Source organism: Nuphar pumila, chromosome 7 (genome assembly GCF_984573655.1).
Source record: "Nuphar pumila chromosome 7, dmNupPumi1.hap1.1, whole genome shotgun sequence".
NCBI classification, from domain to species: Eukaryota; Viridiplantae; Streptophyta; class Magnoliopsida; order Nymphaeales; family Nymphaeaceae; genus Nuphar; species Nuphar pumila.
This window is the reverse complement of record NC_143255.1, coordinates 129,694,913-129,767,001: the sequence shown is the minus strand read 5'-3', so window position 1 is coordinate 129,767,001 and position 72,089 is coordinate 129,694,913. Positions and strand designations below refer to the sequence as shown.

The 72,089-nt window shown below is 37.9% G+C and overlaps 1 protein-coding gene across 2 annotated transcripts; it reads right to left on the bottom strand.

Moving 5' to 3' along the window:
- Window positions 1–27,382: 27,382 nt before the first annotated feature.
- Window positions 27,383–66,780, bottom strand: LOC149833512 (protein MEI2-like 4). Of its 2 annotated transcripts, XM_090015173.1 has the most exons (15): window positions 66,193–66,780; window positions 65,349–65,566; window positions 65,136–65,181; window positions 55,934–56,272; window positions 55,254–55,696; window positions 54,997–55,155; window positions 49,609–49,725; window positions 49,366–49,517; window positions 31,278–31,375; window positions 30,765–31,193; window positions 29,051–29,699; window positions 28,882–28,966; window positions 28,713–28,781; window positions 28,450–28,629; window positions 27,383–28,041 (listed from the first exon to the last, which is right to left on the bottom strand). In XM_090015173.1, the coding sequence occupies exons 2-15, from the start codon at window positions 65,490–65,492 to the stop codon at window positions 27,883–27,885; spliced, it is 3,069 nt and encodes a 1,022-aa protein (XP_089871299.1). In that variant the 5' UTR covers window positions 65,493–65,566; window positions 66,193–66,780; the 3' UTR covers window positions 27,383–27,882. The 2 variants fall into 2 exon arrangements, with proteins under 2 accessions (XP_089871299.1, XP_089871300.1); XM_090015174.1 differs by lacking the exons at window positions 27,383–28,041; window positions 28,713–28,781 and having other exon boundaries at window positions 28,580–28,686.
- Between the last annotated feature and the right edge of the window lie 5,309 nt (window positions 66,781–72,089).

The following is a 72,089-nucleotide window of genomic DNA, read 5'->3' as shown; positions in this document are numbered from 1 at the left end:
ATGAAATTTGTGAAAACCATGATGCAAGATTTCAAGTGAAAAACTCTCAAACCATGATTGAGAAACCTGTTTTAGCTCATATAGAGCCTTATTCAATCTACACACATAGTTGGTTGGATCTTTCTCATTGTAGCCTTTCGGCTACTCCATATACACTTCCCTGAGGTCTCCGTGTAAGAATGCATTTTTAACAGCTAGTTGACTTAAGTGTCAACTATGATCCACTGCTAGAGAAAGAACAACTCTGGCAATTCCTATCTTCACTAATAGACCGAATGTTTCATCATAGTCCATCCCATGTTCTTGAGTAAAACCCATTGCAACCAGCCATGCCTTGTATCTCTCTATGCTGCTATCTGGTTTATATTTTATTTTAAAGACTCATTTTGACTTTACATTCATATAAAACTTGCATTTTTTCATTCATAGCCTCAATCCATTTGTTGGATTTTGAGGCCTGATTATATGATCGAGGTTCTTCATGGTGAGATATTGCAGCTAAAAATATTTGATGGTTCATGCCAAAATTTTCATAACTTACCCATCTATCAATGAGGTGCCGCACTCTTTCATATCTTATGATTATTTGTCCTTGTTCATTGGTATCATTTTCAGATTCACCATTTTCTTGTTCTGAACTACTCTCAAATATATTTTCAAATTCAATACTTTTTATTCGATGGTTGTACGTAATTCCTTTGAACCTTCCTTCTATGCCATCAGAATGATCAACTTGTTGTCCCTTAACATTTGGCTGGTCTTACCCCACATGTGCACCTTCTAATCTGTCATTGTTTGCATCATTTGTTGTTGCTGCCTCGGTAGAGAATATACCATCATCTAACCAAGGTTGATATAGTTGTTTTGACTGCAGTTGAACACTTTTTACATTGTTGTCTTTTGAAACAAAAAAAGATTTATTAAAAACCATTTCTTTTTCCATTTAGTTAGTTTTTTTTTTGTTTTTTGGATATATGAATGCATTTATTTTCAATATCATAGCATCTATATCTCTTATAGTCATCATATCCAGCAAATTTGCAGACATGAACCCTTTTGTCAAACTTGGAGCCATATGCCTTTAGATAATTAAAACCAGGGTGAAAATAACATGTGCAGCCATATGCCTTTAGATAATTAATTATGTTCATCTGTAGTGAGGCATCAATGTAAACATAACACGTGCAACCATATGCCTTTAGATAATTATAATTAGGGTATTGGCCAAACAATTCATAATGTGGAGATTTATATTGCAACAGTTTCATAGGCAACATATTTGTGGTATGCACGATTATATGGAAGGCCTCTGTCAAAAGGAATAAAGCATCATGGCTAGTGCATTTTTAATAATATTCATGTGTTTTCTCTCAACAAGTTCATTTTTGTTGAGGTGTCTGGAGACAAGATACCCTTCTATTAACTTCATTCTTCTTAAGATATCAAATAAAGTCACTTGAAAAGTACCCACCCTCACCATCACACTGGAAATTAAGAATGAGTAAAGAAAACTGAGTGTGAACCATAGCATGAAAGTTCTTAAAAATTGTGAAAACTTCATGCTTATGTTTCATGAAAAATATGCATGTTTATCGAGAATGATTATCAATGAAAGTGACATAATATCGACTCCTAGAAGAAGAAACAGTTGGAGTCGGTCCCCATGCATCAGAGTGTATAATTTCAAACAATTTAGAAGTTCTTTCATTATTTAAAATTAATGGGAGTATACGACTCTTAGACACTTGACAAGTAGGATAAATTTTATTTAACTCATGACTCAAACTAGACGCTGAAATCAAATCATTGGAAACAAGCCTCTCAATTAAGGCCTTATTACAATGGGCTAAACGACTATGCTAGACACTTGACTTATTGGACTCTAATTCATTGATCAAACATGACTTTTCAGCATCTTGAACTGGAACATGAGTCAACGGATTCTCTTTGAAGAGATACATATTCTCCGTCTTTCTCCTTCAGTGAATGTCGTCTTCATGTGAAGATCCATCACATAAATATAAGAAGTAAAAATGACACAAGAATTGGTATCATCAACAAGTTTAGAAACAAAAACAAGGTTCTTCTTTATATTGGAAATAAGAAAAACATTCAATAGGCAAATATTTGAATTGGACATGAGAATAAAAGCATTTCCAGTATGTATGATGAGGTGATGAGTGCCATCTCCGATAATAACTCTATCTCTATCAATGTAAAGCGACAAGTTTTTAAGATTACCATTATCCCCAGTAATATGATTTGTTGCCTCAGAATCAACGTACCAAACTCCTTGATTATTTTGCTTTAAATTCGACCCTTCTAAGGGGACTAATAGAAGTGGTTTATCCACTGGTTCCGTTCCTGATCCCCCAATCTTATTTGGTGCACTTTTACACTGTGAGTTCTCCTCTCCAACATACTTGGGATCATCTTTATGCCAACAGTTTGCTTTAACATGTCAAGTTTCTTGCAAATATACTATGTGGATATTTTCTTGCCCCGATAAAAAATAGGAGGTGTATTAGAAAGTGTGAGCAGCCCACGTCCACCTTGATTACCTCCTCGCCCTATGCCTCATCCTCTCATGCCTCATCTTCCTTTCTCAAACTGTGTGCTTGAAATAAGTACTTGATGATTGTTTATTGCCCCTGTAGGATTTTCAACAGATCCTCCTCCTAAATTCATTTTAAATTACAACTTAGAATGTAAAGCTTCAAAAGTAGGCAGCTCATCAAAATAAGATAAGGTAGTATAGATAACGTTATATTCATGTCCTAATCCATTAAGAACCTATTGTACCTTATCTTTATCTAAAATGATGTGACCAATCACAACAAGCTCATCAGTTATTTCCTTCATCTTATTAAGGTACTCCATGATAGACATGGATCCCTTTTTAAGATTCAAGAACTCACTTTTGAGAAACATAACTCTGGCCTCAGAAACCTATGAAAATGTTTGCATAAGTTGACTCCATAATTCTATAGTTGTGCAATCATCCATGCTTACCAAAACTTTCTATGACAATATAGAGGTGATATACGCCACCAACGCCTGGTAGCGTTTTATCCAGGAAATATATTCTAGGTTCCGAACCTGTGAGGATTTAATAACAACTCATTTTTCATCATTTTCTTCCCTTAGCATGAAATTTGGTGAAGTCTGAATCAATCCATCCAAATGACCAAAAAGATCTTGGCTTTTCCAAGTAAGAAAATTTAAGGTATTTATTTTTTTGGAAACTAACTGATTGAGGAAGCTTGTTGAAAGAACTGAAGAGGAAGTAGAAGAATCCATGGTAGGTAAAAGGAGGATAAAAGGGATCAAAAGAGGAAAAACTGTAATAACAAAGTTTGTCTGTGTTTTTTTTTAGAAACCGACTCAATCACAAAAAATAAATATCTGATCAGCATTAGAAAAACATATATTAATTCCTAAGCAGGAATAATATATATTTTCCTTTTTTTAGAAAAGAATAAGTATGGGTTCACGAGTTCCAGATTTGAAGAGAAAATAGGTTCAGATCGGGAAACCTGAATCTAGATTCACTTTTGAAGGAAAAAAAAAATTCAGATCTGGATTCAAATTTATATCTAAAATAAAACATGACAAATTCTCAGATTGGGAGATTAGGGTTTGAAAATTGATCTCTGACTGCGAGATTAGGGTTTGAAATTAGATGTGGACTCATATTTAGATTTGAAACAAAATAGAATAGAAAGTTTTGGAATTAACGTGAAAGACAGACTCACGTCCTTATGAAAAGGGATTTGATTTGAATCTTGGTCCAAATTAAGATAAGGAAAATACTTGAAAAAAAGATAACCCAAAATCAAAATTGTGGTCTAGGTATTGAAACTAACATGAAAGACTGATTCACGCCCTTAAGAAAAGGGATCCGAACTGAATCTTGGTCTAGATTCAAATCAGAAAAAGACTGAGAAAAAGAGAGCCCAAAACCAAAATTGTGGTTTAGGGTTTCATATTTGAAAAGGAAGGGAAACACCAAGATCTTTCAAAACTCACTGTGATGGAGCTCTGATACCATATAAGATCTACCTCAGAAACACAGTTTGGAGGGAATAAGAGAGAGAGAAAGAAGAAAAGGTTGCAGCAACTGATTCTCCACACCTTTCTTCATGGGTCTTGGGTTTTTTTATATTAACTATTAGATTATATTCCAATAATGCTCCTAGTTATAATACATAGAAAAGATACATAATAGGGCTAACAAAAGAAACATTAAAATACAGTTACAAGCAGAAACATGATAGTCAAAACACGTCAATCAATCTGGATTTGGATCCAGATCAAGATCCAGTCCCATAAGCTATTGTCTCAATAATATCTCGATAAGACATTTTTTGACATTGTCATGTTGTACTTACACTCGTACTCAGGTGACATAGGTTGTAAGTTATGAATCTTTTTTGTAGAAGTGCAAGTCTTATCAGCTATAATTCAACAAGTAATTGAGCTCAAATCTAAGAATGAGGACAAGGGCAACCTGCAATGGGTTGATGACACAAATAAGAAATAGATGTATATAGAACATGCAAGAGCAGATCGACCACATAGCAAGAAGTTATTGGTTCAAAGTCAGCCCATAAAAGCAAACATAAATCAAATGGTAGCATAGGCCTATGAAACATGGCAAGAAACCATTTGTGAGGATAAGAGCATCTATATATTCCTTTATTGATAGTTGTAACTTTTGGTTGGAAAGTTGGACAATTAGATGTGAAGCATTCCCACATGAAGATCTGCACAAAGAAGAATATATGAAGCAACTTCTATTTATGATAAACACGATCTTTATATGAATGCTAGATGCCTTTACAATTGAATTTATAACCTTAAATGAGCCTACGAGCATGGTTTAACAGTAATTCACATGTATCTGATCATGGGTTTGTTCAAATGAAGCTGATCACTCACCTTTTATACATCATGGAGATTCTTATATAATTTACTTTATACATGTCGACAAGCAAAGTGAATGAGGAATTTCAAATCAAGGAGTTGGGTTCATTGCACTATTTTCGGCATATTGGGTGGATTATTAATAATGGTGCCTTAAAGCAAATGAGCATATGAACTTTGAGATTTAGACGCTTGTTGCATGAATAATCACTTGATCGATAAGAGAAATCTTGTATCACATGCATGGTTATGTAAGTATTGGCAAAGAAAAGCCACTAACAGGGGTACTTAGGCAATTGATGGGTACTTATAAGAGGGGTTTTGTATATCCAACCTTTGCCACTCATTCTGTAAGTGCAACAAGGATTGTTGCTTATTCATATACAAAGTGGGCTGGAAATCAAACTACTTGAAGATTCAACAACTGGGAAACATCTGATTTCTTAGAGGAACAAAAAACAATGTATAATTGCAAAGTCAAACACTAGGGAAAACTATGGAGTAATGTTCGTTGTTACGCTAAAAAATTTATGTTTGCATTATCTACTTAACATACATAGGCAATCAATACTCTTTGAATCCTATATTGTGACTGTAAAGGATAGGGTGACGTGTCATAAGAGTGATATGTCATAATGTATTTCAATCATAATAGGAGTCTTAATTGTAATAGGAATTTAGCTGAGGGTATATTGGTCATATGGTTGTATAAGATTTAGTCCAACTCAAAGTCTTGTGAAACAATCCTGATGTAACACAACTTTTATACTTCTTTTATACATAGATACACACCTAGGGACAACTCCTTAAGCAAGAATACAGAGGGACGTCCCGTAGTGATTTCTCATCTCTCTCTCTCTCTCCTCTTTCCCTTGTGACGTGAGGACTGCAACTCTAAAAAATAGCATGGTATCAGAACAGGGAGAGAACAAGTCCCCATTAATCAAAAACTGTTGAATGGTTTGATCCTTATTTCTTCTTTCTTCTTTCTTCTTTCTTCCTTTATCAATCTTAATCTTCTTCTCTTGCCTTTCTTCCTTTATCAATCTTGATCTTCCTCTCTTGTTTCTTTCTTTCTTTATTCAAATTCTTATTTCAGAATCACACCCTATAAAAATAATCTAAATTTGAATATTTCTAGATCTGAATCAAGTTTTAATAATATCGTTCTTAAAAGAAAAGGTGTCTAAAAAAAAACAAATAAAAGGAAAGAAAGGTCCAACACATTCTTTCAATAGTTTATTTTCTTGCTTCTTGAACCTGCTTTTTTCTTTCTTGTTCTTAAAAGATTTTTTCTCGCTTCTTGAAATGTTTTTGAAAGATTTCTTTTTTGTTTCTTGAAAGCTTACACATATCCTTACTAAAAAAAAAAAGGATTTGAATATTGTCTGCAACACTCTATTGGTTTGCAATTCTCATTTCTGACCAGCAAAAAAAAAATATGTAGGTATTGTTTCTCTCCTTGTGTCCTTTGTTATGGTTACCTTAAGTTCCAATTCTCAAATTAATTCTTCCTTCTCGAGTCAACTTGTCTATGACAAGTTAGACTCTTTTAACTTTGTTACTTAGAAAAAACAAATGATTCTCTTTATCAGCAACCATGCAATGGCAAGCAAATGAAAAAACTTTTAGCCAAATATGGATTTCTCTATATGGTCTAAAAATAACCAAGAAGCCACAATCTATATTACAGATACTTTATCTCGGGAAGTCTTGCTTCATATTCCCTCAGGCGTTAGTGCTCACAATCTTTGGCAAATTTTGCATCGTTGGTTTGAGTAGATCTCTACACCTAAAATTTATCTTCTGAAAGGAGAATTCAGAAAGATATCCAAAGGAGATTCTATTGTGACAGATTATTTAAGCAATCTTGTAAAAATAATCTGCGGATTGAAGCTATGAATGAAGAGATCAATGCCTTGCATGAATGTGGTGCTTAAGAGGTCATAGACAGACCCATAAACAAAAATATTGTTGGATGTAAATAGATCTATAAAAATAAGTATAAGGTGGATGAAAGTATTGAGAAGTATAAGGCAAGACTAGTTGCTAAAGGATATACTCACGAACATGGCCTTGACTTTAATGAAACTTTCAAAATAGGAACAATTTGTGTTATTGTTTCTCTTAGTTGGCAGTTGTATCAACTTTATGTGAAAAATATGTTCCTTCATATAAGGCTATATGATGAAGTGTATATGGAACATCCTCCAGGTTATCCTGAAGGTGATGTTGCAAAGACTGTCTTGAAATTGAAAAAGGCTATTTATGGGTTGAAGCAGACATCCAAGGCATGTACTGAGACATTCAGTACAATAGTTTGATCTATTGGCTTCACACGTAGTGAATGTGATTACTTTTTTATTTACCCAGATTGATAATTCTGATATGACAATGATTCTTATTTATGTTGACGACATTATTATAATAGAAAGTAGTCAGTCATGTATCCAGGATCTCAATACCTTTCTTCATCATAAGTTTCACATAAAGGACTCTGGGATTCTCAAGTATTTTATTGGTGTGCAAGTAGACAAAACACCTACTTCTTTGGCTCTTTCACATAGTGAGTATGCATAGGATCTCTTACAACGCAATGGTATGGCAGAATGTAAACCTGCTAAAACACCAATGGCATTAAATGCAAAACTTCATGAAAGTATTGAAAGTGATTGTTTGTTGAACTCTTCATAGAAATCCAGAAGTATAGTAGCACTTCAATACCTAACCTTTACAAAACAAGATCTGGCTTATGTTGTTAATCAAGTATCACAGTTTATGCAAGTCACATGCACACTATAAAAAGGATACTTAGATATATCAAAGGCACGATCATTGATGGTCTTATTTACTCCAAACTGAGGAATCATACATATTTAATGAACCTTATTGTAGTTGCTTATTCAGAGATTTAGATTGGGTAGGTGATTCATCCATGAGAAGGTCAGTTATAGGTTATGGGACATTTTTGGGAAGGCATTTAGTTGCATGATCAAGCAAGAGAAAGAGAATTGTGGCTAAATCAAGCACAGAGGCTGAATATAGGGTAATGGCAGTTGTCACGATTGACATTTTATGAATTCATCATATATTGTCAGCTCTACAACAACGGATAGATAAATCTAGTGGCGTAGCTAGGATTCATGTGAGGGGGGGGGGGGGCAAACAGGGGTGTAGCAAAAAAAAAATGGTGTGATAGTCGGGGGTTCGGGGGCAGTGGCCCAGAATTTTTTTTTGAGATAAAATAAAAAATGGCTACAATTATTAATAAAAAATTATTTCATATGAACAAATCAAACTATTTGCTGCAGTCAGGGCTGGGCTAGGACTGGGCTAAAAAAATGGATAAAAATCTATTTCATATGGAATCAAGGCTAGGACTGGGCTTTAAAAAAAAAAAACTAACTGTCTATCTAAGTGCAATGACAGTTGCAACTAATCCTATCCAACGTGGAAAATGAAGCATGTTGAGCTGAATCAACATTTTGTTCGCAAGCGAGTAGAAAATGAAGAAGTATACCAAATTTTATTTATGGAGAACATCAAGTGGTTGATATCTTCACCAAACCGTTACTGTTTTTTAGTCATTGGATGCTTAAGAACAAACTGTCCATGATTATAAACCTTGCACAATTTGAGGGGGCGTGTAAAGGATAGGGTGACGTGTCATAAAGGTGACATGCCATAATACGTGTTTCAGTCATAATAGGAGTCCTAATTGTAATAAGAATCTAGTTGAGGATATTTCGGTCATATGATTGTATAAGATTTAGTCCAACTCAAAGTCTTGTGAAACAATCATGATGTAACACTTTTGTACTTCTTTTATATGTAAATAGACACCTAGGGGTGTCACCTTCAGCTAGAATATAAAGAGGCGCCCCCTAGTGATTTCTCATTTTTATCTCTCTTCTTTACTTGTGAAGCGAGGGCTGCAACTCTGTCAAAATCTACCAGTGACAACAAAAAGTGCAATTGCTATTTCCATCAATTCAGTTCAGCACAACAAAACAAACATATATAATTGGAGAAGCAGTTTGTGCACATAAGATTGAAGATCAAGAGCCTCAAACACAATTCATCTTTGACGCACATCAAGTGGCTGATTTTACTCATTAAGGTCTTGTCCACATATCAGAATTGAAGTTTGCAGAACAAGATGTCCATGGTTCTCATGAATCTCCCATCCACGACTTGCATCAAGTTGTTAGTCAATGATATGGTGCAACATCTGTATTTCACAGTATTATGTGTTTTGTAGTCCATGGCAATTCTGAAATTTTACCTAGGGAATCAGAAACACCTAATTTATATAATTTTAATGGCTCTAACCATCTACTTGATTTGTGCTACATCTCAGTCACTGACTTGATTAATAGTAATTATCACCATGTCCTTCATGCTCATAAAGAAAAGGGGAAAAATAACTGTGATCTATGCCATCGTCGACAAAAATCATTATTAACACCCATGTCCTTCATGCTCATAAAGAAAAGGAGAAAATAACTGTGATCTGTGTCGACACACGTCGACACTGGGACACGTCACTTTACCCTCTGTACATACAAGTTTGTATTCAATTTATAATTTATAATTATATTTTCAGTATATAATATATATTTTAGATATAGCATATATATTTAGATTGTATTCAGTTTAGATTGTATTCAGTTTATTTTGATTTTATTTTCAGTATATAATATATACTTTGGTCATGTGTCATTTCCTTCTTGTCACTAGTTGTGCTAACTTCATTTTTTGTCTTGGATAACTGTTTAAGCGACTTTCGCTTAATGAGTTTTCCTTTCTTAAGCAAAAAATTTCCTCCCACATTCTTATTGTTCTTTTGGGCTTTCCCATTGCGTAGGCTGCTTATAGAAAAACAAGCACCTTCTTAGGATACCCAACTTATGTCAAAGTTATCCCATACACCGAAAATCACAATAGTTATATATGTTAATAAGGAAATACTAGGAGAACAAATGGTGTTCTCAAGGAAAACATTGAAAACAAGGATGCATTATGGATGAATGACACAAGTCAGTGACCAATGTTGCCTTCATGTAAAATACACAACCTCCAATGTTAAGGAATAGTCACAAACATCATTCTCTAGTATTCTTATCAAGGGGAATCTTAAGACATTTTTTTTGAAAAAAAAATAATTAAGAAAATATGATTTTTTGGCAAAGGAAAATTTCAGGATATTTTTTAAAAAATTTACATAATTAAGAAAACCAAAAAGTCCTAAATGTTACAAAAGAGTCGGAATTGAGTGACTCATGGATCTATTTGGTTTATGTTAAGATCCATCCCTTAGTTGGAGGTTTTCATTTTGGTGAGGGACATGTGCCTTTGCTTATTCATGGGCTTCATCATAGCGGACAGCACCAAAAAACAGCGTCAGGTTGAGCTATGTAGAGCAAGGTAAAGAGCACATACTCCCACCTACTAGAAATCATAGTTGTAGGTTGCATCTTCTCAATCAGACCTTATATAATCATGTTTTGGATCATGTTTTTTGGAAATCAAAATAGATCTTTTAAAGTCATAAAATTTTGGTACATTGTGAGTCGTTGATTTTTGAAGATCTTAAAAAACCTACATGTAGGACATAATCACATTATTCAAAACTTATTTTTCACTAAATAATGATTGTAGAACATATCTATAGGGTCTGATCAATGAAAAAGCACTCAGATTTTGAAAATTTGATGCTTCGATTAGGTGTGTGTGTATATATATATATATATATATATATATATATATATATATATATATATATATATATATATATGTGTGTGTGTGTGTGTGTTTTGTGTGAAAAACATGGGCACACATGTAAAGAACAAAAATAAAACAAAAGAAAAAATGGAAGAAAGGAAGGGAAAAAAGAAGAAAAGGAAAAAAAAGAAGAGGGTAGAGGGGTGAGATGAGGAACAAGAAGAAAAAAAAAGAAAAAAATTTCAAAAGAGAAAAAAAGAAAGGGAAAAGGAAAAATAGAAAAGGGAAAAAGGAAGAAAAAGACAGAAGAAGAAGAGGAAGAGGAGCAAAAGAGGAGGGGGAAAAGGAGGAGAAAGAAGAAAAAGGAGAGGTTAAAAAAAAAAAGGTAAAAAGGAAAGAAGAAGCAAAAAAAAGAAAGAAAGACAAGAAGAAAAAGATAAAAGAAAAAAAAAAGAGTTTAGGGCAGGAGGAAGAAGAAGAAAAAGAACAAAAAGATAATAGCAACTATGTCCCTACGGCCTAGGTGGCACCTACACACCGCTTTTGACAACTAAGTGTCTTACTTCAAATAAATGTTATTATCTCACCTTGATTTTTCTATTTCAAAACCTTGATCATGAGCGAATATAATAAGCCTAGTGGAGCAGGTCCTAAGAAAGGGATTGAAAAGTCAAAACCCTCTAATAAGGGCGTACTAGAGAGATAAAAAGAATAGTTTGGGGCAAGAAAGGAGGTAAAACGGAATATATGATTTGCAAATATGGATCTATTTGGGTCTATAGAGAGAAGAAAAATAATATTCCTTTCTTGTACATGGTAAAACCACAAATCAACATTGTCAACCTCGATTCACTACTTGTGCCACTAGAAATAGTTAAAACCTAGTTACTTTGACACGAAACGACCACCAATGTGAAGAGTTGAACATAGTAAACCATAAAAATTTAGATAGGGATATAGATATATATATATACATTTACATAGGGAAAATATTGGCTACCTAGTTGAAATTCGTAGAGGCTCATTTTGACCAAATCTTGACCATCTAGTTGTGTTCAACATGGTCAAAATAGTAAAAATCAACCCTCAGATCATTTTTTTTACATGAAAATAAGATCTTTTGAGCATTGAAACTTCATGTGTAGACCATTGATTTTTCAAACCACCCAAAAAAAACCTATAAACACATCAGAAAAGCATGATTCAAGGCCAGTTTCTACTAAAGCAAATATGTAGATCACATCTAGAGGGTTAGATCTGCACAAAAAATAAAAAATAAAATAAAATTAATGGAGCTTTTTACTTGTCAATTTGGAGCCCAAGTGTAACCAGCATCTTCCCATATACGTGTGTTGTAAGAAAGTGGATGCGTAAAACTGGTTGTAAAAATAAAAAACATAAACAAGCGCATCATTTTCATTCTCATAACTTTTTCATTGATCTTCATAGATTGAAGGGCAAATACTTGAGTTCTTTTACCTCTACAACTTTTTTGACAAGATATATCATAACCTAAGGTTTTAGAAGAAAGAAATAAGTTTTGACGTTTTGTCTAGAAACCAAACGCTAAGTCATCTGGGTATGGGTACGTGGGGTATGACACATCAATTTTTAAAAAATGAGGGTACCGGAACACAGATATATATATATACATATATATATATATATATATATATATATATATAGAGAGAGAGAGAGAGAGGGGAAATAGTTTGGATCTGGATCATATGTGGATCCATATTAAGGTTTATATTAAATTTTTTAAAAAAGTCTGTAAATGTAATTTTTGAAAAAAAAGGGGGGGGTGAAAATTTTAATATAAAAGGGGAAGGCGTATTTCGTGTCCCGATTGCATAGACCAAATGAGAGCTTTATAAACTAAAACTTACGTTTTCAAAAATTTGATTTTTGAAAACCTAGGATTTTAAAAGACAGAGAAAGCAAGAAACTTGTGTTTGATTTTCTTGTGAGTGTCTAGTGAAGGTATAATATTCTGGTGCTTGTGGTGTTGAAACTTTGGGAAAACATAGCCAATGGATATTACAAAAAGATTTAAGATATCAACACCTAACTTTAAAATTCCCATAATTCATACATAATCTCTTTCACTCTACACATTGTCTATATAGTATAGTATGTCCAATATTTGATATTCTATAATCTATATCTACAATGTGTTCAACACTAGAGTCACCTCGTCCACATCGACACTTGACCCCTGGTGCCCACTGAATCCCTAACACTTGATTGATTGTGTCCATGGTGTGACACATTTTGTTCGAAGTGCGACAAACATGGATGTTTTTTTCAAAAAAAAAAAAAGTTTAAAATGTGATATTTTACCCAACTGATGAAAACAAATTTATTGAAATAAAAGTTCAGGATAAAACTTTTGCTGGTACGGATGCTCTGCAGACCGAGCCTAGGCCCAGCAAGATTTAGCCCGTTATGGCAATCTATTTGATCAGTGATGAGTCCACCCATGACAGAGAAAACACACGACTCACAGTCAGCGGAAGCAAGAGAAAACCCAAGACTGAAAGCTCAAATGAATAAATCACTCCGAATCAACCAAGCAGTTATGCTTAGAACACTTAACAGCAATTTTGAAAATTTTGCCCAAAAAAGTTAGGTTTTGCCATTGACCCTAGCGTGCCACGCGCATGTCTCATCGCGTCCTTCACCGCATGTGCATGCACTACACCGTGCGCACACCCGTTGTCCCGGGATGATCCTTCGGAAGAGGGCATGTGCAGTGCGGAGCTCTACTAAGTGGAAAACACATTGAGAGTAGGAGCGTGCGGTATGCATTGGCTTGATCGGTGATGCGCGGTGATAGCGCCACATGCGATAAGCAATTATATTGGTGCTAGTGCATCATTGTGTGGTGACACAGGCGTGAAGCATTGTTTGGTTAAACAGTGTCAGCGGATCAGAGGATGTTGCCTTTAGAGATTTGGTTAAGAACCTCTCGGCTTGTAAGAGTTTCTCACGCGTAGCGGTTGGATGCACGGGAGTGCGTGTGGGTTAGGGCTAATTCCGCCAAGAATCACTTTAGGTGGTTTCAACCGAGTATGGTGACTCAGAGCTAGGCGAGTAAATACCTAGGCGCCGGCGAATGAGTCTAGGTGGTGCTATTTGCTATGGTGTTCAATCATCAACTGGTCTTCGGATTGAAGGTCGTTGTTGGCTTGGTTGATTGGAATTAAGGAAAGGTGGCTCGCAATAATACTTGAGGGTTTGGCATGCATTGGTAAAGTCTTTGGGGATGTGCCATGCTCTTCATGACCCGCGTTGGATATTGGTTAAGTTGATAGTATTGTATAGGTACATTTTAACCGATGATAGTGTACACTTGCCCGTGTGAGCGGCGAGATACATTTGGTTATTTGGGTTGAAGGTGCTAGCCGGTATAGGACAGTTATGCACATAAGTGGCTAGCGGATGCGCGATAATCATGTCAGAAGGATCTCTTAAAAGAAAAGAAAGTTTGCTAAGTTGAAGTTCCACTGTGTAAGATTATGTGTGAAAAATATGTGTTGTGAGGCTAACTAGGCCGCAAGGCCTACTGCTGCACGGGCGTTCTTTGGCTTAAAAGGCGTGAAAGTTGGCCTTGAAATTTTAGCCCGTGACAACTGATATCAGAGCAGAATTGACAGCAATGACACGTTGGATGATGAGTTGTTTTGAGCAGGAGCATACGAGTGCCTAAGTGGTGGATGTGTTGGAGAGCCTTTGGTCGGGTTTCTCTTCACGTTGACAAGGCATGTTCGAAGCACCGAAGTTGAAGTGTGATGCTTCATGGTGGAGTTAGCATGAAGGCTGGAAGTGGATTTGGCTATGTAGAATGCCATCTATGTAGTCAGCTCATGATAGTAATGTGCAGTTCCTTTGTGGGCATAAAAGATGATTGTTTTCCTTTATACCTTAAAAGTTTTGCGAGGCACAGTGACATACGAAAGGTGTGTTTAAAGAGAATGTATCTTTTGGGTCATGGTGACACTAAAGAGGGCAGTGTTCGCTTGTTACGAGCTCACCAACAACCAAGAAAATACCCTAAGAATCATGGCTTATGCACGATAGAAGGTCGCTATGGAATGCGGTGGACCGTTGTTGAAGTTGTTAGAGACATGCTAGGGTATGAAACTTAGAGTGTTCAAAAGTTGTGACAATTGCGGGATGAAGCCAAAAGTATAGGCACACCTTTGGGTTCGAGGGTGCCTTGGGTGTTGAGGGCAATGGGAGGAGAAGCTCGATTGTTGCTCGTGGTTGAGGACAGCACGAGGAGGATTGCCTCGGTTGTTGCTCTGTGCTGGAGGCAGCACGAGGAGAAGCTCGGTTGTCGCTCGTGATTGAAAGCAGCGCGAAAAGGATTGCCTCAGTTGTCACTCTAAGTTGAGGGCAACGTGAAGAGTGCCTCAGTTGTCGCTCGTGTGTGCCAGCATACTCTCCACGGATCACGATCGAGAGGATGGGTGGTGTGCAGTCAAGTATGTCTGAAGTGACGGAGCCTGAAGTGATCGAGCCAGCGAATGGACAATGAGGGCTTACAGGGGAGTCAAGTGAGGAGAACCTCTAGAATGGGCTTCATCTTGTTTTGGCAGTCTGTGCATGGGACGCATGGTCGAGTGATAAAGTTGGGACGAAGGGAGTGCCCGAGTGGGTAAAATGGTAGTGTGCAAAGAGGGCACACGTGCGAAGCAAGCTGAGACGACAAGAAGTCGTGTGGGCATGGGAGACCCACTTGAGAATTGAGACTACTTTGGGGTCATGTGATTGCGAGAAAAGAAAAAGAACCGAATGGGATGAAGGAGCCCAACATCCAGATGGGTTGTGTTGCCGAAGGAAACTCCTTGATAGTTAACAAAGAGATCATCGAGGACGACGATGACTTGAGTGGGGGAGGGTGTTGTACACGAAGTCTCGGAGAGCCCTACAACATGCCATTGGTATGGGACTTGGTGTAGTGCTTGGTGCGGAAGAGGAATGTGCATGATCGTCGAGGAGGAGGATGGCTTGAGTGGGGGAGGGTGTTGCACACGAAGTCTCAAAAAGCCTTGCAACGTGCCATTGGTATGGGACTTGGTGCGATGCCTGGTGCGGAAGAGGTGTGTGCATGCCACAGAGGGTGTCCTATGCCTGGGTTCAGCACTAGGATTGTGCAAGGGGCATGGCATGTGCACAGGCATGGTGCAGCGCAGGTGCGGCAGCAGATGCATGGATGTGTGTGATCTGTGACCGAATTACCCTTGTTTGGGTGAGAAGGCACCCTAGCCATGTGCATAAAGATGACAAGTTGGTCGTACAGGCAGAGATGACATGCTTGGGTATGAGATTGCACTAGGGTCTCACGAGCAGAGAATGCTCGATGGTGATAAAACAGAAGACCATTGTCTAAGTGATCGGAGGCACGTTAAGGAATGAGACTTGACGTGTTAAAGGTTACAGTGATAGTGAATGAAAACCAAAACAAGTTGAGTAGGATAAAGAAAAATAGTAAACCAAAGATACACATAAAAAAAAACTAGCATATTAGTGAAGATAGTGTTCTTACCTATACTGATATTGTCAAGGACGACAATGGTTTGGGTAGGAGAGAATGTCCCGAGCTGATCCTTCAGAAGGGGGCATATGCAGTGTGAAGCTTTACTAAGTGGAAAATGCATCAAGGGTAGGAGCACGCAATATGCGTTGGCTTGATCGGTGACGCACGATGATAGCGCCACACGTGATAAGCAATGATATCGACGGGTAAGAGCGCACGATAAGCATCATTGTGTGGCAGCACAGACGTGGAACGTTGTTTGGTTAAGTAGTACTAGCAGATCAGAGGATGTTTCCTTTGGAGATTTGGTTAAGGACCTATCAATTTGTAAGAGTTTCTCACGCGTAATGGTTGGATGCACGAAGGTGTATGTAAGTTATGGCTAATTCCCTCAGGAATCACCTTAGGTGCTTCCAACCTAGTTTGGTAACTCGGGGCTACGTGAGTGAATGCTTAGGTGCCGGTGAATGAGTCTGGGTGTTGCTCTTCGCTATGGTGTTCAATCAACTGGTCTTCATATTGGGGGTCAAAAGACCTCGTTCCTTTGGTGGCGAGGTTTTGCGGTGATGTGCGCATGGAGTCGCGATACACTTCATGGCACGCAAGGCTAAGGCATCTGTGCATTGTTGGCTTGGGTGACTGAAATTAAGAAAAGGTGGCTCACAATGACACTTGAGGGCTTGGCATGCATTGGTAAAGGCTTTGGGGATGCTCCATGCTCCTCATGACCCGCGCTGAATATTGGTTAAGTTGGTAGTGTCGTATAGATATGTTTTGGCCGATGATAGCATACACTTGCCTGTGTAAGCAGCGAGATACATTTGATCATTTTGGTTGAAGGTACTAGCCGGTATGGGATGGTTATGCACGTAAGTGGTTATCGGATGCGCGACAACCATGTCAGAAGGATCTCTTAAAAGAAAGGAAAATTCACTAAGTTGAAGTTTCGCTGTGTAAGAAGATTATGTGTAGAAAATATGTGTTGTGATGCTGACTAGTCTGCAAGGCCTAGTGTCGCACAGTCATTCCTTGGCTTAAAAGGCATAAAAGTTGGCCTTGAAATGTTAGCCCATGACACTCGTTCCCCTTCGCTTCACCCTCACGTGCACACACACGTTCTCTCTTATTTTAGCACCGCGCACACGCGCATGTATCTGTGCCCTTATTGTGCTCACTTGCACACATTTGTATGCCACCTAGACAAGTATAGTGCTAATACCACCTGTGTTACTTGTGTACTCTTGCGCTCCTGCTATATGCGCCATTGTGCACCACTTCAACGCTAGTGATACGGCCGGATGTTCCAGACTTTCCAAAACTTTGTCTGAGGCTGAATTAGCTAACAACGCAGGTGCTGTGCTGGGGTGCACCAGGTCAAGCCTGAACTGGCACAAGTCTTGGATGGGTTGAGCTTCTAATCGATGCCCTTTGGGCACAAAAGGGAAAACCCTGCCTCACTGGGGAAAACCTCCCCCGAGAGCAATGATTGCACAGAGGGGGTTTTGATGGGGCAGCACACTTGGATAAGCCCGGCACGGGTGTGACCAAAGCGCTCAGACTCCGCGTAGTGTGGGGGTGCGCAGCAAGGAAGTCTTGTGTGGGCCAGAGGTGCATGTGCGCTAAGGTGCGTGGTGCACAGGGCTGCGCGGGGCGTTGAGGGAAGCATGCATGAGAGTGGGAATGAGTTGGCACGACCATGCGTGCGGGAGGTATTTGTCAGGTCGCTGAGGCCTACAACATGATGCAACACAGAATGATCGTGCACATGGAGTGCACGGTAGCAGGGACGACCGTGCATGAAGCGTGCAATGTTGAGGCGCATGGGGCGCATGGTGTGCGGTGTGCGGCAGTGCAGTGGGGCACATACACGGAGTGCGCGTAATGCAGAGTTGCCCATGCATTGAGGTGTGCAGCGAAGACTCTACGGTGCGCAAGGCAGGGAGGCCTGCGAGTGGTGAAGAGCAGGATGAGTCGCAGGGTTTGTTGGCAGAATGGAGCAAGCTGGGGCCTGCGGTGATGAAGGTGTCTGAGGAAGGCTGAGAGAACCACGCCCAAGCCATGACCCTTACAACAAGCTAGCTATGAGGGACTGCCGACCAAGTAATGAGGCCAGAGAAGAAGAAGAGACTAGTAGGTCCGGCAGGGGGGAGCAGAGCAGAGGGGAGCAAGAAGAGAGAGAGAGTAGAAGGCGAGAAGAGAGATGTCATAGGGAGAAGAAAAGATCTATTTTCATTCATAATCATAAACAAGCTATAAGTAAAGGCTTTATAGGCCTACAGTAAGAACAAAAAGGAAAAGGTGTGTTGGGCGCATCATGCAACAAGAACCCTAACGGTTCTCTATGGATGCCTGTAGGGGGGATTTGTATACTAGCGCACAGATCATGCGCCAGTTGGTTGCAACCAACCCTCTGCGACGTGTCTGCCGCAGGGTGTACTACAGACGGGTGTGGCCTCCTGCCACACCTGGAAACTTCTAGAAGCTACAAAAAGGGGGTGTGGCCTCCTGCCATGCCGGGATAGAGTGCAGACAGCGTGCTTGTGGCGTGCGGCATCAAGTGGGTGTGTATCACTAGTGCTTGTTCATTGCGTGCATTAGAATGCCTCTAAACTGCGTAGTGATAATACCACACACTGCATGCTCATGCACACTTGTGCATACGCCTAAGTGTCTTTTTACTTGTGCTCGTGCATCGCTTCTTGTGTGCGACAGGTAATCATCCAACACACCTAGTTGTGTGTTTCTCATGTTTGCTCAAGTAATGCGCTCATGTTGCGCCATTAGGCTGAAAGATTTTCCATGTATACACACACATCTCTGCAAGTGCATTTTGGGCCAAATCAAGCCTTGTAATCGGGCTTGCACGTCCATCTATTCAGCCTGTAATCCTAGCTCTTGAGCTAGACAAAACCCCTCTTCAACCATTATAATCTTCCCTACTTGTGTAATTCGTGTGAATGATCTCGTGAGCGCAATCTGGCTCCTACGTACCCTCATGCATGCCTATGCACGAAAAGCGCTTAACGACCTTGGTCTTAGACTCAAATATCTATTCGATGCCAAAAATTTAAATGAATTCGGGTCGACAATGGCTTCACCATCTGCATCTTCGGATCACCTTAGGCAGGGCGTACCAATTGGTATCAAAGTCGGAGATGGCTCATCAACCATCATTAATGAGGAATCAATAAAAAATAATCGCATCCTTCCAATTGGAAAGATTGGCTGAGAGTAGTCAAGAGGTCAATGACCCCTTTGGGCACCTCAAGGAGTTGGTCACTCAACTTTCCACATCCATGACAATCAGGAGATGGAGTCCCTTAGACATAGGCAAGGACCAACCATGCAATACTCATGTTTATTTTGGGAGTCACCTAGACCTTGGAAAGAACTAGTTGCAAGATCCTCGTGATATGAATATGAGGATCAGTATTATGGCAGATCTCAATGGGATCAAGAGTAGGAAAGGGATAGCACCCATCGGCGCAAGATACATGTTAAGATGTCGTATTTCAACATAATAGATCCCCGATAATGGATTTACAAAGCCAACCATTACTTCATGTGTCATGACACTTCCTGGGAAGCTCGAGTAAACGAGGTCATCACCAAGATGGATGGCAATGCGCTCCGTTGGTTTCACCAGTTTGAAGCAATATACGGGCGCCCTTCGTGGGATCAACTCCAAGAGGGGATTCTAGAAAGGTTCGATAATTCTCCCATGACCAACCATGATGTGGTCCTCAAACAACTTTGACAAAATGAGAGTTTAGAGGAATATCAAGCAAAATACGAGGAAGTTTGCACCATGGTCCCACACACCAACCAACACACCTTGTTTGGGTCCTATGTTGGAGGACTCAAAGAGGAATTAAGGCTTGAAGTATTAGCCCCAGGTGTTCTTTCACCTAGCGAGGCATATTACATAATGAAAGTATATGAAGAAAAGCGAAAACTTAAGTGGGCAAGCCAAAAGATGATCCATCCACGAGAAATTCAGAGAGCTCAAAGATTTATGCCTAAAACAACTCCTCAACCTAAGGTTGAGACCATCTCCTAAAAGAAAATGGAGGAAAGGAGAAGGCACAATGAATGTTTCAGATGTGGTGGCAAATGGAGCCCAGAGCATAAATGCTAAATCCTTTGGGTTCTCCAAATCAACGATGATGAAGTGCAGGAAAAAATTGCACCACAAGAAGAGAGTCCAACCATCGAAGAGGAGGTTGAGGACATAGAGTATCACTCTGTGTTCAGACTCCCGGGTCCCCACTCTATGTGATTGAATGAACAACTAAATGGGCGCAAAGTCCTTGTGCTCGTCGATATAGAAGTGACTCACAACTTCATACAAGATGCAGTAGCCGAACGGACTAGATGCGAGATTAAGGAACATCTGATGTTTGAAGTAATGATTGAAGACATTGGATACCTTCAATGATTCATGTTTGAAAAGATGCCTCGATAGCCCTCCAAAAATCAAACTTCAAAGAGGACTTATATTTTCTTACTATCAAAAGAGTAGGTGTTGTCCTAGGTATGAGTTGGATACGGAGCCTAAAAAAGGTGTCATGGGACTTTGACAGCATGGAAATGACAACTGTGGAAATACACCCAACATTGATCCCAATATTAGATGAGCTTGAGGAAGTATTTCAAGGACCCAAGGGGCTATCGCCCCCATGGTCCCAGGATCATCACCTACCTCTAGCTCTTAATGTCAATCCAATAAATGTACATCCATACAAATACGCAATATCTTAGAAAGGAGTAATGGAGAGTATGGTTGAAAAAATTACTAGACAGTGACATTATTCGACCAAACTCAATCCTTTTTTCATTTGTAGTCCTTCTAGTAAAAAAAAGTATAATATGTAGATTTGAACACCATCACCGTCAAAGAGAAGCACCCAATTCCTATCATAGAGGAATTGCTGAACAAATTGCATGGGGCAAGATTATTCTCTAAGCTAGACCTAAAATCTAGATATCACCGGATTCGAATGACCAAGGAGGATGTGTTTAAAACTACCTTTAAGACACATGTTGGCCACTACGAATTTCTAGTCATAACATTCGGCCTGACCAGCGCCCCCACCACCTTTCAAAGGGTCGTGGACGATGTATTTAGGCCCATGCTCAAGAAGTCTGTGTTGGTGTTCTTCTATGACATCATAATCTACAACAAAAGCTTGAAAGAACACCTTGATCATGTCCAAAAAGTACTAGCCACTTTAAGGAGTGAAACCATGTTTGCTGAGAAGTCTAAATGCTCTTTTGAAACCAGCCACGTAATGTATTTAGAACATATTATATCCCAAAGTGGCGTTGAAGCAGATTCGAAAAAGATCTGCCACATAATAGAATGGCCACAACCCAAGTCGCTAAAAGCATTATGAGGTTTCTTCGGGTTGATCGACTATTGTCGGTGATTCATACAGTGCTACGATGTCATTGAAACCCCTATCATAATGCTCCTATGGAAGGATTCCTTTGTATGGACTGCCAAGGCATTGGAAGCCTTCGACAGGCTTAAGGCAACCATGACAGGTGCACCTATCTTAACATTACCTGATTTCTCACAAGCTTAACTATCAAGACAGATGCAAGCAACTATGACATTGGAGCCATGTTAATGCAAAATGAACACCCCATCACCCTCATAAGTAAAATAATTCCCTCTCTAGTACATGCTTTAAGCACATACGATCAGGAAATGCTAGCAATTGTGCTAGCCATTGAGAAATGGCACCCCTCTTCTTGGTCTAGACTGATCACCACTCTTTGAAATACATGTTGGGACATCGAGTGATAACCACCAGCCAGTAAAGGTGGGTCTTAAAAGCTTTTGTCTTATGACTTTGATCTAGAGTACAAAAAAGGGACCTGCAACAGAGTAGCTGATGCACTCTCTCAAATAGGGGAAGAAGTCAGAGATAAACATCCTGAGTACACCTTTGAGGACAAAGGATAGAGAAAGCGTGGTGAATTGATGTATTCGCTCTTGAAAGATAGACCTTGTGGATGCCATATGTATGGGAAAACACGTGACTCACCGCCCTGAAACCCATGAAAGCGGGAGAAAACCCAATACAAGAGGCTCTAATGGACAAATCACGCCAAATCAATGAAGCAATTATGCTTAGAACACTTACACGAGGCGCCCCAACAATTTTGAAAATTTTGGCCAAAAAAATTTGATGGGCCTAACATGCTATGTGGGCCCCACAAACCATGTGGGCTCCACAAAGGTCCACATTTGTGGGCTCCACTTAGCCCACCATCCTTAGCACATGGATTTCTAAAGTTTTGTTTTTAATCATGGATTGTTTCCTTGAATTTACCACCATCTAAAAGGCGAATGGTTTAATCATTGCTTTAGTAAACCATATCACCTTATAAAGGAGGAATCATACTACCCCCTTGAGCATTATAAATAGCCCAAGGGGGGGAACAAATTTGCGTTACTCAAGGAGAGAGGAAAGAAAAGAGAGAGAAAGAAAGAGAGGATTTTGTCCAAGGGTGTGCTCTTGTGTTATCAAGTGTCCCTAAAAATCCTTATGTGTCTCTTTTATCCCAAAGTGGGCAATAAGAGTTTCCAAGAGTGGATTTCAATGTTCCTACGGTGTGACACAGGTGATTCCTTGGTGAAACACGAGTGATTCTTCATTTGGCATCTCCGATCTTAATTCGCACGCAATTTCTTGTTTGATCATGATAAGCATTCAAACATGTCATGTATTGGTTGTGCACACACATTTTCTTGCATCAACCACCTCCTTCGTCTTTGTGAGGCATTTTCCATGGGTATTTTGCAACACTGGAGGCCTTCTAAGACACCCTACTATGTTGCAGCCCCCTCTTCTCCATGTGCACCGTGTGTGCATCTCTAAGTACTCACGCCCTTAGTTGGGGCACTCAAAGGGTCCTACGCACCGGAGGTTGTCTTGGCCACCCCTCTATGTGAAAGTTCCTCTCACTGTAGGCATGTATTGTGCCTACTTTCCCACATAAGGGCTAAGGCCCAGCGTATCCCTTGAAAGGGTACACCACAAGGCGGTGAACCTCCCTTAGAGGAGGGAGCCACACACACGCATGCACACTCCCCTGCCACAGCCACACTACTGTGTCGCCACCTGTGTGATAGTATTCATTGCATGTGCAGTGAACCTGCTAAGGCTAAGAAGTGCATGTGCATTGCCGCATGCATGCCTTATGGTGGGACCTTAGATTTAGGATCCATTTTCTAAAGCAAAAGACCTTGATTGAGGTCTCTCGATTCTTTTAGCGTGGAAGATTGGTCTTTTAGAGCTATGTCTCTTAGCTCTTTTTTCTTTCGTGACATCGTGTAAGGCGCCACTTGTAGTGTGTGCTTGTGTTTTGTCTTTCAATATAACACTACTCTATTACAAGGATGAGGGAAGCTTTCATCTAGCCATAGGCTAGGTTACAAGTTCTCAAAACAACAAAGACTTGAGCTTCGCTCATACACTGATTATAAGGGAGGTTGCTGCCTTATAGGCTACACTTTAGCCTAAACACAGTAGTCTGCCTCACAATAGGCAGCTCATAAAAGACTGTCGGGTTGAGGGAGGTTCACAGTCAGAATAGACTGTGTTATGCCTACAAGTGGGCTTGTTGTGGGTTACAGCAAACTGCAGTCAAGTCCTGGTGTCGTTGCGCACACTAGATGAGGTGCGGCAAAAGTGTGCGTCATAGGAGGTGACGTGGTTGATGTCGCGGGTTGCAGGATCGGCGCATTGTCTGGGGCGCCTCTCAGAGAGCATGCATGGTTAAGCATGCGTGTGCGGCTGTTGAAGTGTGGTGTTATGCTTCTAAGGGCTCGCATGCAGGTGCGTGAGCGCTACGTTATGTTGCACTGGTGCCTTGCGCACTAGCAGTATGCGCAAGGTCCAAGTCGACGATCCTAGGCATGTGTTAGCCCTGGTTGTGCACTGCTTTGTTGAAAGTGTGTGCTTGGCAGATCATCCTCACTGTGAGGCAGCCTGATCCAAGAAGCCTCCCTTCACCTTGACAGAGTCAAGAAGACCTCTGCAGTGAGCAGAGTTGATTCTCCCGTGCGGCGGCCATCAATGATCGTCCACAATTAAGAGTCAGCACATGCAAATGATATTGCATCAGTGATTGCGCTGAACATGAAGATCATTGAAAGAGCAAGGAACGTCAAGTACTCACCTTTAAGAGAAGGTTCTTACTGCAATCTTGACGTCTTCACTGCAATGAATAACTCCAAAGGAATCCGCAAATCGCCGGACGTGCGATGAACCCGATCTAGGCATGAAGCGCTTGATCAAGTCCTAATCCAACTCAATTAGCTTAAAACTAACTGAAATTGGCCCAAGGATAAATGCTTAGCATAAATACCGAATATCCCTAATTAAGGGATCTGAATGCCCAGAGGCACCAAAGAGATTTCTCTCTTCCCAAAAGACCGCAGTCACCAATTTCTATTCAAATGATTCAAAAGATATAATTCAATGAGAATGAAGCCTATTTATAGGTTGTGCAAAACCATAAACCAGTTTGCATAAACCACCAGTTGTTTCTCAACTGTCACAAGTGGTTCCAACCGTCCAAGGCTCCCATTCATTGAATCGGTCTGCGGAAGTGGGCCCCCAAGCTCCCATTCATTGAATCGGGCATGTTGAAGTGGCGCCCAAGGCTCCCATGCATTGAACCTGGTCATTCTCATGCAGTGCACTAGGTTGTGCATCTGACTGGCCATTAGACCCTGTTGTCTACTAGCTGATGTGGCATCATACGCTGGCAGCATGCTCTATACAAGCAAAAAAACCCATGCTGGCAAGTGCGGCCTTCAGCTGTGTCGTTGTGCTATGTGTGATTGCACTGACCGATACAACCACATATCCCATAACCAAATGGATTTACTATGGGTCGCATCAAGGCCTAGCCCATGTCCATGAAGGGATGTAAACAGATCAGACCCTAATACGATCTTGTCAAAAGTAAAGTAAGATAAACGATTGAATTTGGACTCAAATGCATGGAGCTTATACTGAATCTAAATCCAAATCTAGTTGTAGTGTATTATATAATGCACTGATATCTTGTCAGATTGTAGGCTCTGTTTGGGAGCGAGAGTTGGGAGTAATAAAAGAATGGAAATGAAGGTGGTGATGGATTGGCACCTTGGCGGAAATGAGAGGAGTTGACAACATCATTCAGCTCTGTTTGGGAGCCAGTGTTGAAGAGGAGATGAGAGGAGAGATGGTAGTGGAGAAGGAAATGCAAGATGAGGGCGGAGTTGTCAACTACATCCCTCTGAGGATGTAATTGAAAATGGCCCATTTACGCTCTCAATCTTCCCAAGCACTTGTTGGGGTAGGTGGTATTAGTTACACCTTCATTAAATATCATCTTCCCTGCCATCTAAAGAATACAACCCGTAGAGCATCTCAACTCCCTTCTGATCACTTCTTGTGTACCATTAAGCATAAGGTTGCTACACCTTTTTATTTATATTGTTAATAAGGCCACAATGACTAAAATACCCTCCAACAAAGTGAAAAAAAAAAACTTACTAACCACAAAAAGAAGAGTGATTGATATCACTTAACCCAACTGATAGGTATAGGACTAGCAATTGCAATGAGTATGGATATGCAACCGGTAGTTATTCATCCCTAAGCAGCGTCAGCCTAATTTCATACAAAATGCTCATCTGCCATTGTTGTAAGAAGTTTGCAAACGGATGAGATCCTATTTGATGTGATGTGGCGATGGGTAATTTGAATTCGTGTGGCAGCTACCAATTGATGGTATGGTGGAAGATGAACTAGAACACATGTTCGTGGTCATGCCCCCTGCTAACCGTAGTAAAAACCAGCACACACGGGGGGGGGGGGGGAGCTATCAGTGCATGTCCCCTTGTGGTGGGACGTTGCAGGTTCAAAACCCAGTGTGGTATGCTGAATGATAACTGGTGGGGGTCTGCCTAACCCCAGCTTGCCTTTCAAAAAAAAAACAGCACACAAACACACACATGCACACATTGTCACCCACTTGAGGAGCGCACCATGACCCTCACCATTACCAGTCAGGCTCACTTCTTGAAGAACAGCCAATACCATGTCTCCTCCTTTGCTTTTCATATCACAAACTTGTTATTACTTCTGTTAAACCTTCTACCAACACTTGGTGTGTAGACCTTACTAAATTGGAACACTTTATCAGCCAAATAACATGAGTTTTGAGTATCAATTTAGCTGGTGGCTTGCTACCTTATGATGTGCTAGACAAGGATCGGCAGCTCACGTCTCTCAAATGTGCAGAGGATCAAGCGCCATATACTCTTACGTGGTCAGAGCGAGTCACTCCCATTTTGGCCCTAATTCAGGCCCAACACTCGGACCCAGTGAACCATAAGCTGTCCAATAAAGAATTCCTCTGGTTGCATTGGCTCAAAGCTCCAAGAATGGGGTTAACTTTTACAATCGCATACATGATGAAAATTATTACGTAAAATCTTTTAAAGCATCGAAATAATGAGAGGGAGTGAACGCACAGAGCATTGAGCACCATCTTCCTAATCAAACAGACCGTGTTAATTCAAACGCTCAATCAGCTATACGGACAGTGAAGAAGACATGAAAGTCGTCGTATGCATCAACGCAGCCCAAGACAAGATTCATTGACTTCGCTCTCTTGATATCGCCTTGGTTGCATTTAAATGTGATTTGGAATATCATGCAAAATGAGAATGAATCTCATTTGCACAGCTAACCAAACATGTGATTTGAAATCTCATGCAAATGAGAGTGAATCTCATTTGCACAGATAATCTCATGCAAATAAGAAACTGAATGTGATTTGAAATCACATTTGAAGTGACTCATGATTCCAAATCACATAGTGAAATATGTGATTTGAAATCATGACTTCAAATCGCATTTGATTTTATCTCACCACATTGATTCTCTCACCTCGTTCCAAATCACATGAGATGCAACCAAACATACCCTTAACTTCACATAAACAAACTTATGGATCTCGCACCCACATGGGAGCATGCGCAGCAGTCAAAAAAATTATCACCAAAAGAATACATTTATCGGTCAGACACACAAGCAATTACTCAGGCGATTAGAATGGAGGAATCAAATGCACGATACCATAAGGAAAGAGTATTAAGTGATTCAAAGGGGAGAATTTTTGTGAAGGCCCCAAACATTTCATCACATTTCCAAATGTCATACAAATACAACAGCCATCTCATTCGCTCAGTTAGAATGGCTCTCTCTCTCTCTCAAAAAAAAAGGACCAAATGGCTCCACGCTCACAATGACAACTAACAGGGGTAGGGAAGCCTCCAGCCACACCAAAAATAGCCTTCTCGCTCGAACTCCTGTACATTTATCGCGCCCACTCAAAAAACACAGGCTCCAACTGACCTCGTACACTTACACTGTTACAGACTCAATTACAAAAGTTAAAATCGAAAGAAAGAGAAAACTCGAGAGGGATAAATAAATAACCATTGAGACGCCGCTAGTTTCCAAAACTTCTGGTTCTGCACCACTAACCACAATAACCCTATCAGCTCCCAATACGTAAGTGATGAACACCTTTTTTTTTGTATGAGAAGTGAGGAGAAAGTGAACCAGTTTAGACTAAGCTGGTTTCATTTTAAAGTTAGTTGCTGCAATTGCTCATTCTCCATCCTTGGATGAACCAGCATAAGAGTTGGTTGCATTGAACGCTTCCTCTCTAGGTGGAGAGGTTGATGAGCTTTCTTGGTTCTCTTCACTCCCACTGGTACGAGATTTGCCAGGCCTGGTCCGAACATTGGAACCCATTGGAAACGGTTCCTGAAGAGATGGATAGCTATAAACTTCGATTGCAAAGTGAAAAGTACAAAATAGAACAGAAAAAGAAGAAATTAATGAGAAAATGAATGATGACCTAGCATAGGAACTCTCAGACAGGAGGAAATAAGATCATGGATGCAAAGGGTCAAATAATTTTTCTCCTAGCTATGGCACCTAAAAGAACTAACAAAATGAAATAGCATAAAAATGCCAAAGTAGTTTATGACTACACACTCCATTTCAGAAAATGAAAAAAGAAAAACATGCATCATTGTTCCTCATTCTCCATTCTACTGGATGGACTACCCACTCGAGTTATTAAATATGGCCTGATTCAAATCTTTTGGTTCCTCTGGGGGAAGCAGCAAGAGGAATACAATTTACGAGCACAAAACAACAAGTGAATACCTGATCACCTGCGTTTGGACCATCAGTGTGGAAAAGAATAGGCCTACACCGCTTATCCTCATTCATCAAGCTTGAATTCTGGAAATGAGCAATAAGAGCCAGTTTTCCCTGAATCCGAGCATATGCAAGAGAAGCTACCTTCTCACTATTAAATTTCTCCCACTTTTTGCCATTAAGTGCCTGTAGAGGAGAGCTGTCTCAACAGAGAGCAAAAAGGAAAACGAACCTCAAGCCAACCTGTAGACACGGTAGAGGAATTATACCTCATAAAACGGAACAATGTGTAAAGCATCGATCATATTGATGAATGCATAACCAACATTGCATTTGTTCTGCACAAAAGCAGACAAGAAGCCAAGCATAAGAAAGAACAACTTTGTCAAGGGCCTATAAATCAAGAGCATGTTAGGCTAAACTAAAGCATAAAATCACCTTAAAATCAATGGGCAAATAGATGAAGTCATAAGTTCCTCGATGGTGTTCATCAATTGCAGCCAACAGCATTTTAGAAGTGTACCTACAACAACCGCACAATCACTATCAAAGGAAACAGAAATGGCACTCACAAAAACACAGACCTACAATAAATTAGCCCACATACTTGTTAGGGATGTTCTTGATCATAAGGGTTGTTCTTGTGTCTTCACCACGTAATATGCGGTCAATATCCAGTTCATACAGTTTCTTGTTGTCAATTTGATTACTTGAGTCACTCCTCCGTCCCCTCAACCGTTCATTAGGGCTTTCAAATGGAGGTGGCACAGAGATCATGGGGTTTTCATTAGGAAACATTTGGCATCTATGATGTGAAGACGCTAATCCCACATTACCAGCAGAAATTGAAGGGTCTAAACCATTTCTCCCAAAATGGGAGAACATGTTTGCGGCAGCAACTTCCAATGGATGCAGCCCATTACTTCCAGAGTACCGCATACTTCCAACAGAACCAGGGATAAAAGCTGCAGGTTCAACGGAGTTCCCAGCAAAGGCATGTCGTCTGTCCCAAAGGGCAGTTGGAGCAGAGCCCACATGATGGTGATGTGAAGGTAACACTGGGTTGACTAAATGGGGTTGGGCCCTTGGAAAGCCATGCAGTTGTGGTTGGTGATGACCTGGCACACCATTAGCAAATGATGGGGACTTCGCCCACATCAAGTGGTTCGGAATATGTGGTTGATAAGAGTTGGGATTGCTCCACATAAAAGTGTGTCCATGCATAGGGCAACTACCATTCCCTGAAACACCATAAACTAAGAAAACATCCAATTAGACAAGAACTAAATGCTCTCACAACCCAAAAGATTTTGCAGAAAAAGAAATTGAGACAACTGCTTCACAGCTCAACTCCTTGGTTATTAAGTTGAAGTTCAACTAAATGACAGGTAAAATGACCCCATTGAAATGGAGATAAAACTTGAGACTAATCTCAACACAAATTGCTTAGTCGAATTACAACCAAACTAACAAGAACTAAAATGCACACAAAACAAAACAAAAAAGTCAATAAACATTGATTTCAATCATATGGAAATATAAAACTATGTCTATGTCACACAATCAACATCATAGTCAGCTACGCCAGTCTTGCTCGATAAGTCAAGTTCATGAGATAATTTTATATTATAGATCACAGGAAATCTTAGCATTTCCAACAGAAGAAAAGACTATAATACACCAAAAACAAATCACAATAATCTAGAAAGGTTGAAATTTTTTCAAAATGTGGAAATAATAAGGAATAAGAAAAAGAATCATAGTTATAATAAATACACACACACACACACACACACACACACACATATATATATATATACATGTATGGATGTGATCTGCAAGGCTTGTTTAGTAGAAAATGAGTTTTGAATCACGTGACTGTGACATGTAAGCAGGTTTTCTAAGGGCTTTAAAAATCAACGGCCCACAATGCACTAAAATTTTACGACTCGAAAAGTCACATTTTTAGATCAAAATAACACGATCCAAGTTTTGATCCTTAGCAAAAAAACCATGCTGAACACATCCATATTGTCAGATTGAGTCGATAAAGCCTGAACCTGTGATTTCCAGCTCAATAGTTTTGTGCCTTCAATAGCACCAAACATTATCACTATGTGTGTGTGTGTATACAAACTGTGATATCATCATGAAGTATTCATGACGCCTGCATTCTAGAATAGACAAGCTAGATGATTTGTGATTGATGATTCCTTTATCATGGGAAGGAACCAGAAGAAACCTATATATTTTAATTTTTAAAGAATGTATCGAATAGATGAATGATGGTGGACAAAATATATCTTACTCCTTTAACTTACCACTTTCAAATGAATGACTTTGAAATCCATTAGGTCCAACCCTAGGAATGTGTCTGCCATGAATGCCTTCAGTATGTCTTGGAATAATATTCGTAGTCATGGCTGACATGGTGCCAGGCGAGTTGTGTGCGAGAGAGTTGCTCATGATATCGTCAGGAAGTGAATGAGGATGAAATGCTGGCATGACCTGGAAACCAAAGTGCATCTGTCCCAGGGAGTGATTAGGCTCCCCTAAGCTAGACTGGCTGCCATTATTACCAATACTTGCAACTCTGACTGGCGGAGATAACCCTGGGGCCATCATTGAAGAAAACCCTTGGAATGCCGAGCCAGCGAACTGATTATCAGTTGGACAGGTGGCTGAGTTATGACCCTGGATAGCTCCATTATCAGAACAGCTTATTGGGATTGCCCTGTTTGAGTGTGGTCCTGAGAGAGAGAGAGAGAGGGGTTCATAAATGCATTCACCAGAACTATCTCAGAGGAGAAAAACATTCAAAGTTAACATTTTACCATAGCAACTTAGAGGAGAGTTATTTGAAGGGCTTCCCTGTGGTCTAAGCAAATTAGCTTCCTCAAGTTGCAAGTCCTGAGATAACTGTTGCATCAAACTGCATAAAAAGTGATTTCCTCCATAATTATAACTACCTAGAAATATATATGTACAACTACATTAAGTCATGACCCAGTACTGCATTTTCACACAAACACACGTGAGCACGCGCACATACACACATACATAGAGAGAGAATCTACTGCAGCATCCACGCATGATATCTCGATATCAAGTCTTGCACCACAAATCACAATCAAATTGTATTGATCTGATTATCAAATGTCACATCTAGCTTTTTGGACACTGACATAAATCAGTTTACTATTTTCGTCCATCCAATGGCAACAAAGGCATATGATCTAAATTCGAGGAAACACAAAGTCAATGGTAAAAATTGCAATAGTATGACCCCTCTATAGCAATCAGCTGATTAATTCCTACAGTACATAGTTGATACTGAACACACCCCAAGGACTAGGCCTAACATGATTAGATCAATCCATGCATGGATGACTACATACATTATGCATGTGCAAGTTTGTGAGAAGAGAAAAAAAAGGAAATCATTAAAAATGAAGATGTCTCTGATACATGAAATTATGATCTGCTTAGAACAACAAAGCAAGCAAATGTTCCTATATTGTGTAATAAAGCCGATGAACACTATGCAAAAACAACTTCTCTATGATAATTATCTGATTTTCTTAACAGATCTGCAAACCTCAAGATGTAACATGTACTGATAGCAGTTTATTTATTTGGTTTGTAATTTTTGTTTTTCTTTTTTGGGTCTGGATAATCTCTCTCAGTAAGATTATGGATCTGATGATCCATTAAGGGTGTAGTGTGAATAAGGGATAGAATGAGGGGTATGACTGTCTTTCGAACTCCAAGGGGTCTTCAGGGGATAATTTGAATTAAGGAGGGCATTACAGACCTTCTCCAAGGCTCAACACCCCTTCTGGCCAAGGTTGTCTTTAGCCAAACCAAAACGCCCCCTTAGGGGCATTTTTTTTTTTTGGCTGAAGAGAGAAATCCCCCTGAGGATTCCAACATCTAAGGGGTCCCTCTTTCTATTTAAGCATTGTAAAGGTTCCAATTTGGTTATGTTATGAAATTGAATTTGATTGATTCCTTCAATCTTGGCCTATTCCTTTTGGATAGGATTGGCTCCTTTTGAAGGAGATTTGCCTCTTTGGGCTCTTGCCTAAAGGGATAATCCTCCTCTCTCTCTCTCTCTCTTCACCTTCTTGGAGTTGCGGGCTGAAGCATCGGCTATCATTTGGTATCAGAGCATGATCTCTTCATGTGTGATTCGGTGCCATAGAAGTACCATCAAGTCCTGTAATCAGTGTGCACACGTTGGTCAAGCGTTACGAGTGTTTCCAGCCCTTGCATCTGTAGGGCTTACTGCAGAGATCGGTGTGCCGATTGCAAGATCTACCCTAGACGAGAAACACAGCAGCCACCAAGTCATCTTCATATACAGTTAGAGGTAAGATCCATCTCGAACCCTTGATCCACGTTGTTGCACAACCATTAACCCCCAGACACCAACTTGGTGTCTAACCGAGTGCAAGCAGTCAGATCCAGGCTTGTCCGACACATCTCTGTGTCTGGATGACCCTGACCTGCAAGAGTGGAATCTATGGCTGAAATTTTGGGTACCTATTCCTCACGCCTGGTAGTTTCGTGCCAAACGGAGTTGTGTAGACCCCAATCCGCCTATTACAAGTCAGGCATCTGTTCTGCCAAATTTTTGTAGATCTGAACAAGAACTTATTCTGGTTCCTGGATTTAAAAACTTGTTTCAGACAAAACAGAGACCCAAAAATCATCAAAAAATAGTTGTGATCTCGTATGTCTTTATAGAGCCTTGGGTAAAAATCTCATACTCAAATCTGATCCCCCTTGAGCTCGAGCCCCTCCGCACTGCAGACAACTCATACTTGTTCACAGACCCAGTCTTGAACCTGGCCCTAAACCTAGACTCGACTTTTGATTGCTGTCGTCCGGCGACCATACCTTAAAAAAATCTGAAATTATAAGACATAATAGCCCTACCTGTCCCAAACCAGACCCAATTTATGGATTGTAAAAATTCATCGGCCCTCATCTCCATGAAATTAGTGAATCGCCTAAAACACACAGAAGCCAGTGGTGGAGTGACGGTTATTCGGGTCACCTCCCCAGTCAGAATTAGTATATGCAATTAATTTTAAATCAGAGGAGGAGGACAAGAAAACTCCCTTATTTAAAGTACCCTTGATGTATCTTACGACCAGTAAGACGACACTCATGTGAACTGAAGTTGGTGCATGATGAAACTGACTTACCGTATGAACTGCATGTGAGATATCTGGTCTGGTAATACTCAAGTACATCAACGATCCTACGAGTTGTCTGTAGGGAGTAGGATCTGAGAGAGGAACATCATCATCAATCTTCATTTTAGCTCCTACTACAGTAGAAGTTTCACAAACCTTATCATCTATAATATCTGACTTGTCAACAATCTCAGATGCAAGCTTAGTTTGAGACAAAAAATACCCTCTATGAGAATATGCTACTTCAATACCCAAAAAATAAGTTAGAAATCCCAAGTCAAATATTTCAAACATATCCTTTAAAATTGATTTTATGCTTTTAACCCCTTTAGAATCGCTTCCGGTTATAAGCATATCATTCACATCTAGAAGCAAAATAACAATCCCTGCATTAGTTTTTATAACAAATAAAGCAGTATCAGTAAAGCAAGAAGAAAAATCATTTTCTAACATTACTGAGTTAAACCTATCATACCAAGCCTTAGGGGTTTGTTTTAAGTCATAAAGAGTTTTTCTAAGACGAAGCACTTTCCCTTGAGGAGTCTCCATTTCAGGTGGAGCATTCATATATACCTCTTCATTTAAATCACCATTCAGGAAGGCATTCTTAACATCCATTTGATAGATGTTCCATTTGTTGATTGATGCAACCGTGATGAGACATCGAACAATGACCATTCGGGCCACGGGCGCAAAAGTTTCTTCATAGTCAATCAAATATTCTTGACTATATCCCTTGACAACTAATCGAGTCTTATATCTCTCAAGAGATCCATCGCTCTTGGTTTTTATCTAAAATACCCACCTACATCCTATGGTTTTCTTACCTTTAGGAAGATCTTGGAACTCCCAAGTCTTTGCCATGTTGAGAGCCGAAAGCTCACATTCCATTGTTTTTAACCATTCATCGTTCTTTTTGGCTTCTTCAAAGTTTCTGGGTTCTACATAGGAATGAATGGCGCGAAGACAAGCTCTATGTTTAAGAATGAAGGAATCATATGAAATAAACCTAGATGGCACTCTTCTACTTCCCTCAGTTCTTCGTAGATTATCATCATTTGTTGAATTAGAACCACTAGGTTCACTGTATTTTTCAATAGCACTCCTAAAATTGCTTTTATCTCTATGGGTGTATGTTATAGGTTCTCTTAAAGCTTCTTCATTACTATGTTGTGATACCAAGGGAGAGGGAGAAGAATCATCTTATTTATCATTGATGTTATTATGAGAAAAATCAACATCATTATCCTCATTGTCATCATCATGGGCTAACATTTCAAATAAGAAGGAATAATCCATGTTTTCTTTAAAGGATTCACCTTTTTCAAAACCATTAACATTTTCTAGAAAACTCATATTTCTGGAAACATAGAACTTATCATTCTTGATATCATAACAACGAAACCCTTTTTGGATTTCTGAATAACCAAGAAAAGCACAAGGAATTGCTTTTGGTGAGAGCTTATCGTTCTTATTAGTAAGAACAAAGCATTTACAATCAAATATCCTTAATCGACTATAGTCAGGTTCTTTAGTATATAGTTTTTCAAAGGACGAGATATTGTTCAAGTTTTTAGAGGGTAGCTGATTTATCAGATAGACAGATGCTAAAGCAACTTCAGCCCAAAAACCTTTTGGGATGTTTTGAGAGACCAACAAAGTTCGGGTTGTCTCTATTATATGTCTATGCTTCCTTTCGGCTAACCCATTTTGTTGAGGGATTTTTAGACAAGATCTTTGGTGAAAAATACTATAATTTTCAAGATAATTTTTAAATTCACTTGAAAGGTATTCTCCACCAAAGTTAATTCTAAAAATTTTGATATTCTCATTAAACTGATTCTTAATCATCATATGATAGGTTTTAAAAGTTAAGAAAACTTCATATTTGTGTTTAAGAAAATAAATCAAACAATATCTCGTATAATTGTCAACAAAAATAACATAATATAAAGCCACCTTTTGATAAAACGGGTGCTAGACCCCATACATTGGAATGGACAATTTCAAACAGTCGAGTTGTAAACATAGATCTTTGAAAGAAATGCAATTTTTTCATTTTCCCAAGTATACAGTCATTATAAGTGAAATCATTTTTACATGAACTTTTGACAAAAGGCAAATGAAAAATTTTTACAATATTTGGATGTCCAAGTCTTTTGTGCCACACATTAATATCTTTTTGTTGGACAACATTACAAAAAGGATTCTTTGGAACTTGAAGGGAATCGACATAGTAAAGATCGCCCTTCCTAGAGCCTTCCCCAATCAATCTCCCGAACTGGTGATCATGTATCCAACATTTGTTAGACGAGAACTTTATATCACACCCATGATCCGAGAGTTGATAAACGGAAAGCAAATTTAAGTTTAATTTGGGTATAAATCTAATTTTTGTAATAAAGAACCCTTGTTTTTTAAAGTTTCTCATTCATTTTATTTCAAGAGACGTTTCATCCGCGGTTGAAACAAAGGATGGTGAATGATTTTTTGTATACTCGGAAAAAGAATTAAAACTTAGAGTCATATGAAAAGAAGCACCCGAATCCAAAAGCCAAGAAGTTTTACCAGGGAGAGAAGAGGTTGACATGGCCGCACCAAAAATGGCCCATTTAAGAAGAGGTTGAAGAGCATCTACGATTTGTTGGAGAGAAAGTGCTCCATTTGAAGATGATGGGAATCCTTGAGATGTGGCAAGAAGCTTTATCCACTTTGGGCAAATAGGCTTGATGTGCCCTAGTTCTTTACAAAAGTGGCAGTTAAGCCTGCTATAGTCCCTTCTTCCTCCTTGTCCACTTGGATTTTGGTTCTTGAAATGAGGAGGCTTGTATGTCTTTAAGTTGTTTCTTGGTCTTGATACGGCATTTACACCTTCACTATCTTCATTATTTGATGGTGTAGCTAGAACATTTGGATTGTTCTTGCTTATACCCATCCGAGTTTCTTCCCCATTTAACTTAGTTATTACATCTTCAAGAGAGGGAGAAGTAAAGGCAGATAAAAGGGAAGACCGAATTTGTTCGAATTCTGGCCTAAGCCCATTCAAGAAATTAAAAAATTTATCTTCTTCCAATTGTTTATGACGAAGTTTTATGGCTTCACCACTCCATTTGGGTTCGAGCATAGCAAGATCATCCCAAATAGAAGAGAGCTCGGCAAAATACTCTCTAATAGACATCTCCCCTTGTTGAAGCGTTAGCGCCTTTTTTTGGAGATAGTACTTATGAAACAAGTCCCTAGAGGTATACATCTTCTCAAGATATTCTCATGCTTGAGAAGCCTTCTTGAATTTGATGATATTTGCATTAATTCTCGTCTCTACGGATGAAAAAATCCAAGAGAGGATTTTAAAATTCCTCATTTCCCATTCTTCATGCTTTTTCGTATATTCTTCAAGGGCCTTGATTCTTTCATCACCCTCAAGAATCCTTATCTCTCCTTTCTCTACTAAAGTTATCTTAGGTTCTGGTTCGGGAATCGAGCCTTGGACATAGCCCCATAGCCCTTTTCCTTTGATGTGAGCTTCCATGTTTCCGGCCCAAACATGATAGTTGGACTCATTGAGTTTGAACCCAAGAGAGAAATGGGAGTCTTTTTCACCCATTAGAAAGGAGAGATTATGAAAAATAACACGTACCTCAAAGGCTTTTCAATTCTTTCTTGACAAAAGAGACTTCTAAAATATTGTCCGAAAAAGATGATCCACTCCAAACTCCAATAGCTTGAAGGCATGTTTTTCGAAGCACTCAAAAATGAAAAAACGCACGATCCTCCTTCAAACGAGGCTATGATACAATGTGAAAGTGTCTACAAAGAGACAATACGCATACAAGCACAAATACTTTACAAAAGATGTGCATGAAAGCACTCACACAACACTTAAACAAAATACGCACAAATGCGTAAAAATAACAAACATGCACTAAGTCATGTATTTGATAGAAAAGAGCAAATGCTTGAGACTCTCAAGCTTAAGAATTACAAAGGGGGAACACCCCTATTTATGCACATTCAAAGACCCACATGGGGGGGGGGGGGGGCTCCCAAAGGAGTCGTTGGAGAGCCCCCAACGACTCTATTGGGAGGCCCCCAATGTGGTACGAATACCAATGTTTAAAAGAAAATAAAAATGAAAAATGAAAAAGAATAGAAAAAATAAAAAGTAAAAATTACATGCATTATTCCAAGTGAAATATGCGTAAAAATGAAATTACAGAAATACCTTTTTGGGTATTATGATTAATATATATATATATATTCTTACAATAAGATTACAAAAAATGAGATACATATTTTAACTGAGGATGCGGCGAGATGGTACCATTGGTTCAAAATGAACCTCGGGGTACCTAGTTGGGAGGCGTTTGCTCAGGCCCTAGTGCTGCGTTTTTGGCCATCCGCATACGTCAACCGCAATGTGTTGCTGTCCAAAATTCGTTAAATGGGTAGCATAATGGAATACCAATCCAAATTTGAACGTCTAAGCAATTTGGTGAAAGATTAGTCGCAAGAAGCATTGATTGGCAAGTTCATAGTCGGTCTTTGCTATGAGCTGCAAATTGAGGTGCAGGTCAGCCGTCCAACCAGTATAATAGAGAGATACCAGCAAGCACATTTAACCGAGGAAATTTTGCACAAACAGGCAAGCAAAAGCATTCGGGTTGTGTCGGATCTGAAATCCAATCCATTCAAAATGCGGTCTTCCTCTAATAATGGACCAGGCGGGTCCAATGCAGTCAACAACAAGAACAAATCCAAAGCAGATCCAAAGTCTGCATTTAGTGCTTCAAAAAATATCAAATTTCTAGTAAAAAAATTGTCTAATGATGCAATGGTCGATAGGCGAAAAAAGGGGTTTCGCTATCATTGTAATGAAATATGGTGCCTTGGCCATAACTGTAAGTCCATGCATATGTACTGTTTAACAAATAGTGAAAATGAAAGTGAGGAGGAAGAAGAGGTAGAAGAGAAAAATAATGATGAACCACAAGAGGAAGTCGTGAAAATCTCATTACATGCACTTGCTAGAGTGATAGTGCCTCAAACCATGAGAATTTAGGCACTTTCAAAGGCACCACGATATCAATCCTCATAGACACGGGCAACACACAATTTCACATGCGCCCAAGCAACCAAAAGAACTAAGTGACCAACAACTTCACACACGACCTTTCGAGGTTGTAGTTGGTAATGGCAGCACCTTAAGTTGCCAAGCTGAGTACTCGAACTTGGCCTTGGAGATCCAAGGCACTACCTTCCACCTGGAAGCGTTCGTTTTGCACATCAAAGGGGCCAACTTGGTCCTAGGAATGCAATGGTTGCAGACCTTGGGAACCATCATGTGGGACTTTTAAGTCCATAAAAATGACGTTGCAACATGAGAATCGGCGAGTCGAGATAGCTGCCCGGAAGACTTCCCCGAAAATAGTAGGCTCAAACTATACTTAAGATGATGTGTTGAGAGCAGTTATTCTTGCTTCATGCACTAGAAGGGGGTTCCCAACCTATTACTCTTGAAGTGGAGCAGATACTTGTCGAGTTTGATGGAGTTTTTTCAGAGCCCAAGGAGCTCCCTCCGAAGCGGTCTCATGACCACCACGTTCCAATCATATCGGGAGCACAACTGGTCAATGTTAAATCATACAGGTATGCCCAAATCTAGAAGGATGAAATTGAGAAACAAGTTAGGGAAACGCTCAATCCCGGAGTGATACAAAACAAGAAGTCCCTTCTTGTAAAGAAGAAGGGTGTTGATTACATAGTCTTGAACACAATCACTATCAAAGACAAGTACTTGATTCCAATGATTGAGGAAGTACTGGACGAGATTCATGGAGTGGCATATTTCTCTAAACTGGATCTCAGATCCGATTATCACCATATCCAAGTAGCCCTGGAGAATGTGCACAAGACTACCTTCCGAACCCACAACAGTCATTACGAGTACGTAGTGATGCCCTTCGGGCTCACAAATGCAACAACCACTTTTCAGAGTTTGATGAATGAAATATTTCGGCCCTACCTTAGGAGGTTTGTGTTGGTGTTCTATGATGACATATTGATCTATAATCGGACTTGAGACACCCACCTAGAACTCCTATAAATGGTGTTGCAACTTTTTAAAAAGCACAAACTCTTTGCAAAAAAGAGCAAGTGTTTCTTTGGGCAACGCAAAGTGTATTACCTCAACCACATCATCTCCAAAAAAAGGGTGGAAGTCGACCCAGACAAAATTGAGGCTATGGTCAAATCGCCCATTCCCCGAACCCTCAAGGCATTGAGGGGATTCTGGGGGCTTACCAGTTACTACCGGAAGTTCATGCAAAGTTGTGCTCAAATAAGTCAGCCCATGACTCGTCTCATTAAGAAAAACTCCTTTTCTTGGGATGACCCAGCAACCACTACCTTCGAAGAATTTAAGAAAGCTATGAGCTCGACCCTAGTCTTGGGCCTTCCAGATTTTCAAAAAGTCTTTGTGGTGAACACAAACGCTTCAGGTTGTGGGGTTGGAGCAGTCTTATCGCAAAAAGGCCATCCCCTACTTCAATAAGATATTAAATGAAAGAAAGCGTGACCTTTCCACTTATAAAAAGAATTTTTGGCGATTATTATGGCAGCTAAAAAATGGAGACTTTACCTCTTAGGTCGGCACTTCATCAATACAACCTACCATAAGAGCCTCAAGTTCATGCTTGAACACAAAATCTCCACGCCAACACAACACAAATGGATCTCCAAACTGATCATATATGATTTTGAGATCCAATACCGCAAGGGAATAGAAAACCGCTTTGTCGATGCTTTATCCAAAAGAGAGCATGATGAGACAGAGATGTTCACTCTCTCTGTTATCGAGTTTCCCTACTTCGCAAACTTGCTACAGGAATACCAACATGATGATAACCTCATGAAATTCAAAGGCCAACTTAAAATCCAGCCCAAAAAGGACTATGAACTAAGAGGAGCCTTCATCTCTACAAAGGCAGGATCATGATACCTTTAAAGTCCACCCTCATACCCAGGTTATTGGATCTATTCCATAGATCTCTCATGGTCGGCCATGAAAGGTTTGAGAAGACCTACTTTTGAATCAGTCAGGAATTATATAGGGATGGGATGCAAAAAGATGTGGACTATGTAAGTTGGTGTGCCATGTCAGCGTGTCAAGTATGAGACGATTTTCCTAGCAGAGCTACCGTAATCCTTGTATGTTCCAATGCAAGTTTGGGAAGAGAACTCGATGGACTTTATCGATGGCTGCCCCTGGTCAACAAGCATTCCACTATTATGGTGGTCATGGATCGACTCACCAAATATGGGCATTTTGTTGCATTGGCGCACACATACACGATTCAAACTGTAGCCGAGTTGTTCATCCAACATGTATTCAATCTCCAAGGAATGTTGCGGGTCAATTTGAGTGACTGCGATCCCACCTTCCTAAGTTCCTTCTGTTCAGAGTTCTTCAAACTCCAAGGAACTAACTTAGCAATGAGCACCTCTTACCACCCGTAAACAGATGGTCAAACAGAGGTGTTGAACAGATGCCTCGAGACACATTTGAAAGCTTATGTAGGAGACTGACTGCAGCAACGGGGTAGATTGCTCAGTTGGGTTGAGCGGTCCTATAATATCGGCCATTCAGATGACCCCCTTTGAGGCTTTATACAGGCGCCAACCTCCCTCTATAGTGCAGTATATAGACAGATCTGCACAAACTGAATCAATAGATTTCTTGTTGTTGGAGAGGGATCAACTCTTGAAAAGGCTAAGGCTTCATTTTCAAGGAGTACAACACTGAATACAACAACACAATAAACATTGGCATGACAAAGAATTCAAAGTGGGGGATTATGTGTTACTAAAACCATCGCCCTATCGACAGTTGACCTTAAGATGGATCCGCAATCAGAAACGAGCCCCGAGATTCTATGGATCCTATCTGATTTTGGAGTGTATCGGCAAGGTGGCCTACAAGCTTCAACTTCCCCCCTGAAGCCAAGATACACCTGGTATTTTGCATATCTCGGCTCAAACCTTACGTGGGTACATCTCCTGAGACTCCTCTAGTCTTACTTGTCCTAAGAGTGCTAGTGCAACCAATTCCTCTCAGCATCTTGGAAAATAGACGGACATGAATCAATGGTCGCATCACTACTGAAGCTCTGGTGCAGTGGAGCGAGTCAGGGCCAACCGACGCCATGTGGAAAATAGAAGACCATATGTAGGAGTGCTTTCCTGAGTTTCAACCTTGAGAACAAAGCTAATTTGAAGAGGGTGGGATTGATAGCAGTTTGTTTATTTGGTTTGTAATTTTTTTTTGTTTGGGTCTAGAAGGGTATAGTGGGAATAAGGGTTAGAATGAGGGGTATGACTGTCTTTCTAATTCCAAGGGTCTTTAGGGGATAATTTGAATTGAGGAGGGCATTCTTAAAATATATGGATGTTATACATACATACATATATATATATATATATATATATATATATATATATATATATATATATATATTTTGTAATGCCCACTAGGGGCAAATTAGCCTTTTCACTTGTAAATATGCATGTCTATTAGGGACCTCTTCTTGTTTTTATTATTTTTGTTTTTTGTTTTTTGTTTTTTTTTTCTTATATTTTTTATTAAGCATTTGAATGGTCCCTCATAAGAGCCGTTGGGGTCCTCTTCAAGAGTCACAAATGTGATCGTTAGAGGGCCTTCCAACGACTCTATGGGAGCCCCTTTGCTTTCATTAGTTGTATAAATAAGGGGTCTTGCCCCACTATTTTGTAATGCTTGTTAAAGCATTTTCAATAAGAGATTCTTTATATTTTTAAGCTCTCTCTCATATTGTGTGTATTTGTCACTTGTCCCTTTGTGGCTTATTGTATTTTGCCCATTGGTGGCTTCTTGTTTGTATACTTAGTGCATCTCTTGTAGTCACTTTGTGGCATTTTTTATTGCACTAGTGTTTTATTACATGGTATCAGAGCCAAGTTGGTATTGGAAGCACTTTTGAAACTACTCTCTCTTATGTTTGAGTGGTATTGAGATTCATATCCTTGTTCTTCAACTCCTTCCACAATGGCCGACAAAGATGCAAAGATCAACTTTTCATTCAAATTAAATGGAACCAACTATAGAATGTGGACGGCCGCTATGGAAAACAACCTCAATGGTAAGAAACTTTGGAGGTATGTATGTGGAACCAGTCCGGAACCACAATTGAAGCTCACCAAGAAAGAGGAGAACGAAGAAAAAGCCTTGAGTGATGAAGAAAAGGCCAAAGTTATTCAAGAATATCAATCTAAAGTTGAAGATTCGGAAAGTGAGCATACCAAAATATTATCATAGTTTATGAATAACGTGAAACTCAAGATTTGAGTTAATCTAGCCAAATTTAAAAAAGCAAATGAAGCATGGTTCTTCATGAAAGGTATCTACACTCAAAAAGACCTTGCTAGACATTTCTTTTTAGATGAAAAAATTAGAGGAACTAAGCAAGGGGATATGAGTATTAGAAACTATTATAGTATTCTATTCCCTCTATGGGATTAACTTGTTCTCCTCGAACCACAATGGGAAGGAAGTGTTATTGCCATGAGGCAAGAGCAAATGGAGAGAGAAAGATTTTTTCAATTTATTCATGGGCTTCGTCCCGAATTTGAGCAATTAAGAGGATACCTTCTTCATAGGGCTTCTACTCCTCTTAGTGAAATCCTTGCTGACTTATGCCAAGAAGAAACTCGCTTGGCTCTTAAAAAGGACTTTGACAAGATCCATGCGGTATCTAGACCAAAAATTAATATGAGGACATATAAACCTCATTTTTTTAAAAATAACAATGATGGAGGAAGAAAAATTATTTATTGCCATTATTATGAACCGGGTTAATTTAGACCGGATTGTCCTAAGCTTAAAAAGAAGGTGGCTTCCGTTGGAGATAGTCCAAGCAATTCAAGTGAATAATCAAAGAGATGGAGACATAAAGGACTACATTGCTTAACTTACGAAAACTCTTCAACAATTCATGAGAATCAACTCTTCCACACCTTCCACCTCCGATGTCGCGATCTCATCAACTCCCGGTATGTCCTCTTGGATCCTTGATTTGGGTGTCTCTTTTCATATGACTTCAAATGCATCTCTTTTATCCAAACCAAGTCTTAATTCTTTTAAATCATTCGTTTCTACGGTTGATGGAACATCATTAGATGTTGAAGGGATGAGAAACCAGAATTTTATGTTTCAAAAATTAGGATTATTCCAAAACTTAAATCTCTTTTTCATTTCTCAAATAACCGACTTTGGATATAATGTCTCTTTTTCACCAACCAATTGCTATGTGCAGGATCTCCGGTTCGAGAAGCGGATTAGGCAAGGGCATAGAAGAGGAAACCTATATTACATAGATTTTTTGTCTTTGCCATCTAAATCATTTTGTAATCATGTCCAATCTAAAGATATTGTTACTTGGCACAAGAGGCTTGTCACCCTAGTATTTCTAAGTTGTATCTTTTTTCTTTTTTTGAAAATTTTTGTAAATGGGGACCGGCACCCGTTATGTCTAAAGGAGGATATTCATATTATGTTGTCTTTATTGATGATTTTACTAGATACATATGGGTTTATTTTATTAAAAACAAATCTAATGTTTTCTCTACCTTTAAAGAATTTTATATCCTTACTCAAAATCAATTTCAAAACAACATAGTCATTTTTAGATCAAATTCTGGATGTGAATACATGTCAAATGAATTTCAAAACTATCTCAAACAAAATTGCATTATTCATCAAAAATCTTATCCTAAAACTCCTCAACAAAATGATCTTGCTGAAAGAAAATATAGGCATCTTATTGAAAAGACAAGAACTCTTATTGTCTCTAAAAACGTTACAAAGAACTTTTAGGCCGAAGCCGCCCTTTTCACAACTTATCTTATAAATAGAATGCCTTTCTCGCCCTTAAAAAATGTTTCTCCTTTTGAAAAATTGTTCAAAATGTCTCCGGATTTTAAAAGATTAAGAATTTTTTGTTGTAAATGCTTTGTTCTTTTTCAAATACAAGATAAACTTTCACCAAAAACTCTTGAATGCGCTTTTATTGGCTATGATCAAAATCAAAAGGGTATAGATGTTATGATATTAAAAATAACAAACTTTATGTTTCAAGAAATGTGACATTTCTTAAAAAACAAAATGGATTTGAATCTCAAAAATCTAAGAAAGAAATTGACTATTCTTTCCTCTTTGACTTATTACCTAGAAATAAGTCTAAAGATTTTAATGATACTATTTGTGATAATATTTGTTATAACAATTCTCATCAAAATGATGATTCTCACAATGAGAATCCCAATGATATAGTATACTCGGTGAGAGGGCAATGAACATCAAAATGCTTTCGATATATTCTCAAGACATTTCTTTAGAAGATCAAGTTAAAGAATCCCTACCTAAGCGATCTTCTAGGAATAGTAGACCTCAAAAATTTGTATCATATGATTCTTTTTCTCCAAATTATAGAACTTGTCTAATGATGATCCATTCCTATCATGAGTCTTCCAATTTTAAAGAAGCTAAGCAACATCCACATTGGATTGATGCTCTGAGACTTGAGTTAGAAGCACTCAACAAAGCTAACACTTGGACAATTATAGGTCTTCCTTTAGGAAAAAAGGCTATTGGATGTAGATGGATTTATAAAGTCAAAACCAAGAGTGATGGGACATTAAAAAGATACAAAGTTAGGTTTGTTGCAAAAAGGCATGCACAAAATTATGGAATTGATTATGAGGAAGCCCTTGCCCCAGTTATTAGAATGACTAGTGTAACAACCTTAATAGCCTTAGCGTCTATTAAACAATGACCTATTTATCAATTACATGTTAAAAATGTCTTTTTAAATGGGAACCTTTGTGAAGAAGTCTATATGGATCCTCTGCCAGGTCTTGAGATTGAGAAAAGAAAAATTCTTAAACTCAATAAAACTCTTTATAGTCTTAAACAAGCTCCAAAAGCTTGATATGATCGCTTTAGTAAAGTTGTTCTTGAAAATGGTTTTACCTCTTATTATACTGATACTGCTCTTTTTATTAAGTATGCAGTAATGAAGGTGATCACATAACTATATTTTTAATATATGTTGATGACATGATCATCACTGGGAATAATAAAAAGGGCATTGAGATTATCAAAAATATTGTTAAAAATAATTTTGATATGTCTGACCTTAGATTTCTAAGGTATTTTTTAGAGATCGAAGTTGCATATTCTCCTCGAAGATATGTTATGTCTCAGATGAAACTTGCATTAGATATTATTGCCAAGTCTGACTTAACTGGCGGAAAGAAAGTGGAAACTCCAGAAGTAATCAACGCTAAGATAAGAGCCAATAATGGAACTCCTTTAGAAGATCCCACTCTTTATCGTCGATTGATTGGATCACTAACATATTTGTCTATTACCAGACCAAATATTGCTCATGTTGTTCACAGTGCAAGTCAATTTCAAAATGCTCCTACTACCATTCACATAGTTGTTGTCATGAAATTATCAGATATTTGAAGGAAACCATAACCAAAGGATTATTCTTATCTTCCTCTTCATCTCCTAATTTTATTGCTTATATTGACTCTGATTGGGGTGGTAACCCCAATGATCGTATTTCTACAACAAGTTATTGTGTTTTTCTTGAAAAATCATTAATCTCTTGGAGATGTAAGAAACAACAGAAGGTGTCTCTATTTTCCACGGAGGCCGAGTATAGGGCGATGGCCACAACTACCACTGAACTTGTCCGGTTGAGAAGTCTGCTCAAAGATATGAGTCATTATCTCTACTCCTTCAAAGTTGTGTTGCGACAATACGAGTGTCATCTACATTGCTAGCAATCACACCTTCCATGAATGAACAAAGCACATCGAGATGGACTCTCATTATGTTCGAGATGAATTTTTACGAGGCACCATTTAAACCATATATTACTTTAGAGTATCAGCTAACAGATTTCTTCACCAAAGCCTTGCCATCACCTCGTTTCTACTTTCTCCTAAGCAAACTCTTGGTGATCTCCCAGTCAGTTTGACGGGGGGTATTAAAATATATGGATGTTTATATATATATATATATAACAACAACAACTACGCCTTCATCCCAAAACAATTGGGGTCGACGATATGAACCAAAAAAGAAAATCATTCTGGGTCTTCCACATGAATCCTTCTCCTCCAATCATTTTTATCCAATGCCATGTCCTCGGTGAGGTTCAAAGCATTCATATCCTTTCCTATCATCTCCATCCATGTCTTCCTAGGCCTACCCCGACCTCTTTTAACTAATATGTTTTCCCATTTCTCCATCCTTCTAACTGGAGCATTATTAGGCCTTCGCCGAATATGTCCAAACCACCGTAAACGATTCTCTCTCATCTTATTTTCAATGGGTGCAACACCTACCTTCTTACGTATCTCCTCGTACCAAATCTTATCTTTTATTGTATTTTCACACATCCATCTCAGCATACGCATCTCAGCTACACTCATTTTTTGAATATGATGTCTCTTGGCAGCCCAACATTCCGTACCATATAGTAAAGCGGGCCTAATAGTCATCCTATAAAACTTTCCCTTCAACCGCAATGGCATTCTACGATCGCACAACACTCCAGTTGCACTTTTTCATTTCATCCACCCAACCTTTATCCTATGATTTACATCTCCATCAATTTCTCCATACTTTTGAATGATAGATCTCAAATATTTGAAACAATCATCCACCGGTATTTCTTGCTCACCAAGCTTCACTACACTCCCATCACTACTTCGTTGCTTACTAAACCGACATTCCATATATTTTGTCTTACTCTTACTCAACTTAAAACCTCTAAGGGCAAATTAAAACCTCTAGGGACATTCCATATATATATATATATATATATATATATATATATATATATATATATATATATATATATATATACATATATATATATATATATATATATTGTAATGCCCACTAGGGGCAAATTAGTCTTTTCAATTATAAATATGCATGTCCATTAGGGACCTTTTCTTGTTTTTATTCTTTTTGTTTTTTTGTTTTTTTCTTTTGTTTTTTATTAAGCATTTGAATGGGCCCTCATAAGAGTCGTTGGGATCCTCTCCAACGATCACAAATGTGACCGTTGGAGGGGCTCTCAACGACTCTGTGGGAGCCCCTTTGCTTCCATTAGTTGTATAAATAAGGGGTCTTGCCCCACTATTTTGTAATGCGTGTTGAAGCATTTTCAATAAGAGATTCTTGATATTTTTAATCTCTCTCTCTCATATTGTGTGTATTTGTCACTTGCCCCTTTGTGACTTATTGTATTTTGCCCATTAGTGTTTTCTTGTTTGTATACTTTACATCTCTTGTATCACTTTGTGACATTGTTATTTGCGCTACTGTTTCATTACAGGCATTACATACCTTCTCCAAGGCAAGGTTGTCTTTAGCCAAGTCAAAATGCGCCCTTAGGGGCATTTTTGTCTTTTAGCTGAGGAGAGCAATCATCCTCAGGATTCCAATGTCAAAGGGGTCCCTCTTTCTATTTAGGCATTGTAAAGTTTCCAATTTGGTTATGTTATGAAATTGAATTTCATTGATTCCTTCAATCTTGGCCTATTCTTTTTGGATAGGATTGACTCCTTTGGAAGGAGATTTGGCTCGGCTCTTGCCTAAAGGGATAATCCTCTCTCTCTCTCTCTCTCTCTCTCTCTCTCTCTCTCTCTCTCTCTCGTGCTTCACCTTCTTGGAGCCACCGGCTGAAGCTATCATGTACACTTAATAACAATTACACACATGTAAACCAAAGTTTCACTAAGCTAAATTAATTATCCTAGGTAAGTAGCAAAATCTTGATCACAACTACCATGCTGTGACCAAACTAACCAGAAGAAGACCTTCATCCTAAATAACTTAGATCCAGAGAAACTAAATGCAGCTGGCTTTGTTGAGCAGTTAAAACCTTACCAACCAATTGACTTGAAACTTACAAATGGTAAATAATAATGTATCAAAAACCTACATTTGAAAATGTAAAGAATAATATTGTCCTATCAGTCGATGGATTCTATGAATGACCTACAAGGCAATAATGATGGTAAACAACTCATTCAGTTAGGATCAAGAATAGATGAATAAGTCGGATTTAAAAGCATCTTCAAGGATTCTGATCTTCATTAGACATATGATGATGAGAACACATTGAATATTCATTTCCGCGAATGATATATATAAATCCAGATTCCAGAAAGGACAGTACTTCAATGGAGGTTAGCAAAGTACAAGTGTCAATGGCTTCAAATACGACAAAAGTTAGCTTTGAAGCCTTCCCAACAGTCAAGTGAAATGATGAAAAAAACAAGCCGTTAGCCTTCCCAACAGTCATTTAAAAAATATTTAACTCGTGAAATGGAACAGAATTCTGGTCTTTTTGTCAACTGACAGTTCAAAACTTCAAATCCATCATATCCTCTGAAGAACATAACATAGCAACTTTATCATCAAAAGAGAAAAGGAAAATTAACAAAAATAAGTGGAAAAGAAATTTATTATCCCTTATCAGAATCATGAAAAGCTTAAAGCAAATAGCGAAACAGTAACTCACTGCCCTATCTATTCACACAGAACTCTAAGCAAGAGGAAAGACAATAAAATAGTCTGAGCATGTATCGACAATACCACTGTCTTGCACCCCCAGGACGGCTTGGCTCAAGCTTTATTCGCTTCCCTGCAATGTCACTCCTATTTAACGCTCTAAGAGCGACTTCAGCTGCTCTGACATCATAAAATTCTATAAACTTGTGATGATGCTTGTGAGGTGTTTCACGAATCTGGTATCATTATAAGAAACAATATAATGAATGCAAATTTATATAAGTGTTGATAGAAAGTGTTCTAACATGTAAAACCAGTGAGCCAAACCTCTTTAATTTCTCCATAAGCACCAAAAATCTGGCGAAGATCATCATTTGAGACAGAAGAATCAAGGTTGAACACCACAAGTGTACCCTGATTTATATCTTTCTCTGAAGGATTGTCCTGAGAATGATAATAACAAACAGAAAAAGTGTTCAGACGTGCTACAAATGTAAACAGCAATGCAATAATAAAATGAAAATAAGAACACACATGTGTGTGCATGTGTGTGTGCATGCATGTGAGTGCATCTTTGTGCGTTCATGTGTGGTGGGCGTGCTTGTGTTGAATTTTGGAGAAAATTTAAGCAAACAAAAAAGGAATGCAAAGCAAACAAAAAACATGCAGAGATCAAAAACAAGAGTGAGCCACAGCTGGACGCCTTTCCATGCTGCAGCCACAGTATATCCGGAGTGGCAGCTGATGAGTTATCAACTTAATCTGACCGCATGGATGTGTTCAGGAAGGTTTGATTGCTAAGGATCAAACCTCGGAGCATGTTATTTCGATCCAAAAATATGATTTTTTGAGTCATGAATTTTAGTTCGTTGTGGACCGTTCATTTTTGAAGCCCTTAAAAAACCTGCTTATGAGTCAAGATCATATGATTCAAAACTCATTTCCCACTAAACAAACATTGTAGATCACATCCACAAGTTTTAATTTAAGAAAAAAATCTAAAACCTATGATTTTCATCTCAATATTTCCATATAATTTGGCACCTTCAATAGCAACAAATATTAACCCATACATACATACATACATACATACATATATATATATATATATATATATATATATATTGTGTGTGTGTGTGAGCGTGAGTTTTTGTGGAGAAAAAGTGAAAATGTCAACAATATGCATTAAGAATAATATAAGTTTACATGTTTTTAAGAATTAATTTATTTTTTGTAAAATATATGATTACATTGATTACAACTAAAATACGTAATTTAAATTTTGAATAACACATACCTCAAATTTTCATTGTAAAAAACTTATAAGAATTGTATGGAAACGTATTTCCCAGATAAAATAAGTAGGTTTCTCATATGATGTGAAATGGGTTTCTCACTTTATGGGAAACGAGTTTTCCATGCATTTTTAGAAGTTTCCCACAAGTTTTGGAAAAGCAAAGTTTCCGGAACGGTTTCCCAAGAGACGAGTTTCCCACATCTAAGTGGAATTTTTGGTAACCCTGGTTCTCATATAAATAAGAGATCGATGTGCACATGCCCACATATTTGTAACGAAGTATGCGGAATTACAAAAACAATGTGCAAAAGCAAATACAAGTCCAAGAGTGGACAAAACAAGGCAAAATACAAGCACAAAGGTGTATAAACGTAAGTCCACTATGGGACAATACAAAGAGCCAACAAAGAGCTACACAAACAAGTAAAAGAATAAGTTCTTTATTGATAATATGCTTTGGAAAGCATTGAAGAATAGGGGAAAAAACATCCCCTATTTATATACACAACAAAGGAGGGAGGCCATTGGGAGCTCCCCATATAGTCATTGGGGCCCCAAGGCCCCCAACGACTCTATGGTGGCGGGGCCCCAATGGTTAGACAAAATACAAAAAAAAAGAATATTAAAAATACATTAATAACTATTTCTAATAAACAATTATTATTACAAGTGAAAAGACCAAAATGCCTCTATATGGCATTAACTATTACAATACATGAGAATATATATATATATATATATATATATATATATATATATATATATATATATATATATATATATTAACAACCTCCTCAAACTTACAGTGAAATGACTGAAAGTTTGCTAAGGAGAAAACTAAATCAAGGAGCAGAAAAAGCTTTGGTGAAGAAATCTGCAAGCTGGTATTCCGATGTAATATATGGCAACGTAATAGTTCCTCTTATATAATGAGGATCAATCTCAATATGTTTGATTCGCTCATGAAAAGTGTGGTTACTCGCAATGTAGATTGCACTCTTATTGTCGCAGCATATCTTCAAAGGTAATGAGATGATTACTCTCATATCACTGAGAAGACTTTTTAGCCACACAAGTTTCATTATTGTCGTGGTCATTGCATAATATTCAGCTTCAGATGAAGATAATGATATTTTTTCCTGCTTCTTGCATTTCCATGAAATCAGAGTCACCTAAAAATATACAAAAACCCGTAGTTAAGACTTTATCATTGGGATTTTCACCCCAATCAACATCAGTACAAGCATGTAAATCTAATGAAAAAGATGCGGATAAGAAAACCCCCTTGGTTATAGCATTTTTGATGTATCTAACAATTCTCAAGACAACACTCATGTGTACAGTGGTCGGAACATGTTGAAACTGGTTGACCGAGTGAACTGCATGAGCTATGTCTGGCCGAGTGATAGACAAGTGAGTGACCCATCTAGTTAGTAGTAAGGTGTAGGATCTTCAAGCAAAGTCTCATCTTTTAGTCTTAATTTAACATTAATCACTTCTGGCGTTTCTATTTTCTTATCATTTGTAATGTCAAACTTAGTACAAATATCAGCAACAAATTTCATTTAAGAAAGGATATACCCTCTAAGAGAATACACAACTTCAGTACCTAAAAAATATCTTTAAAAACCTAAATTAGACATATCAACTTTTTTTTAATATTTTTAATATTACTAACTCCCTGCTTATTACTTCTGATGATAATCATATCATCTACATAAAGTAAAAAAATAACAACTTTAGAACCTGTACTTTTGACAAAAAGAGCACTGTCAGTATAGCAGGAATGAAAACCCAGATGAGTCGTAACATTACTAAATTTATTATATCAAGCTTTAGGAGTTTTTTTAAGACCATACAAAGTTTTTTTAAGTTTAAATACATCTTTAGAAACATATAGTTTGTTACTTTTAGAGTCAAAAAAATCTATATCCTTTTTTGTTTTCTCCATAAGCTATAAATATACACTTAATGGCTTTGAAGACAATTTATCTCTTTTTATGTAAGAGTACAAAACACTTACAACAAAAAATTCGCAACTTCTTGAAATCGGGTGTTCTTTTAAATAATTTTTCATAAGGAGATATGTTTTTTAAGGATGATGAGGCCATTCTATTTATCAAATGCGTTGATGTTAGAGCAGCTTCGGTCCAAAAACTTTTTGAAATATCTTTAGAAATAAGTAGTCCTAGTGATTTTTATAATATGTCTATGTTTTCTTTTGGCTAATCTATTTTGTTGGGGAGTTCTAAGACATGACAAAGAATTTTGAGAAACTCATTTGATAAGTATTCACCACCTGAATCAGATCTAAGAATAGAAATATTGTTTTGAAATTGATTTTTGACAATCATAACACATCGGATTTGAAGTTAAGGAAGTAGATACACACATATCTAGTGAAATCATCGATAAAAGTAACCCCTTTTGATATGACGGGAGAAGGTCCCCAAACATCTGAATGCACTAATCCAAAAAGTCTCTTAAAGACAAAAGTTTTATTCGGAAAAGGGATGGATTTCATCTTTTCAAATATACAATCTTTGCAAATTAAATCTTTCTCATTACAAAATTTTTCCCTAAAAGAAATAGGATACATCGTTGAGTAGCTTGGATGTCCAAGTCTTTTATGTCAAATTTCAATATCCTTATCTTAGACATAATTACAAAAATAATTTGGAGGAAGATTTAGATAATTTATAAAGTAGAGATCATCCTTCTTATGGCCTTGCCCAATCTGCTTCTCGGACCAAAGATCCTGCACGTAGCAACCCTTAGATGAAAAGGAGATTTCACACCCATGATCAAAAATTTGAGAAACAGAAAAGAGATTTAAATTTAGCTGTGGAACAACCCTAACTTTTGGTACACAAAATTTTTGAAAAGAATCTAAGGTTCCAATACTTTTAATTTGCAAAGATGTTTCATCGGCATTGGAAATATAAGTAATTTTTGAGTTAGTACATAAATCGAATAGACCATTCTCATGAGATGTCATATGAAAGTAGGCTCTCGAATCAAAGATCCAAGAAGATATTCCTGGAGGAAAAGATGAGGCTATCGCGACACCCGATATAAACGGAGATTTGAGTAATTGTTGAAGTGCCTCCGATATTTGAGCAAGTAAAAAAGAGTCTTCTCTTACTTAGTTCATCCTTCTTTGGTATGAATTCTTCAACAGAAGCCACCTTGTTCTTTGGAAAGTCATTCAACTTGGGGTAATTAGGTCTTATGTGACCCAGTTCATGGCAATGATGGCAAATGGCCTTTTTATAGTTACTATTATAGCTAGTTTGCATCTCAAAGTGTGGAGGCTTGTAGGATTTCACATGATTGCCAAGTTTAGAAATGGCCAACACTTCATCTCCTCTATTAATCATACCAAGACGAGTTTTTTCTTGGCATATTTCGGCAACGACATCTTCCAAAGAAAGAGGTTTAGATCGATGGAGGAGATAAGATTTTACTTGTTCAAATTCAGGCCTAAGCCCATGCAAAAATTGAAAAAAATGTTTTTTTTTCATTTGTTCTCTTCTTAGCTCAACATCCTCACTAACAACCCACTTGGGTTCAAGAATGGATAACTCATCCTATAAAGGACCAAGAGTAATAAAGTAATCACGGACATTCAAGTCCCCTTGTTGATGGTACGTATTTTTTCTTGAAAAAAAAATTGCCTTGCAAGGTCTTTTTGGGTATACATACCCTTCATAAAGAATCATGCCTCATTGGCTTTACGGAACTTAGCTCTGATACAAAAAGAAAAAAAATAAAGAATATTAAAAATACATTAATAATTGTTTCTAATAAACAATTATTATTACAAATGAAAAGACCAAAATACCCCTATATGGCATTAACTATTACAATACATGAGAATATATGAATATGTATATATATACATGAGTATATATATACATACATATATTTTAACAATATTGAGTGCACTTGAGGCCAAGGATTCCAACTTCACATCACCTCTTCATTCCTTCTACATTTCTCTCGCTCTCCTTCTTCTTCACTTATTTGCAGCTTTAACTAATAGCATCATATAGTACAACTATGCCTCTTGATTTATGCTTTGTAACTCCCTTTGTTACTTGTCATTGTTGTCTACTGCATTTCATAAATACTTACAAACCCCTCATTTCTTACCTTTGCTTTCAATTCTCAATTATATTTCCTTCTTTGGCAACCTTGGTTTTAAAAATCAAACGCCACCATACATCAAAACAATGTAATACAATAGTAATAAAGTGCAAAAAAAATCACTTGAGATCTAGAATATCAAATAAAGAATAATTTATATCAAAAGAAATAAATATTTCAATGATGTTGCTAAAGAGGTGAACTTTATAAAAAATCAAAACAGCCAGAAAACAGAAGAAAAGAAGCAAGACTTAACTTCACAAATATACCTTTGGAATAGAAAAATGTATGTCAAGCTTCCGACGCCTTAATGGTTTGTTTTGAAGTGCTCTCAAAGCATTACATGCTGATCTTAAATCATAATAAGAAATCATAACAAATCCACGATGCTTGCATGCAGTATAAAGTGCACGAATATCTCCATATTGCTGAGAACAAATACATGTCAATCACAAAATTCAATCACCACCAAGTAGGCAGAAGCCAAAGCCACATGAAAATCCATGCAGAAGAAAAGCACAAATACCTCAAACAGAGCCCGTAATTCAGCATCTTCTACATTGCTGTTAATGTTCCTTACAAATAATGTTCGAGAAGGATGCTCGCCATAAGGATGTTCTCCAGCAAACGACCCATTTGATCCTACCTGCTGACCGTTTGGAATACTAGTAACAAGATCAGGACTCCTACTTCCCCCATAGCAACTCAGTCCGTCATCAGCTTCTAATTCCATCCCACCTACACTGCTAAATAGATCAAAATCCTCCATCTCATCACTGTTATTGGTTTGAGCAATACAATCAATCTCATCAATAACTCCAGAAAACAGTTCATCATCATCAGGGAGGAGATTTCCAATAGTTTGTGCCTCCATCTCTTCAAGGGACTCCAAAAACTCATCTTCCTCAAAATGGGAGATAGCAGTATCGATAGAGTGGCTAAATGCATCATCGCGAGATGATAGTTTTACTGCAAGATTTAAAAAGAAAAGTGTAGTTTAGAAGAAAAACATAATGTGTGACATTCAGATATTGTGATCTCTGTAATGGACAACGGAAAGCAGCAAAAACAAGTTAGTTGGAACTAACAGATATCAGGTTATCCACAAAGAACAAACATCACCTAATGACAAAAAATTGTGAATTTCTAATAAAGAAGTGTTCGAGATGAAAATTGCATCAATTAGAGGCAGTAAATATTACTCACAATTCTTTTCAAATGTCTCTGACAAAGAGCTGGAGAAGAGCCCATTCTCATACTGAGACTTGTTCATGTTAGTTTTTCCTTCCATGCATAAAGGTGCAGGCTTTAGGCAGACATTTCTTTGGGTACCTAAGTCCTGGTCCATAATTCTCCAAGCAGCACTTGACAAGATAGCAGATCTTTCACAGCCAATAGCATTTGTTTCAAGGATAGGCTTGACTTTCTGCTCTTTGACAGGATTTTCTAAACAGTCTAATGTCTGTGCTCCAGTAAGTCCAAATCTCTCAAGAGGTGCAGAAGCGACAGCATTTTTGGTCAAAATTAGTGATATATCATCAATTCCTACATTCAGACGAACATAGCTTCATGTTAGGTAAATATAGCAAGATAAAAATAGAAATAACTAAAAAACAAAAAAATTCACTCCAAAACGTTGTTTTCCATCAAATTCTTCAAATATGACAACTGAACATGCACCAAAAATAACTGTGTTGTTGTATAGTAAATTCACTGTAAACATAATAGCAGACAAATATAAGAGTAAAAAAGGTTTTTCCGAATAAAAATTTACAAAGAATCATGGCTTTAACCAGTGTTGTGAGAGGCGTACGCCTCAGTACCTGAAGCGTACGCCTCAGTACCTGAAGCGTACGCTTCAGAGGCGAAGCGCACGCTGAAGGTACTGAGGCGTTGCAGTGATGCGCCTAAGGTAAATATCTGATTATTCAGGTAACTTTTATTATATGAAAGGCCACACCCCAAACAGTTGAAACATGTTAAGTCAATAGATTTCAGAAAAGTGGTATTTAAACAAAGGACCCACGTGTTTAGACATCCATTTATATTAACCAAAACAGCAAGAACTGCAAGACTTGGTTGTGAGAGGCGTACACCTCAGAGGCGAAGCGCAGGCTCAACGCCTCGCTTCGCCTCATCGCATTTAACAACCTTGGCTTTAACATCCTAAGGCGACACCAAAGCCCTGCAGTTTTAAACAAATGATCATCTCGGTTTAGCATTAGATTAGAATGAATGGAGAAAGGGGCTTGCAAAACCATTTTATGTACAGATGGCAGAAGGGTTGATGATGATTAAGACAAACACAGATCACAACATAATTGGTGATGCCAATTCAAGATTGTTAATCCACAGATATAACTAGAAAAATCAAGTGCCAATCGTGCCTTAGAGAATATAAAGAACTTATACATGTATTAGATCTCAAATGCATCTTGAATTCCACATTTCAGTCCGAAAATTCTTCAATTTGGCAGAATTTCAATTGGCATCAAGTCATCAACCTTGTACTTTGAGGAAATTGGCCATATACTATACATTCTTTTATCATAATCCTGAGAGAAGAAACCCCAAGAGAAATAGATGAGAAACAATTGCTTAGACCACTAAGTGATCTCTCTCTCACCCCAAGAGAAATAGACGAGAAACAATTGCTTAGACCACTAAGTGATCTCTCTCTCTCTCTCTCTCTCTCTCTCTCTCTCTCTCTATATATATATATATATATATATATGTGTGTGTGTGTGTGTGTGTGTGTGTGTGTGTGTGTGTGTGAGGAAACCTGTCAGGGTGTCAGACCATTTTAGGGTGGACTGGAAACCTATGAGGACTAGTGCTCCCAGTGATTTAACATGGGTGCACACATGGAAAACCATGCATCACCCTAACCATGTGAGCAGGCCTGCAGTGGGCCACCAAGTGATAAATTATCAATTGAGACCACTGGCAATTTAAACAAATAGCCAGTAATAGATGAAATTAAAATATCAACCAGTGAACCATATGCAAATTCACTGATAAAACTATTCAAGTCATGACTGAGAGTGACCACATCATGTTTATACTTAGGCATTGCAAGTATGGCGATTAATTTGGAAGGTAATCCAGTTTGATGATGGCCAACTAATCAGGGTATTGGCTACCAATTTGCCTGCATTTACTAATGAAACCTATGGGGGCTCTTACTGTAATGAAATGGTGGTCTTCAACAAATGCACGAATAACTCACAAACAAGTGTCTATTGGAGACACTACAAGCATGACCCTTGAAAGGGTATAAAAGGAAGAACACTTGAAAAATAAATAATATTTTATTCATGAACAAAATGCTTAAGAAGCATAGTAATTTACATTGAAGGGGTTCACCCCTATATATACAAAAAAGTGGAAGAGAGAGGAGAGCTCATTTTGAGCTCTCCAAAAGAGACGTTGGACTGTAGTCCAACGTCTCTTATTATAGATGTTGGACTACAGTCCAATAGCTATTTGCATAGTCAAGTTCCAACAGGAACTTGACTGGATCAAATATCTAGTTTCTATTGAACTAGATGCTAAAAAAGAAAATAAAGAAAAATAGAAAAAGAAAATAATAAAAGAAAATATAATAATATTAAATAATATATATATATATATATATTACAGTTTACATTTTAACACTCCCCCTCAAACTTACGGTACAATGAGCGAAAGTTTGTCTAAGAGGAAGTGAAATCTTGGAGCAGCGAGAGGCTTGGTGAAGAAGTCTGCTAATTGATATTCTGATGTAACATATGGCAGATCAATAGTTCCATGTAAGTATTCCTCTCTGACATAGTGACAGTCCATCTCAATGTGTTAAGTGCGCTCATGGAATGTCTGGTTGCTTGCAATGTAGATCGCATTTTTGTTGTCACAGCACATCTTTGAAGTTTGCGTTGCTTTAGCTCCCATATCCGCTAGCAATCGTCCGAGCCAAACAACCTCCATAGTGATGGTTGTCATGGCTCTGTATTCAGCTTCGGTGGAGGAAAGAGAGACTTTCTGCTGCTTCTTGCACCTCCACGAAATTAAGGCTTCACCTAGGAACATACAAAAACCAGTAGTTGAATGTCTATTATTGGGATCACCTCCCCAGTCAGCATCAGTATATGCAATTAAATTTAATGAAGATGAAGCAGACAAGAAGAGTCCTCGTGAAAGAGAGAATTTTAAGTATCTAATAATACGCAAAATTGCTCCCATATGCACGGAGGTGGGAGCATGCTGAAACTGACTGACTGTATGAACCGCATGAGTTATATCTGGCCTAGTAATGGAAAGATAAGAAAGAGCTCCAACAAGCTGTCTATAAGGAGTAGGATCATCAAGAAGTTCTCCCATCATCAATTTTCATTTTAACATTGACAACTTCTGGAGTGTCTACTTTCTTATCATCTATAATTCCAGACCTGAAAAACAATATAAAGAGCAAATTTAGATTGAGATATCAAATACCCCCGAGGGGAATAAGCAACTTCAATGCCTAAAAAATATCTTAATAAACCTAAGTCAGTCATTTCAAAGTGAGTTTTAAGAAGAGATTTGATATTTGCAACTCCCTGTTTGTCGCCTCCGGTGATGATCATATCATCCACATAGAGAAGAAGAATAATGATGCCTGCATCAGATTTCTTAACAAACAAAGCAGTGTCAGTTAAACAAGGTTGAAAACCAATATCAAGCATAACATGACTAAATCGGTCATACCAGGCTTTTGGAGCCTGTTTAAGACCATAAAGAGCTTTTTCTAGACGAAGAGTTTTACCCTTAGGGATACTAATACCAGGTGGGGCTTCCATGTATACTTCTTCAACGAGATTCTCATTCAGGAAAGCATTTTTGACATCTAATTGAAAGATAGGCCATGTTCTAATGGAGGCCAAGGCTATTAAAGTTCTAACAGTGGTCATACGTGCCACAGGAGCAAATGTTTCTTCATAATCGATGTCATACTCTTGGGCATATCCTTTTGCTACTAAACGAGCCTTATATCTTTCTAGGGTCCCATCACTTTTGGTTTTGACTTTGTATACCCACCTACAGCCTATAGGTTTCTTACCTGGAGGGATATCTTGGATCGTCCAAGTATTGGCTTTTTCTAGTGCATCCAATTCTATTTTCATGGCTTCTATCCATTCTATATGATTTTTGGCTTAAGAATAGGATGATGGTTCAACATATGATTGTATTAATGTAATGGCGGCCCTATACGTGAGTGAAAAAGATTCATAAGACACAAATTTTTTTGGAGGTCTAGAGATTCTAGATGTTCTTCTAGGTGAGACTTCAGAGTATTTTTGTAATGCACATGGAAGATTTTGCTCTCTACGTCTTGAATATTGTAGACTAACATCCCTATGGATTTGCTATTCATTATCATCATTTTCAACAAAATAGGACTTTGATCATTGTCAAGGTCACATCCAACATCACATTCATTGGATTTTGAAGTTGGATCAATTAAAAACGAGTATTCAGTGGCATCCTTGGATTTTTCAAATTCAAAGAAGCTTTCTTTTTCCAAAAAAGATACATTTATTGACACATATAATTTGTCATTTTGAAAATCGAAACACCTGTAGCCTTTTTTATTATCAGCATATCCTAAAAAGGCACATGGGATTGCACGAGGAGAGAGTTTGTCATTTTTGTTGGTGAAAACAAAACATTTGCATCCAAGGACTCTTAATCTAGAATAATCTGGAGTTAAATTAACAAGCTTTTCTATTGGAGTTGTATTCTTTAACGAGGAAGATGGCATCCTATTAATGAGGTAGGTGGCAGTTAGGACCGCTTCAGCCCAAAAACTTTTTGGAACTTGATTTGCAATTAGCAATGTCCTAGTAGTTTCCATAATGTGTCGATGTTTGTGTTCGGCTAGGCCATTCTGTTGTGGAGTGTGTGGACATGATCTTTGATGTGTAATACCATGTAAATTGAGATAATCTTTGAATTCGTTGGACATAAACTCTCCCCCTGAATCAGTGCGAAAAACGGAAATATCATTTTGAAACTTATTTTTAACCATTTTATGAAATATTTGGAAGTTAGCAAAGACATCAGATTTATGTTTAAGAAAATAAATCCAAGTATGTCTAGAAAAGTCATCAACAAAAATGACATAATATGTATAACCACCTTTGAAAATAACTGGTGCGGGGCCCCAAACATCCGAATGTATTAACTCAAGTGGTCGTGAGGAAACAAAAGTTCTACTAAGAAATGGTAACCTTTTCATTTTGCCAAGAATGCAGTCTTTACAAGAAAAAATTTCAGAATTACAAAATTTTTCCAAACTTGGAAAATATTGAATTTTAGACATATGAGGATGGTCAAGTCTTTTGTGCCATAAATCCAATTCTAATTTATGAATATTATAACAAAATGCATTCTTGGGTAATTCCAAAAAGTCCATGTAATAGAGTCCTCCTTCTCTATGGCCTTCCCCAATCAGCTTCCCTGATTGGCGATCCTGTACCCAACAAGCATGAGAAGAGAAGGATATATTACATCCATAATTAGATATTTGCGAGACAGATAAGAGATTTAAATTAAGTTTAGGGATATATCTAACTTCTGGGATAAAAAAAAAATTTGATTTTTGAAGATTTTCAAAACATCCTATTCCTTTTACTTCAAGAGATGTGTCATCGGTTGTAAAAACCTTTGACACACTTGAGTTATTTTTAAGACATTCGGATAGACTATTAACATTTGGGGTCATGTGAAAAGAAGCACCAGAATCTAAAAGCCAAGGAAAGTTACCTGGACCGAAGAAAGATGCAACTGTCGCTCCAGTTGAGGCTTCGGTTGAGGAGGATACCCCTTTGAGAAGAGGTTGAAGGATTTCCATCAGTTGAGCCATAGACACATGTGCATCTTGATCTTTTGACTCGGATTCAACAGATGCAACTCTTTTTTCTTCTCTTCTTTTTAACTTTGGGCATTGAGGCCTATAGTGCCCCGGTTCATGACAATGATGACAAATAACTTTTCTTTTATCAAAGTCGTTGTTTTGCCTTCCAAAATGAGGCGGCTTGTAAGTACGAGTATGATTCCCCGGTCTAGATACAGCTAAAACTGAGTCATCATCAACTTTTGGAGTACTTTTTCTAAATCTATTTTCTTCCATAGTGAGCTCTTCTATAGTATCAACAATAGAAGGAATTTTTCCACGATGTAATAGGGCTGATTTGGTGGATTCAAACTCCGGCCTTAGACCATTCACAAATTGATAGAAATGTTCCATATCGAGTTGCTTTTGGCGAAGCTCGATATCTTCGGCACAATGCCATTTGGGCTCAAGAAGAGTCAACTCTTCCCAAAGTTCGGACAACTCATTATAATATTCTCGAATAGTTTTATCTTTTTGAGTCATTGTCCGAACTTTGTCTTGTAAATTGCATACATGTGCAATATCTTTAAGGGAATACATGTTTTTGAGGTATTCCCAAGCCTTATCGGCATGCTCAAACTTAGCTAGACTAGAGCATTTTTTAATGTCTATGTTATTGATGAGCCATGACATAATTTTTGCATGCCCTATCCTCCACTCTTTCCATTTCTTTTCATAAGTGGCTAACGCCTTACTCTTCTCTTCTTCCGTTAGAGGAACCTCTTTATCACCCTTTTTTCTTGGTAAGAGATAGTTTAGGTTCCAAATCGGAACCATCCACTATACCCCATAAACCTTTTCCCCAAATGTGGTGCTTCATAATCGAAGCTCACATTACATAGTTAATATCATTTAGCTTCATAGGAATGATGGTGATCTTATCATTGTCATCCATCTTTTACAAGGGTAAGAGAGGAATAAATAGGAGGAGAGAGAGAAAAAAAAAATAAAAAGAAAAGAAAAAGAGTAGACAAGGGAATAAGAGAGGATACAAAACCAAAATTTTTTGTAGCACAAGTTCGCCTTTCTTCAAACAAATCTTCTTGAGCCAAGAACAAGGTGATGAAACACCTTTTGTAAATGTGGCACGGAAATCGAGGCAGAAGCACTTCAAGATCTAAGGATTTCGTAGCTTTGATACCATGTAATGAAATGGTGGTCTTCAACAAATGCACGAATAACTCACAAACAAGTGTCTATTGGAGACACTACAAGCATGACCCTTGAAAGGGTATAAAAGGAAGAACACTTGAAAAATAAATAATACTTTATTCATGAACAAAATGCTTAAGAAGCATAGTAATTTACATTGAAGGGGTTCACCCCTATATATACAAAAAAGTGGAAGAGAGAGGAGAGCTCATTTTGAGCTCTCCAAAAGAGACGTTGGACTGTAGTCCAACGTCTCTTATTATAGATGTTGGACTACAGTCCAATAGCTATTTGCACAGTCAAGTTCCAACAGGAACTTGACTGGATCAAATATCTAGTTTCTATTGAACTAGATGCTAAAAAAGAAAATAAAGAAAAATAGAAAAAGAAAATAATAAAAGAAAATATAATAATATTAAATAATATATATATATATATATATTACAGTTTACATTTTAACACTTACTGCTCCCAGCCTCCCACAAGTAACTAGAAGAGCCATCTGTCCAAAAGGTTGAGCTCTCTTTAAGTTTGATATCTATTGAAAAGATAAGTATCTGACTTTCTTTTGTTGAAATATGCACCTGAATACAAATTTGTTATGGAAAGTAGGAAGCATACACGCATGTCCATGCACACACACACAGATCATCCTGTGGTCAAATTCTCAAATACTTAAGGAAAATTTCCTATTGGAAAGACTCTAACTCCAAAGAGGATGTTTAATTCAAAGATGTTCAAGTCAGAAGGAAGAGGGACTGATTATTCCAAAGCATCCTAGTCGGAACCAGGTATGACTAGGAACTGGCCCATTCTCCTGTGTCTTGCATCTCCTGACCCAGCTTCAATATAAACCTAAAATCTAGACCTGTTTCTGACAATTGTTACTACTTATTATTGGTTGTTGTCAACCAATGTTCACTCTAGTGTTGTAACTTGCAACTAGGTAAGAACATACCATGGTTCAAACTGCAAACAATTGACAGGACCAACAAAATTTCCTGATTTTTCCAGTAACCCAAGGAACCAGTAGAAATGTTCACATCATGCATAATGCTTGGAAATAGACCAATTATTAAGAGAAAAATCATTATATTTGAACACCTTTGCTAAAAATCATAGATCAATCATAATTAGAAACCAGGAATGCTGGTATTTTTTGGCCATTGAAGAATTATCAAAGCTCTATAACAATTTTCACCACAACCGTATCAATAAAAGAAGGATTTATGGCCTCATGAATGATGACCAGATGTGCCTTATAATTAGAAGGCTTCTTTATTCAGTTACGCATCCACTATTTAAAACTCATCAATGTACGTATAATTTCTGCAAGCAACCCTGGCAGGCTGTCCCCTGTGAAATATAAGGTGCATTGGTATAAATATAAGACAGATTACTTCTGCTGCTAATGCTATTTTTTCACCTAGTTACTCATATCTAGTGATGATATAGAATTTGTAATCCCCATACTTAATCATCCTCATCATCTCTATCTCTAATTTTGAACATGTGCAAAATGCTCCACTATTCTGCCTCTGCAACCTCACATCATCAAATAAGGTTTTGATGCCCGCTTGTTACTCACTAATTTACACTAACTAGAGCACTTATCTGGTTGTTAGCCAAGTTATCATCAAGCAGTAGCCAGTAGGTTAACAAGCTATCATGGATATGCTAAACCACCTGACAATATATAAGTGTGTCCGTGTGTGTTTGTTGTCCTTTAGAGGTTAGCACATCGTCAAGGAGCTGACATCGTTGCATTTTGTTGTCCCATTTAGTCTCTTCATTTTGAACTTAATAATGAATTTCATCCCAGAGTTGTGGTCTTATCTCATGTCATTCCAAAGATGATAGCATACTTTTTCAAGCAATTGCTCCTCCCCATTATGAGCCATTCCCAAAGAAAATCCTGATATGTTTTTCTCCTTTTTGACCAGGGCATCCACCCCGACTTTTCTGTTCTAGTACCTTCACTCCACAAAGATACAGAGCAAGAACCTCAGAGGAACATATTAGCTATCAGTGTTGTGGCCGCATCAAGGTAAATCATATTGAAAAAGAGTGAACCTCTGCAGATCATTAATACTCCCTGTACCTAATTTCGAGTATTTTAGATGCATATAAGTTCATAGAACTAGCTGTTTCAGCAATGCAGGAAACAGATAAAGCCCTGAAATTAAATGAAGAAACCATAAACCCGTATACTCCCTGTATCATTAAACGAAGAAACCATAAACCTGAAATTAAATGATAAAGCCCAATTCCCATACAAGTATAAAAAAGCAAGTCTTCCTATAAACAAACTGAGAAAACTCATACAAAATCAAGTACACTCACCACGGAGATCAGCTACTGGCTCATGCTTCCAGAAACCAACTTGTCTCTGCACAATCAATTAAATCAACTTCTTTTATCCAGGAAAAAAGTGATATAGGGTACAAGGCAGAGGCAGGCATCTTGTTGAAAACTAAAATTTTTGATTAACCAAAACCAGCTTTTCATTATCCAGAAACGAAAAGAATTTCAAAAATAACTCCAAGATAAGCATACCTCTGCTGGAAAGTGGATTTCTGCAGAAAAGAAGGACGATGGCTTGGACGAAACAAATGGAGATGATGTAGTCTTTTGCTCCATTTTTTGCTTAGAATCGCAATGATTCAGAAATAAATTCCACTCGCTGACTTCAGATGGCATTCTGCATTTGTAAAAATCCGAAACTAAGCCTCAAAATAACCCTTTCTTCAATCTTTTGATCCAATGCTTTCAACCTTCAAGGAACACATAATATTTATGATCAGCAAAAAAATCATGGTCCATGAAGACAAAATCAGATCAGAATCTCAAAAACAAACCAAACTTTTCAAGATCAAGCACCAAAATCACAAATTTATGTACAACATTACAACAGAATCGATTCACAGACGATCGAACACCGATCACGTCAACCTGCTGCTAGATATCAACAAAAACTTTACACAGAAACACCTAAGACAAGACAGGCGCGACAGTTGACTTCCTTTAATAAAAACGCGAAATTCAAAAAGTGAATCATTAATGAAACTGCCTCCCGAAGCGAACTTTTCAAAAGAAGACAGTCAGATAACTCGGGAATGAGAGGATTCCCTTTCCAGGAAAATAAAAAAAATAACTAAACTTGACAAAATTGAGGATCAACAACGAGAAAATAAGCCAAAACTGCGATACTGATCACGACCAGCAAGAGATAAATGCAAAAAAAACAGCAAATTTCAATCCCGAAAACAGTCGGGAAAAATGAATACCCCTTCCTAAAACGCCTAATGTAGGCCGAAAACCCAATGATCATCCACAATCCTGTCCAATAATGAGAAACCGGCCGAGAAAACAAAGAAAGAAGAGTAAAATGGAGAGATACCTCAGGAGATCGGAAGTTCCAGAGATCCAAGAAGCCTTTCAGACGGCGATCCCTCCCTCCGGTCGCCGGAAAACTCCGTCTCGTCCGTGTGGCACGCAGCAACGAGGGCAAACCCGCTCTTTTAAACCCAAAATTCGGATTTCGAATGGATTACGGCATAAGGCAAGGGACTTACGAAACCTCGGCATCTGTGCCGTGAAGAACCACCAAGGCACCACCTTTTCCCCTCATCAGAAGGAAAATGCGAATATCTCGCCCCCTTAAAAAAATCAAATTAAGGGAAAAAGCAAACCCTAGCTTAGCTCCCCCTCTTTATCCCTGTCGCAGTGGACTACCAGCGAGGCGACGATGGCGACTGCCGGAGCCGCGAGCGATCGGCCGGAAAACCCTGCAATTTCCCGGGGAACGAAGGCAAGGAGGATCGATCGATCTGCCGGAAAACTCTCCCTCTCAAACCCTCGCTCCCGCGGCCCCGCGACGCCCTCTCCTTCTCTCCCTCTTTCTCTCTCTAAACTACGCAAAAGAGAAAAGAGAGGGAGAGAAGAACCGGGCTTTTTAAGGATAAACGTCCGAACCAAACTTTCTCCTGGAAAGACGAAGATGAGAGAGAGAGCAAAAAACGTCAGCACCGTTTAACTGGCGATGGCCGGTCAACTTGTCAGACTTCTCGGCGGGTCTACCGGTCACCTTAACCCTGTCCGATTCGAACCGGACGGAATTACTTGTCCCTATCCAAATCTCTCTTTTGTAGTTTTTACCTTTCTTTTTTTACCTCAATTTACCGCGCGAAGTCTTCTCCGTCTCGATCCGACGTGGCGCGGTAAAACAGGGTCGGCCAAATCACAAGAGGGACCGACAAAACCGTCCATACTTCAAAATTGACGAAAGTGCCCCTCAGGGCGGGAGCTAAACTGGGTGAGGGTCGGGTTGGATGCCGACCGGGTCATATTAGACCGGATGTAAAATCCAAATAATTGGCAGCAAGAGAGGATCCATTCCACGAGCCGAATTCCACTCAACGTAGCAAAGTTGAATCCGAATCCAAATTTGCAATAGCAATTCTGGATCAAATTTAGAAAAAAGAAAAAGGTTTGAAAATAAGGGTTTTACACGTAACAAGTATAAACGAGTCTGATTTTATGTAGATACTTATATACATGCTACCGATCCAACATTGAATCCGAATCTGGATGTGCACATCAACCTTACTTTTAAGGTCCACAGTGTAGAATAATGTGCAGGATTCAGTTTAGAGGTCTGATCTGATCCGATCCAATCCATTTGCACCCATGCATTAAGGTCACCATTTACCATATCCCCACACCTACACCTACACCTGTAGGGATAACAAGGATATGGTATCGAATGGAGGCAACAACCAAGCCAATCCAGTACCCTAAAAACTACAAACTCATTCATGTACGGCTATACGCAGGAGTCACTTAAATCAATCATGAGTTGGTTCACATCATACAAACATTATTCTACTCTACAACTAGAGGAGTAAGAAGCCAACAGGGCTCTACAAACTCAAAAAAGGTATGCAGTTTACACATGGACAGTAACATCAACAAGAAAATTGGTAGCAAAGCCTCACATATAACCCTGAAACTATATCTGGGCACCTTCCAACAAGGTTGAAAATATAGACAATCCAAAAACAATTAAACCACGAGTTAAAGATAAGCGTTCAAAAATTAACTAAGGAATTTTAGCAACACAAAGAATAGGCCAAGAGCTGTGAAGAAACAAGACTAACAGAGGATAAATTGAAGCCCACAAATGCACATAGGATGTACCTTGCTAATGCAATCCAAAATATTTTCATCTCCCAATTTTTTTTTTTCCCTTTAGATCGGTCACATTAAAAACTTCAAGAGAAGAAAACAAATAAACCATCAGAACTAGGAAACTCACATAAACAAATATTAAAAAAATACAAAATATCGTTCAACCAAAGTAAGATCCAAAATCTACAACCAATGATAATTGACTGTATTCCTTCTCTAATGATGGATTATAAATTTTCAATGTTTATGGGGCTAAAAATCAACTGACCACAATACTTTGTATTGCAAAGTTTTAAATGCATTGTGACTTGTTGATTTTTCACATTCTGAACATCATGAAAGTATATCATAAAGTCTTTGTGTAAAGCATATTTTTTACTAAATAAATTATAAAAAACAAATATGTGAGGTCCAATTAAATGCTTAAGCATTGGAGAAGGGCAGCAGTCTAATTGTCGATAATAGATTTTAGACCTTCCTTTAGTTGTACGGTCGTTTTTCATATATATGTGTGTGTGTGTGTGTTTTCAGCATGATTGATTGATTTACTAGAAATCAATACTTGGATCATGAATTGGATATAAAAAATGATATTTGGAGCCTAAAAAAATTTATGAAAATTATCTGTCGTTGATTTTTGAAACTTATAAAAACCTATCCATGCATTGGAATCAAATGCTCTAAAAACCTATTCCTATAAAAACAAGCATATAGATCACATCTGTAAGATCAGAATTTTGAAAATAAATAAATAAATACAATAAAACATATGGTGAGTAGGATTGGTAAGGTTTTTAGTTGGTAGGTTTTCAAAATCATATGTATATATATATACTTTGGGCCTTGTGAGTGAAAAATGTTTTTTTAATATATATTGGGCATCTCAAACAGGATCAGCATGATTCAGCCCTTGAATCGTGTTTTTCTAATATATATATATATATATATATATATATATATATATATATATATATATATATATATATATATATATATATATTTTATATTTGCAAGATAAAAAAACCAACAGTCTATAAAATGCAAACATTTCATTTATAAAGAAAAAGTAAATATTTTTAAGTCACAAAAGCAAAACTAGAGGTTTCATACTAACAAACCATTTCCATTACATTTATGGGGCAAGATTCGGTCAACCTGACCTGCCATGTGAGTTTTAGACAGGAAGTTCAAACCAAATGTAGGCTTGTAGCCAATATCTTGCATCATAGCATTTGCTACCCTCGTGAATATGGAAACTCCTCACTGTTTTTACAAAATGGATGAGTTCAGCAGGGTGAAAATAGTTGAAATCAACTCTTGAATTGTAGATTTACAAAGTAAAAATAAGCTTTTACGAGAGTTCCCATAAAATCTTACATTGATTCAAACTCAGATTTCCACAAACACAAACACGTAGATCACATGTGATGTGGATGGTCAGATGAGTAAAAATCATTAAAAATTTAAAAACATCACAATTTTTTAAAATGGATTACTTACCCACGAGGGTAGCAATTTGCTAAGCAACCCCTACATATATGGAAAAATGTTTCATACACTTAAGTGTACCAGGGTAGTGATACACTTACATTTTCTGACCACATTTCACCATCAGGTTGACTGCAATCATCAGGGTCACACCAGCCAGCGGACGGTGCCATACAAATAGTTTTCAGCCAATTTGAAATCGAAATAGTGCAAGTTAAGGAGTGGCTAATTCCAGGTCAAACTGTGTTTAATATTGTTTCAATTGCAATATTGAAGGGCATTCACGAGACTAAATATTTTATGACTAGTTATATATAGATCGTGAAAAGACAGTTTCTTACAAATTTGGCCATGTATTCAACATATCCCATTTGATGGAAATCTGCCATTGGATCCTTATATTTGAATGCTTGAATATTTATGAAAAACAATGAACCATTGATTTTGAAGCCTTAAAAAAATCTTATTTATGTATCGCAATGGAATGATTCAATAGCCGGCTTAATCAAACCAAACATGTAGAACACATTCTTATGATCAATTTTAAGAAAAAAAAACTCATAAAATCCTTGATTCACACTCTAGTTTTCAATTATCGTATTCCAAGGACTAAGGAGTATAGCTGACTAGGACAACCTACAAGGGGGTTGGAGTTGTTTTTTTCAAATATAACCATGTAGATGCGTTAACATGGTGGTTTTGCTAGGAAATGACAATTGGATAGTGTTTTTTATTGAAAATTTTATTTTTTTGCCTTGACTATTTATGATATTTATAAAAATTTTACACTATCAATTTTCAAACCTTATAAAAACCAATTTGTACTTAAAGAATAGAATGATGCAAAAGTCCATTCATATAAAATCAAATATGTAAAAATACATTTGCCGGTTAAATTTGAGAAAAACATAGAAAAGGACCCTTCAAAAACCCAATAGGCAACCGTAAGTACAACACATTCTAGGCAACTACTCTCTACTATATATATGTGTATACATACACACATATATATATTTGCTAATCATAGGTGCAACTTGCATCTATTCAATCTAACCACTTAAATTTATTCAACATGGTTTGTTTATTAAGGATCAAGCTTTCGATGATGATTTTTTGATGTAAAAATGTGATATTTTGAGTTATAAAATTTTGTCACATTGTGGGACATTGATTTTTGGCGCCTTTGATTCAAAACAAGTTACCTACTAAACAAACCATGTAGATCACATATGCAACATTTGATCTAAAAAAATGTTTTTTTTAAGAAAATAATGATTTCTACTCATTAGTTCTTTACCTGCATGAGAAATGGGTAGGTGCAAAATTGATATGTGTTAAATGGGTTTTTTTGCCCTTTCGATATTTTTTAGCAGTTCTGACCCCATAAATGTGTTTGGCATGGTTGATTTACTAGAAATCCACACCTGGATTATGTGTTTTTGATAAAAAAAAATTATATTTAGAACCTTAAAAATATACAAAATTTTGGACCATTGATTTTTCAAACCTTATAAAAACCCACTCATGTGTCAGAATCGAACACTTCAATAGTTGATCCCTATAAAATAAAGTAAATAGATCACATATGTATGATCAAATTAAAAAAAAAAACAAAAAAAAAAACTGAAAAATTCATTTACCCGTTACTCTTACCTGTATAGAAAAATTGGTAGTTGCTTACACGTTAGGTGCTAAATGGGTTTTCAGTATTTTTTTTGCAGTTCGAACCCCATAGATGTGTTGGGCATTATCTATTTATGAGAAATCCACACTTGGATCATGTGTTTTTTTTTTATGAAAAAATGATATTTGGATCTTCAAAAAGTTACAAAGATTTTAGACCATTGATTTTTTGAATCTTATAAAACCCAACCCATGTGCCAAAATTGGACTCTTCAAGAGCTAATCCCTATAAAATCAAGTACATAGATCACATCTGTATGGTCAAAATTTATAAATAAAATAAAAAAGATTAAAAAACCTATTTAGCACACTCATTTAACGCCTAATGTGTAAGCAGCTATCTTTAAAAAAAATACATATATATATCATGCTTGAGTAGAGTCTTAATTAAAGATGGCGGTGAAATAAAAATATGTGCATGGATGAACTTAGCTGTCCCTGCTCCGTCCCTTATCTTTATTAGTAAAATAACTAAAATAACTTTAGAGATATGACAGTGGGCTGGAGAGAAACGGAACCCGCCTGAAACCAATGCGGGAATGAAGGTGGAAACGGGCATCATCAGTTTTAATTTGGCTAAGTTTGACAAAAGTAAAGTTGGTTAAAAGCTCAACCACGTAAGCAACATGTTGATAATGGATGGCCCAACTCTGCAGATAGGGGTAGTTTGGTCAAATTCAAAGAATCTTGCACGCAGTTCAAGGAAGGAGGTTAGCTCCAATCATTTGAAGGACAAGTTACCAAATCCACCGTGGCCCCGCACGTTAATTTTTTTAAAAAGGACAATTTTTTTTTTTTTTTGCGAGGGTGACACCAAAGTGACGTTATTGGGCTCTAAAAATAAAATGACAAATATATCCTCGTAACTTCAGGGTCACTGAACAATTACGTGCACGCATCGGAGCGGGTGACTTCCGCGTGGATGGTCGCTGCACT

Coding starts and splice junctions, on each gene's coding strand:
- LOC149833512 (XM_090015173.1), bottom strand. CDS start 65,492: ATGCCATCTGAAGTCAGCGAGTGGAATTTATTTCTGAATCATTGCGAT. Junction 56,273..65,135: donor GCCAGTAGCTGATCTCCGTG/GTGAGTGTACTT, acceptor GTCTGAATGTAG/GAATTGATGATATATCACTA. Junction 28,967..29,050: donor ATCAAGAACATCCCTAACAA/GTATGTGGGCTA, acceptor CGGTTGTTGTAG/GTACACTTCTAAAATGCTGT.